Source organism: Silene latifolia, chromosome 7 (assembly GCF_048544455.1).
Source record: "Silene latifolia isolate original U9 population chromosome 7, ASM4854445v1, whole genome shotgun sequence".
Lineage (NCBI taxonomy): Eukaryota > Viridiplantae > Streptophyta > Magnoliopsida > Caryophyllales > Caryophyllaceae > Silene > Silene latifolia.
In genome coordinates this window covers 118,484,825-118,556,913 of record NC_133532.1, presented here as the reverse complement: position 1 = coordinate 118,556,913, position 72,089 = coordinate 118,484,825, and the positions used below count along the sequence as shown (strand labels likewise).

The window sequence follows — 72,089 nt, the reverse complement described above, 5'->3', positions numbered from 1 at the left end:
TTCCGTTTCTTCCCGATCCTTTAAATAAGCGTATTATTTTCCACTTACCTCGTTTGTCCATGCTCTATGCTTTCTATCCAGAGGATGAAAACGAGGGTGAGGGTGCTGCTGGTAAATGGAAACAACTCGCCTCCAATTTTAATACATGGAATTATATTGTTGTTGCTATTGCAGATAACATCATCTTTTTCCATCCCGCGGATGTTTATGATCATCGCGATCTTGTTCATGCCTATGACATAAACACCTCTACCTGGTTGCGTATTGTATGGGATTTCAGCAACATTGATAACCGTTGTGTTGATCTTTCTTCGCTTTTAATTCCGTTGTGTTGCAGAAAAAACCGTTGTGTTGATCTCTCTTCGCTTTTAATTCCGCTGCAATTTATTCTATTTGTTCTTCATTCACGTTTTAGCTAGCAACAGTCCTGAATACTGTTACTTCTGGTCTGTAGCTTTACTTCACTTGCTAAGACAAATAATTAATCAAACAAGCTGTAAAACTGTTCCCCGATTTCAACAACTTACTTTGGCAATCGTGATACACTCTTAATCATTCAATTTATTTGATGTATCCATTTAACATTCATATTGTCAATCAACTTACTTTAAAACAATAAAGATTAAGTTGAAATTTTCAGTTAAACTCATTCATTGTTTTTAAACACAACAGTCTGTGATACTGTCGGTTTGGTTTGTTGCTTACAACATTTGCAAAGCCAACCAGTACAGTCTGCCTCACTGTTGCTCTAGTCAGTTCAACAATACGCCTTTTAACTTTAATTTAAAAGGGGTGTTTGTTAGATACTTGAGATATCATTTCATTTGAGTAACTTAAATCAATTAAGTTTAGTTAAAACTTTCAAAACATTACCTAATTCACCTATCCCTCTATTAGATACTTAGAATCCTAAACTCTTCATAAACTGTCTCTTGTTTCTTATTAGCATAGGTAATGTATTTATGCAACTTATATGGGCTTAGCCCATAAAACATAAGACTAAGCATACAAACTAACCCATATGACCAATATAGATTGTTAACAATCATACAAACACAAACAAAGGCGGGCCGCAGTTCCGGTATCTTGACAGTATCCGGTGGCTTCTGTACCAGGCCACTTCGTCTGGCACATTGCGTTACAACAATCGTTGCCACACTTGATGCTGCATACACCGCCATTACCGTTACATTTCTTGTGTGCCGGAGGCCTTGGTGGCGCTGGTGGCGTACAGTCGTAGTAGCAAGTGCACAGTCCCAAATTACATTGACCTTGACCACCTGGATGCTTTTGTTTGCACTTCAAGTTGCAGTTAAAGCACTCGCCCATGGGTTCCGTGCACCCTTCTCCGTTTTCCGCTGATGCCGAACTCGCTAAAATAATTCCTGCATTTTTCGGGTTTTGGTCATTTATTCTTTGTATAAATGGAAAACTAAGAGTAGGATTTGGTAATTCTATTTATAGAAAATAAGTAAGATCCCGCGCAATGCATGCGGGATGTATAGAGTTTTTATTTTTATAGTGCATTATTTATAATTTTTAAATTTACACGTCATTAATATTTAGTATTTCGTTCCACCGTATTTTCATATGAAACAAAAAAATTGAAATGGAAAACTAATCAAAGAGAATCGAGTTAAGTTGTAATTTTTTTTAATGATTTTTTTTGTCATGAACCTAATAGTAAGTATGTGTTAAGTTAATCTCTACAGTAATTAATTTTACATTACTGAAAAATATAGCAACTTATAGTTTATAGTCTTAATACCAAATTTATTTTATTTTAATGAAAAAAATCATAATTTTTAATTTAATTAAAAGATTAGAGTTTAATTATAATAATATATTCATTGAAAAGATAATTATTTAATGAAAAAAAGTTTTACTTATTTGCTTATTTAGGTGATGCCTTTTGGAAGGAAACTGAGAGAGTTTTTATTCTCTTAGTAGTAATAGGATAAGTAAAAATTTGTTTAAACATAAATTATTATTTAAGATGGGTATCTCCTATATAAAAGGGGTATCTTTTAGACTCTTCTAATTGGTTCCTTAAATCTAGGAATTCACAATGGACTTTTCTCACCCCTACCTCACCACGAAAAGCCATCAATCTCCTTCATTTTATTTCCTCTAAAACTCCTTATTTAAGTATGGCCTTAAAATTTAGAGTATATAATGTCTTTTATATGGTTTGATTATTTTATTATCTCCATATATAAAATTACAAAATGTAACTAAAAATTACAAGATTAACAAAAATAGTTTTTACTCGAATAATCAATATTAAAAATTATAGTATTAATATGTAGTAATATTAGCAAAATAATAAAAACTAAGATTACCATAATATAATCCAATAAGAGTTATTCAATCTTGCAGCATAATAATATACATTGCGAAAACCATTAAAATTAGAACGTTGGCTACGAAAATATAATAATAATAAAAGTTGTACAAATATAAAAAATCTCATATATGAAATTACTATTTACTCTTAAATACATTTACGAATGACCTTTTTATGTACAAAATCAAGGATGACCATATATCATGTTATTTTAACCTCATATATTGGAGTTGTGAGTATTGAGAGAGAAGTTAATTCGATTATTTTAATTACCTTAATGATGAAATCCGTCGTCGTCAGAATGAAAACCATCTTTTTTTTTTCTAAACTACTCCCTCCGTATCAATTCAAAGGTAACACTTGCCCAAAGTGTCCGTACCAATCCAAAGGTAACATACTATAAATGGACTTTAAATTGACAATAATACCCTTATTTTCTCCTTATATTTACTAAATAACAACGTGTGCCCCACACACCACCCCAATAATTAAAGATTGCTTTTCTATTTTGCCCCCACTTTTACCCTCTTTTCTTAGTTTCCCCCATTTTTACCATATTATATTTGGATTGGTACGGAGGGAGTATATGTTTATTAATCATGTTAATGATGAAAAATCATATTAATGTCGTTAGAATGGAAATTATTAATTAAATTACATATACGTCGAATCTCCAATTATAGACTTATTCATATTGCCACGACATTCACATTTACTAACGCTCATTTATATACTCCTATATCCAGTGATAGCGCATGTTATTACGAGCCGTTAATTTTTTGTACTGGTTTAAAACTAGTATCGTGTTAGTTAAACACGGGTTAATTAGTATAGTTAAGAAAAAAGCAGAATGCATAGAGAAAAACAACATATTTGTGTTGTCTTATATGTACAAATGAGATGTTATTTGACCCAATTTAATATTAAGACGGCGAATACATCCGTTTTAAGGGAGACTAACTTTTGTTAAACTAGGATCTTAATGTTTGATGGTTTCGAAATGATGTAAATCCTCGGCCCGCCACAAGGGTTCGAGGTTGTAAGTTGTAACAAGTGGTTGAACTATAATGCAAGAAGGGTATACCTGATACAAGAAGGAACATAAGGATGACATGAAAGTTTAACACAAAGTTTATATGCGCCATCAGTTTTCTACTCTGGTTTAAATGTGTGAGGTTAATATGTAATTAATTATCTAAGGCTATGGTTTCACAAAGTTTATATAAATCTTGAATCATGCTTGATTAGGGAACCTATTTCATATCATCAACTACTTGATGATATGATAGACTCCACACTCATATTCCAAGAGATACTTTGTATGCAATCTGTATCATGTTATTTTTTATGATTATTATTTGGGTATAAAATCTGGTTATATTTTTCCTTCTCTGACATATATAGTTTTGAGAGAAAAGTACTGCTTCATTTTAATATATAAATTCTATATACATTCTTCATGTAATTCCACCTCTGATTCGTTCACTCGTAATAGGCGGCTCGTTGGCGTTTTTTTGTCATATTTTCCAACTTCTATGAGTCCGGTCTGTGTTGTGCCGATGGTGTCTTTGAGCATAGCTCATCGGGTCGGATAGGGACCAATAGGTGATCCCCCATTTCCCCCCACCTATTGGTCTTATGTCCTTGTTTGTGTTTTTGAGCTTTGCTCTTCGGGTCGGTTTGGGACCGATTGGTGATCCCCCATTTCCCCATCTATCGGTTCTTTGTCCCGCGTGTCTCTTGTGTCAGTGTAGGTTGTCTTTTGCATGCAAGGTGGTGCTCATGGGAGGATTCGCTTGGTGAAATGGGTGTCCTTTGTTGGTTGGTGGGTGTTTGCTGGACTGTTGCATCTTTCAGAGGCCGTGTTTGTTGAGTCCGTCTTGTTGGGCACCTTTAGGCCCGTCGGTCTGTCCGGGTTTGGGTCGTGCCTTGGTCCTTTTTTCTATGTCTGGCTTGCATTTTATTGTTTTGTCTTTAGGTGTCGTGGGTGGAGCTGGAGGTATGTTGGTTTATTTCTGTCTTTTGGTTCGGTGTGTTGTTCCCGGCTGCCTTGGACAGTAGTTGGTTGTGGTGTATTTATTTGTGTGGATGTGTCGGTAGGATTGTGTGGGTACGAGTTGGTTTATGGTGTTGGGTGGTTTGGATGGGGTGGTTCTCAAACAATTCCAATGCAGTCCTTTTGTTTGTTGTTTATTTTGTTGTTCCTAATAATAATCTATCATAAGAATAATGACGGGATGAGATCGTGCCCGCTCTATGTTGGGCGTATCCTAGGATGGTCCCCTATGGTGTTTTTGGACAGGTTTTTGGTCGAGGGACAATTTGTGTATTGGTCCGTCTTTTGGCGCGGCTGCTTTGGTCTTTGGTGTATCAGGTTGGTTCTTCAAGATATAGGAGCTGAGATATCTCTCCTTTGAAGGCAAGTCTGTTTGGCTTGTTTTCGCCTTTCCCTTTCTACGTCCTAGCGGCGTAAGTACATTTTGTTCCCGTCACTTGTTAGAGCAAGTGTCCCGATGGCCTTTGAGAGTCTCGTGCTATGTGGATGTCGTGCATAAATTGGATGTCGTGCATAATGAATTTCAAATCCAAGCTACCGTACTCCACCAACATGTTGCAGTTACCCGACATCTCATCTTTCGTACTTGTTTAATAGGAAGTTGTAATTTAATTTTCAATAATGTTGTACGAATCTACGACTTCGAGTCTAGGAGTCGTACTATTTGTATGTAATCAACCTATATTTACTGCTGTAAAAAAAAAAGTATTCAGGTCCCTACTTTTACTCATTAGACCCCTGCTTTTTATAAATTTTCCGTTTTGCCTTTTTTATTTGTTCGTTTGAATAACATAAGATTTTATATACCGGGGATATAGCAAATTATCCACATAACTTATGAACTACGTGCAAATAACCCCCTAAGTTTCACTTGTAGCAAATTAGCCCCATAACTTTTCAAAAATGTGCAATTAAGCACAAATCAAGTTTTTTTACCATTTTTTTTAACTAAAACCTATTTTTTAAAAAATGCGAATACATTTTAGTATAAACAAAAATTCGAATCAATTTTAACTATTGTAAATGTATTTCTTAAAAAATTAAATTTAATATTTACGTATTCAATGAAAAATGCGAATCAATTTTAGTATAAACAAAAATTCGGTCACGTAACTTTTCATTGTAACATCATTAATAATTCTCATATTAGAAACATTTTTCGCCAAAATAAATAAATAAATAAGTATTTGAACATGATTTTTAATAAACAATAAGTTTAGGATTAAAATCTAATCAATAATTTTTATTTTCAATAATAGTATAACATTTAATTAACAAATTTCATTCTTAAAAAGAAGATATGTGGTTAATTGCACATTAAGAGAAACTTATGAGGTTGATTTGCTACATTTATAAGTTAAGGGGTTTGATTGCATATAGTATCAAACTTATGAGGGTGATTTTCTATATTTCCCTTTTATATACTATTAAGCGAGAATTAGGCTATGTTTGGTAATTGGCATTAAGATCCATAGAGATAGATCTCGAGGCACTTTGGGATTGTCTCAAGAGGCCTATTTCTATAAAGTACTTGAAAGATTCAGGATGAAATATTGTTCACCAAGTGTAGTACCAATTGTAAAAGGTGGCCGGTTTTGCTTGGACCAGTGCTCTAGGAATTGCATTGAAAAGGAACAAATGAATAATATTTCATATGCTTCAGCTGTTTGTAGCATTATGTATGCTCAGGTCTGTACCAGACCCGACATTAAATATGCGGTTAGAGTGTAAGAAAGATACCAGACTAACTCAGGTCTTGATCACTGGAAGACTGCAAAGAAAGTGTTGAGATAACTTCAAGGTACTAAAGGATTACATGATTATGTATAGACGGAGTGAGAATATTGAAGTGGTAGGTTACTCCGACTCTGACTACGGTGGCTGCATAGATTCACTTAAATCCACATCAGGATATGTGTTTATGTTAGTTGATGGAGTTGTGTCATGGAGGAGTGTAAAGCAAACCTTGACGGCTACTTCTACTATGGAGAATGAGTTCGTATCTTGTTTTGAGGCAACCTCACATGGTGTTTGGCTAAAAAGTTTCATATCTGGGTTTAGAGTTGTTGACTTTATTTGTAGGCCAATAAGAATGTATTGTGATAATTCACCTGTTGTGTTTATGGCTAAGAATAATAAAAGTGGAATTCGAAGTAAACACGTCGATATAAAGTATCTAGCCATAAAAGAGCTTGTTCAGGAAAAAAAAGTGATCATTGAATACCCGAGCACAGAGTTGATGATTGCATATCCCTTGACTAAAGGCAAGCAAATTAAGACTTTCAAGGATCATGTAGTGAGAATGGGACTTGGTTCCATCATGTAGTACATTCGTTAAGTTTTTATAAGAAACTTTTATTATATTAGATATTTCTCATTTGGATTTATGCGCATATTTATTAAAGTTACGTTGAGAAATATCAATTTTGTTTGAACACTCATTAAGTCAAATGTGTGTGGTGAGTGACTTAATATATTGTGATACATGAAAGATTAATTCTCGCTCTAAGAGAATTCGTCGCCATGATCCATTGAGTCTCTTGTTAAATGGACATAGTGGGAGAATCTAAGATATTTCATAAAACAAATAATTACTATAATAATATATAATTAAGTTATTTTATAGAAATTAAGTTGGTCCATTATGTAGTGGGATTTAACTAGGGGTGAACAAAAAATGGTCCGGACCGGCAAACCAGACAACCCGGACTGGCCGGCCTGGTCCGGTCTAAAGAGGATACATACCGGTCCGGTCTCCGGGTCCTAAAAAATAGGGTGACTGGTTTCCGGTCCTGTCCACATTAAAAATAAAACTCAATTTACCTTGTAATGTAGTACCGGTCCGGTCCAAACCCGGAAAAAATCGGACCTAAAGGGTTCCGGTCCGGTCTGGGTCCCCTTCTAACCGGTCTGGTCCGCGGTCTTAGGGTAAGTGGTTATCTGGTCCACGGGTTAATCCGATCCGGTCCGGTTTTGAACCGGTGAACACACCTATATTTAACTAGGAATTCGTTCCGACTATTATCTCTCATAACTTGCCACTCACAATTTAGGAAACTGTTCAGTTAACTCTTTTGTTGTAACGGAGGTGTCCCGTTACCCAAACAGTTAATTGATAAGGCGATAAGAACAATAAATAACGAATGTAAATAAAGTTGACACAAAGATTTACGTGGTTCACCAAGAAAATAATCGCTACGTCCACCTGCGAGGAGATCAAATTTCACTATGTGGAGAAAATAGTACAACAGTAGACCGGTACACACGCGCTCAATATGAGCCAAAAGTATACCCTATTCTACCAACAAATATAGTAGTCTCAAAGGAACAAAAGAGACTACCCCAATAAGACGAAGGACAAATAATCTTGAGGCCTACCAAGATCTGAACAAACTCCTCCGATCTTCAAAGACAGACGAACACCAATAATAGAGCCCTAACAAACAAGTTTTCTTTTCTTCAAAAGGAAACTCACAAATCGACCCTCTTTATTGTGCTCTCAAATCTCTCTCTTAATTAACCTAGAATAAAACTTGGGTCTTTATATATTTATTCCACCCAAAATAAAATATCTAGACTAATAAGAAATAAACCAATAATAGGAAATTAATAACTAATTTCCTAAATACTAACAAAGCCGTCAAAGGAATAAATAATGACAAGACTAATTAATTATAAGAGTCCTACTAACTCCTTAAACCAAAGCAAGTCAACATGTAAAACAAACCCAATTCATATAGCATGCAACGCCTGACATATAGCCAACATCACACGTACAAGAATCAGTTGGCATCAGAAACTCATGCGACCCGCAAGTCAGGCTTACTCCATTCCTTCGACGCTTATTTTGCTTCTTGTCTTAACTTAACCCGTCTTCAACACAAATTCAAGGCACAAATTCCTAACATCTTTGATAGCAAGAGTCTATATAAAGGGAACATATTTATTTTGATTAAGGTTCAGCAAGCCTACCTCAATAAGAAAATACACCATCTAAATTGTGAAGCTGGCGGTTTGGAAATCTAGTCAGATTTGGGGATTTAGAAATCGGGTTATTCATTAAGACAAATCAATTATTTCAAGCAATGACTGGAGGTAGGTAATCGATCTTTTTATCGCTTTCGCATTCAATTTATACATGTTTATTATGAAACTACAGCATGTTAATTTAATAATATTATACAACCAGTTGTATAATAAACATTGTACAACCCTATACCTTAATCCGAGCTTATGTGTAATTTTTCTGAGTTTTGTAAGAGTTTATTTTTTTATGTTTAAGTGTGTGAGTTCAAAAACTTTACAGCATAGCTCAGATTCTTTAAAACAAAACTCGAAAACTTTAGTACACAACTCGGATTCTACATCATACAACCATATACAACAGGTTGTATAATCTACTCATTGTTATAAAACTTATACTACCATGACGGACTATTGCTCTCCTTGAGTCCTTGCACATTATTTCTAATTTGCTATTGATCATTGATAACAATTGATTAAGTATGAACTGGAACTACCAACATGTAAATAAATGTAAAATATCAGGTAATTAGGTTCACAAGAGCTAGCAGCTAAACTATAATTACCATCCGTATTACATTTCAATGATTTCATCTTGTCCCATAGGAAGTTCCAAACACAGATGCTGTAAATACAATTACTTTACCAATAGAGACGTCGCAATAACAGATTATCATCGTCATAAGGTAAATTAGGATCAAAGTAGTAATCGTAATCAGAGAAGTCTGGAAAGTAATAATCATGCTCATCGTCGTAACTATGATAAGCAGTGGTAGGATACTTATAGTCCTCAGTTGAGTCATACGGATATCGTACATCCTTGATCTGTTCTGATAATCTCTTCCCTAAATCTCCTTCAAGATCCAAATGGTGGCACACGCGTAGATCAAGGGATTGAAGGTCAGGACAGGCATCGAGGATTGCTGTTAGACCGACATTTGTCATATTATTTCCAATTAGCTGAAGATGACTTAGTTGAGGCATGCTTGCTGTTATTGCCAATGCCTCCTCGTCACTTTCCTGATATCGACTTCTTGAACATTGACTGTTGAATTTGAATGTAGTAATGCCGGCGGGACAAGCACTAATGATAGAAACTGGTTCTCCATTTTTAAAGTTGCAGATAGTAAGTTCAAGTTCTTCCAGAGATGATAGCTTTTTAAGTGCTTGTACCAATGCCTTCTCGGAAATTATGGCTTCGCAATTTGCAAGCCGTAGGCGTTTAAGTTGGCTCGATCTGCAATAAGAACAGAGTTAGCCCAATTCAACTAAAAGTTGTTGGTTTTAGTTCAGACAAAGTTGATTGTTAACTCATACGGTTATTAATAATATTGCATAATATTAGATATTATCCTTTTGTTATATTGTTATTATTCTCTCCTTATTTCTCTCCATATTTAGAACTAACATATTCTTGTAATCTTTGACTGTAATCTTCGTAGTGCGGCTGTTACATCTAGGTTAGGTTTAGCATCGTCTTATCATTGTACTATATATATCCTTGTAATTACCTTTGTTAATATATGCAACAATTTATCAATTCTATATGGTATCAGGAAACTCGATCCAACCTCCTGCTTCCCTCGCCCTCACTCTGATCAAACGTTCCTTCCGTCGCCATGAGCAAAGAAATTATTATTCCCAACAAAAACGATCCCACCAATCCCCTTACCTTCCTCAATTTCAATAACTGTATCCAACTCAAAGACGCACAAACTTACCGACAATGGGAATTCCAAATCCGTTCCGTACTTAATGGCCTCGAACTTTTCTCATACCTAGATGGCAGCCTGCCTCCACCCCCTCAAACCATCACCGTTGACCCAGTTGCCCCCGACACCAAGACCACCATTGCACCGAACCCCGCCTACTCTACGTGGTACCGACAAGATCAACTCCTCATTGGAGCCATCACCGGTACCCTCACCTCTAGTGTTGCCTCCCTCATCATCGATGCCAAAACTTCCCATGAAGCTTGGACAATCCTAACCCGCACTTACGCTAACCCATCTCGAGGACACATCCTCCAACTTAAGGACCGTCTAGAATCCATCTCCCACTCCGACCAATCCATAACCGACTATATGCATGCCATCAAATCATGCACAGACGATCTTAAGCAACTAGGAAAACCCGTTGACCCCGAAGATATTACCGATAAAATTCTTCGCGGTCTCAACCCCGAGCTTTACAAACCCATTATGGATGCAGTCCGCGCTCGTGATTCTCCCATCTCTTTTGATGACCTTCACGAAAAACTAATCCAACACGAACTCTCTCTCAAACACACGAAAACCCCCGCCACAACCGCGTTCAACCCCTCAGCCCATCCCGCCTATTCACGCAACAACAACTACAGCAACTATAACAACAACAACGCCCGTCAATCCTACCAGAACCGTTCCAACTATACACCCCGAACCCCTAACCCCGACACTTCCAAACCCGCACACAAACCTGCCCCCTACAAAGGCAGGTGCCACTACTGTGACACCGTTGGCCACGTCGCCTCTGACTGCCCTGACCTCAAGAAGGATTATCCTATGATAGTCTTTCCCACCCGTAATCGTCAAAACCGCACCCCTGCTCCACACGCCAACACTGCCACATATAAGTCCGCTCCTCAACAAAAGCCTTGGCTTGTTGACACTGGTGCTTCTCACCATATTACAAACGATTTGAACACCCTAGCTCTCCACTCTCCCTACGAAGGACCCGATGATTTAATCATTGGTGACGGCTCTTCGCTTCCTATCTCGCACATAGGTTCCTTCTGCCTCCCAACTCCTTCCTCTACTCTTAAATTTACTAATGTCCTTTATGTTCCCAATATTTCTCGCAACTTATTTTCTGTCTCCCAATTCTGTTTAGATAATAACGCTAACGCAATTTTCTCTCATGATTCTTTTCTTATTAAGGCAAATTCGACGGGAGCGGTTCTTCTTCAAGGCCGCCTCAATGATGGGACATATGAATGGTGCCCCAATCCGCCTCACGCACACCCTACTGTCGCTTCCTCTACTCCGAATTGGCATCACCGACTTGGTCATCCGAATGATGTCACGTTAAAAATTTTAAATTCGCAATTTCAATTACGTATTTCTCATTTTCCGTCATGTACTCCTTGCTTAATGAATAAAAGCCACAAGCTTCCGTTTCATGTGTCCAGTCTTACGTCCAATGCTCCCCTTGAGCTCGTTTATTCTGATGTCTGGACTGCTCCGCTATTATCTCACGACTCATACAAATATTATCTCATCTTTATCGATCACTTTACTCACTACATATGGCTTTATCCCCTTAAAAATAAATCCGACACAATTACTGTCTTTAATCGCTTTCAAGCTATTGTGGAAAAATATTTTAATTTACCAATTAAGCAATTTTATTCGGACAATGGTGGCGAGTTTATCAAACTAACTCCCTCCTTGCTCGACAATGGTGTGTCCCATCTCACATCCCCTCCGCATACCCCCGAACACAATGGTTTCGCTGAGCGCCGTCATCGTCACATCGTCGAAACCGGGTTGTCTCTCCTCACTCACGCAAAAATGCCCACTTCCTATTGGTCTCACGCATTCACAACTGCCGCCTATCTTATTAATCGTCTACCCACAGCCACACTCCAAAATGATTCTCCTTATTTCCGACTTTTTCGACAACAACCAAACTATCACAAATTACGCAATTTTGGTTGTCTCTGTTTTCCATGGCTTCGCCCCTACACTCAACATAAATTAGACAATCGCTCTCTGCCTTGCGTTTTTCTGGGTTACTCCACCACGCAATCTGCCTATTTATGCCTTGACCCGACTACTCACCGAATTTATACATCTCGTCACGTCCGCTTTGTGGAAAACGATTACCCGTTTCCCACTCTCTCCTCCACCAACACGTCTAACACCATGGACTCCACCACATGGTGCACTCTCTCCATCCCTCTCCTCACTGCTCCCGTGTCCTCCACAACCACGAACACCACTCCTTCACCACAACCCGACCCTACCCCATCACAACCCGACCCTACCCCATCACAACCCGACACTCCTATATCCCCTGTTTCCCGTCCTGCTCCCTCCTCTGATTCTTCCCCTGCCACACCAATCAACAACCCCACTACCCCTAACCCGACTACTGCTACCTCTCCGACCTCACCCCCACCGCCACCACCTCCTCCCCCACCCTCTCATCACGCCACACGCCTTTCTCACAATATCCGCAAACCTAATCCGAAGTATGCCAAAACCGCAGTAACCCAACCATCCCCAACTCCTCATGTCACTCCCAATACAGTAAAACAAGCCTTAGTTGACCCTCAGTGGCGAGCTGCCATGCTTGCAGAACACGACGCCTTAATACGGAATGGAACTTGGACCCTTGTCCCCAAATCGTCCTCTCACAATATTATTGGGTGCAAATGGGTCTTTCGCATCAAGTATCATCCTGATGGCACACTCAAGCAACACAAAGCCCGACTTGTTGCTAAGGGTTTCCATCAACGACCCGGCATTGACTATTCGGAGACCTTCAGTCCCGTCATCAAGCCCACAACGATCCGCCTGCTTCTCTCCCTCGCTGTTAATCAAGGGTGGTCCCTCCGGCAAATTGATATTAATAACGCCTTTCTACAGGGAACTCTCACCGACACCGTCTATATGGCTCAACCGCCTGGTTTTATCGATCCTACGAAACCCGATCATGTGTGTAAACTGGTTAAAGCAATTTATGGTTTAAAACAAGCGCCTCGCGCTTGGTATGTTGAGCTTCGAACCTATCTTCTTCAGTCTGGTTTTCGCAACTCGATATCTGACTCGTCCCTGTTTATTTATAAGCGTGGCAATGTTCATCTTTATGTCTTGGTTTATGTAGACGACATCATCATTACCGGTCCCAACCCCGCAGAAATTCAACGTTTCATTACTACTATTTCCAACCGCTTCTCGCTGAAGGATCTTGGTCCGCTGTCATACTTTCTCGGCATTGAGGTAACCCCTACGACCTCTGGTCTTCACTTAAATCAGTCTAAGTACCTCTCTGACCTGCTTGCTCGTTATGACATGGCTGAGTCTCGCCCTATTAATACCCCGATATCGACTGAATTCTCCCTCATAAAACAACCTGACAAGCCTACTGTCGATGAGTCCACGTATCGCGCTATAGTGGGTAGTCTACAATATCTATCCCTCACTCGCCCCGACATTGCCTACTCGATGAATAAGCTGGCTCAATTCGTTAATCATCCCACAGCGGATCATTGGGTCGCACTAAAACGGCTTCTTCGTTTTCTTAATGGCACGCTACACCATGGTATTCAAATTCATCGTGCCACTCCTCTATGTCTCCACGCCTTTTGTGACGCTGATTTAGGTGGTGACACAGCTGATTATGTCTCGACAACGGGTTATATTGTTTATCTTGGTCGTAATCCTGTCTCTTGGTCGTCCAAGAAACAACGCGCTCTATCTCGTTCTACTACCGAAGCTGAGTTTCGCGCTATTGCCGACACCACTGCCGAACTTTTATGGCTTCGAAACCTTATGGTTGAGCTCGACATTACCACCTCCAAACCGCCTGCTATTTATTGTGATAACCTTGGAGCCACGCACTACTCAGCCAATCCGATCTTTCATTCGCGTATGAAACACCTTGCTCTAGCTTTCCACTTTGTCCGTGAACAAGTTCAACTAGGTGCTATACGGATACAACATATTTCGGGTGACGATCAGCTCGCTGACATCCTCACCAAGCCACTTTCCAAAGCTCGCTTTCACTCACTTGCTTCCAAGATAGGCCTTTCTCTACGTCCGTCCATCTTGCGGGAGCGTGTTAATAATATTGCATAATATTAGATATTATCCTTTTGTTATATTGTTATTATTCTCTCCTTATTTCTCTCCATATTTAGAACTAACATATTCTTGTAATCTTTGACTGTAATCTTCGTAGTGCGGCTGTTACATCTAGGTTAGGTTTAGCATCGCCTTATCATTGTACTATATATATCCTTGTAATTACCTTTGTTAATATATGCAACAATTTATCAATTCTATAACGGTTTACTGAGTTTGATTGTTAGTTCATTTGTTCCGCTTTAAATCATGAGTATCGGAATCAAAATACTCTTGGCGACGCAATTATTAGTTAAACTGCAATAAAATATCAATATTATCTCGATGCTGCAAGAGCTAAGAAAACAACATACTGAGATGCGATGTATGAGCAAAGCTCATCAGAGCCAAAACCATCGATACTGAGATCAATTAAACCACCAGAACTACGATCGATAGCATTGAACATCATCATCTCGTACTCAAGCCCCATAGCAAGTTCCATGATGTTCTCAATATGGACCGTGCGCCACAAGTTGGGTTCTTTGCACAAAGTGTACCACACTTTGCACATAAACTGAGCGGACTCAAGGATATCGAACGGCCCTACTTTCATCAGAATCATCAGCATTAAGTCACACGGTAATTCTAACCAGTTTCTGACTTCTTCGACCGGTTCATTTGGATTCTCCATTGGTGTTATTTGGCTTAAATTTGAAGACATAATTTGTACTATGAAAAATGAATGACATAATCTTCTTATTTATAGAAGTAATTTGTATAAATTCAGAAATCTAAACGACTGTGCACGTTTAAGGAATGCATTAATCTACTGCACCAGCACACCTTGGGACTAGCAAGTTTTAATTAATCCACTTTTCACAACACTTTTTCCCAATGGTCACAAGAAACACGTTAATTCATGGAATACAAATTCTTTAGGGGATGCCTAGGGAAGAATACAAATTCAAAATAAAGCGGGTCAAATAAATGGAAGAGACAAAAAACAAAATGACTAGGAAATGAAAATGACAAACTATTGTCCCATCAGTATTTTACCCATTTTATAGTTTTTAACGGATATAGCCGTCTTAAGGGAGACAATCGTGAAACACAAAATAGATACTCGCAAGTCGCAAGTAGGGTGGAACCAAATTTAATTTTTAATGTTTTGCAACAAAAAAAGCACAATGTTAATTCGAAACAAAACAGGGTATTAAGGAAAATTTCAATCAAACTTGTAAGGGTGCCGGGTGGCATACTATTCGAGACGTTTTAGTAGTGAAGTTCAGACTTGTAAGTCCATAAACACTAGGTTAATTTATTGTTAAAGGTATTACTTTCATTTTAAACACTAGGTTAAGACCTTTGCTATACAAATCGGTGAAAGGAGAATGACAAACGAAGCGCCTCTTTGGAAGATACACTGATTCTCTGAAACAAGTTAGTCTATAAATACGATAATGAAAGACTGATCAATCGCTATGCACAACCAACAAATAGTATGTGTTATAAGACTGGTGGTTTACTCTAGTTTAACTATAGTTTACGATTTGATCAATTAAACCATCAGAGCCAAATCCTTGATTTGTTCCAGTAGTACCATTTGATGAAACTAAAATATTACTCTAGTTTAACTAATTGTTTAGTTTGGCTGTTCAAAAAGTGTAATAATTTGGTACTGCGCATATTTGTTTCTGCAGAGTAATGGATATTTTAAGTTTGTGAGGAAACTGTAGTATTGGTATAGTTTTAAGTTTACTTTAATCTGTCGAAGGGGATGTAGCTCAGATGGTAGAGCGCTCGCTTAGCATGCGAGAGGTACGGGGATCGATACCCCGCATCTCCATTTTCTTCTCTCTTTTTCTCCTTTTTGACCGACGCAGATTTGGTTGGTGATAGAGTTTTAAGTTTACTCTAATTTGTCTCCTATTTCATCATCAAACATGCGACAACCGACACTCATTTCATTATATAAATAAATTATATATTGATTTGGCTTAATCTTGTCAATCTATTCCTTGACTCATGCTATTAATAATCAAAATCATCATTTCTTGTCGATTTTCGAGCTCTTTTTTACCAACGCAGATTTGGTTGGTGATAGAGTCAAATAATGTCGAGTCAATTAGTTGTGTTTAGTATATTTTTGTTATCAAATTCTGGGTTTTGAATATGAAATGGTGTATGCGAGAGGTACGGGGATCGATACCCCGCATCTCCATTTTCTTCTCTCTTTTTCTCCTTTTTGACCGACGCAGATTTGGTTGGTGATAGAGTTTTAAGTTTACTCTAATTTGTCTCCTATTTCATCATCAAACATGCGACAACCGACACTCATTTCATTATATAAATAAATTATATATTGATTTGGCTTAATCTTGTCAATCTATTCCTTGACTCATGCTATTAATAATCAAAATCATCATTTCTTGTCGATTTTCGAGCTCTTTTTTACCAACGCAGATTTGGTTGGTGATAGAGTCAAATAATGTCGAGTCAATTAGTTGTGTTTAGTATATTTTTGTTATCAAATTCTGGGTTTTGAATATGAAATGGTGTATATGCCGGTTGATACACTTTGGTTGTAACTTAGGTTAACTATAATTGTCATTGGCTTATATGTCTTGAGGTTGGTGTAAGTGTATTATGTCGGTGACAAGAGGAGAAGAAATCATTTTGCCAAAGTCAAGTCAAAGAGATCGAGATATAGACAAGTCAAAGTCAAGGGTCAAACCCGAGCCATGATCAACCAAGGTGAAGGAGGAGAGCCAAAGGTAAGCCAAGGGAATAAGTGCAAAGTCAAGAGAAGCAAGTAAAAGGAAGAATTGAAGCCCTGACATGCACAAACAAGAGCCAATGTGAAGAATTAAAAACTCGGTTTCACAAGGGTCAACTTCAAACAAGTATATCTCGAGTTCTAGAGCTTCAGGTTCACTGGTGGAGATATATATCATTCACGTATACGGGTATTGGTTTGTTCGATGAATGATATGAACCAATCTCGTTAGAGACGGTTATTTGTACTCTAGGCCGGGCAGGAAAACTCGATTGTTCAGGTAACGGAAGAGTAACAGAATGACTATCCAATGTGAAGACGACATTTGCCATTGTCGGTCTATCTTCAACCGCTTGCGGAACAAATAGCAAGGTTATTTGTATGCATCTCATAATGGCGTTCCGTCTTCCCAATGTTTTCAAGCCTGCAAATATCATAATCTATTAATCTCTTAATCACAACTTTCAATCAATTTTTTTTTCTCCGCAACATACTAATTAAGTAGATACTTAGGTTAGAATATCATCCGCATCACCAGCTTGACTGAAACTACTGTTTTTTCTTCCACATATAATTTCCAAAACAAGCACACCCAAACTATATACATCCGATTTGATGGTGAATCGCCCATGGAACACGTACTCTGGCGCCATATATCCACTACAAAATTATCATTGGTTAAGTGATACTCTCATGAAACCATCTCAATCAAAACCTTACAGGTCTCCGTTTACCCGGTGCTTAATATTTCACTTTAAAATTGGCGTCCCAAGATCAATTTTATATTCTAATAGAGACATACATATTTAGGCGCTTAGTTCCTCTGTTTCGTTATACTTTACACGCGTTTCAAACTATATATAGACATTTCAAAGAAACTGTCGGTACAAAATACATCAGTAGCGATCACTTACTATGTTCCAACTGATAAGCATAATCCTGGCTAACCAAATTACTCTCCATATCTTTGTATTATCTAGAATAATCTTTGAGTATAATATCTTTGTATTATAGTTAACTTGTAATCTTAGCTACCTAAGCTAATTAGGGTTTACATCCTTGTATATACACCTTTGATATATTGTTAATATAACTCAAGCTTTCACAAACTCCTTCTCCTATATTCTTTACATGGTACCAGCCAAACGATCCACTCATGGCAGCCTCAACAATTCTTAACAAAGACGATCCGACCAATCCGTTTCTTGTTATCAATGTTCACTTGGTTGAAAAACTTGATGGCTCCACTAACTTTCGACAATGGAAGACACAAATCCAGTCTCTCCTTGTTGGCTATGGCCTCTTTGGCTTTGTAGACGGTACAACCATCCCTCCCTCCAAAACCCTAGCAAGCGACAAGTCCTCGTCCCCAATCCCTAACCCGGCTTACACCTACTGGTTTCGGCAAGACAAACTAATTCACGGTGTCTTAGCGGGTACACTCACTGGACCCGTTGCTGCCCTGACCACCCGTACCACCACCTCGAAGGAACTTTGGGACACCCTTAGTTCCACCTATGCCCTTCCCTCCCGCGGCCATATCAAACAAATCAAACAAAAACTCCGTCACCTCACCAAAGGTTCCCTCTCCATCTCCGACTTCCTTGCCAAAATCAAAGCCACAACTGACGAACTTGCCCTTCTTGGTAGCCCACTCAGTGTCGAAGACATCACTGATCGCATCCTCGATAACCTCGACGACTCACGCTATCAGTCCGTCATCGACGCTGTTCACGCACGTGATACTCCTATTTCTTTTGTTAAATTACACGAAAAATTACTCCACAAAGAACTCTCCATCCAAGCCCTAGAACACACCTCTGTTAGTTCGTTTCCCGCCACTGTCAATGCTACCCAAACCCGTTCCTATCACAACCGTACCCCTTACTACTCACCACGCACTCCTACCTCAAATTCTGCCCCCTCAGCCAACCACACTCCTCCTCCCTCCAACTCTACACCTCGCCCCGCTTACAAAGGTCGGTGTCATTGGTGCAATACCCAAGGACACTCTCTGTACTATTGCCCTGTTTTCAAGGAACTACCCCGACATTAAAGTTCCTCGTCCTCCACCCCGCATCACCCCCCCAAGCCCATACCACTTCTCTGCAATCCCCCTAGCCCATGAACCTGCTGGTCAATACATCCTTGACAGTGGTGCTTCGCACCACGTCACAACTGACTTGTCCACCCTTTCCCTTCATCATCCATACGATGGTACCGACGAAATAGTCATTGGCGATCGAACGGGTCTTCAAATCACACACTCTGGTTCCTCCTTTCTCCCCTCTTCCTCTCGTGTTTTTGCTCTTAATAATGTTTTATGTGTCCCAACTATGCGTAAAAATATAATTTCCGTGTCTTAATTTTGTCGTGATAATAATGTCGTTATTGAATTTTTCCCTGATTTCTTTTGTGTCAAGGATCCTTGCACGAAAGCCCTGCTCCTACGCGGCCTCGCTAAAGACGGTGTCTAACCTTGGCCGTCCTCCACCACAGCTCCCACTGCTTCCACCGCCTCTCTCCAGCCTCTTGATCTCCATCATCGCTTGGGTCATCCATCAATAAAAGTCTTGCGTCATCTTGCTTCCTTTTTTAATTTCGATGTTTTGAATTTACGCGATTTTCCTTGTAATGCTTGCTTCACTAATAAAAGTACGAAAATACCTTTTACTGTCTCCTCACTCACTTCCGCAGCTCCCCTCGAAGTCGTATTCAGTGACCTATGGACATCCCCGATTTTATTCCGTTAATAATTTCAAATATTACGCAATTTTTGTCGATCATTTCACTAAATTTATCTGGCTCTATCCACTTAAAGCTAAATCCGACACTTACAATATCTTTGTTGAGTTCAAAGCTCTTGTGGAAAAGCAATTTAATACTCCACTCCATACCTTCTACTCCGACAATGGAGGGGAATTTCAAAAAATGTCTCCGTTCCTTCGCAAACATGGCATATCTCACCTAACCTCCCCTCCACACACTCCCGAACACAACGACTATGCCGAACGTCGCCACCGTCACATAGTAGACACAAGCCTAGCCCTCCTCTCTCACGCCTCAATGCCCGTCAAATACTGGCCACACGCATTTCAAAATGCTACCTATCTCATCAATCGACTACCCACCTCCACACTCGATCACCACTCTCCCTACTCCTCGCTCTTTGGACATTCACCCAAGTATCATAACCTACGCAACTTCGGTTGCCTCTGCTATCTCTGGCTCAGGCCGTATGCTAATCATAAACTTGACCCTCTTCCATCGCTTGTGTCTTCGTTGGTTACTCTCCAAGTCAACATGCCTACTTATGTCTTGATCCATCCACTGACCGTGTATACTCATCCCGTCACGTTCACTTCGTTGATCATGTCTACCCCTTCCGCACCCTAGCCACCTCATCACCACCTCTTCCCACTACCCATGACTGGTGTGACTTGCCCGTCTCTGTCCTACCCCCACCTGACCCTCACCAATCCCCTCCTACGTCTCCTGCCTCCCCTCGTGCTTCCACTACCGCTTTCTCCCTTACCACACCCTCCTCTGATAACCCTCTTGGACCCACCTCCTCTCCCTCCTCTACTGTCTCCTCCATCCCAGACTCGCCCCCGTCCTCATCTCCTAGACCACCTCCACCCCCACCTCCACCTCGTCACTCCCATGCTACCCGTGCTTCACACAATATCTATAAGCCCATCAACAAAATGAACTTACACACCACAATCTCGTCATCCTCCACTGAGCCACGCACTATTACCCAAGCTCTCAAAGATCCCACTTGGCGGCAGGCAATGCAAACTCAATATGATGTTCTTCTTGCCAATCGCACATGGGATCTTGTCTCTGCCTCTCAATCACAAAATGTCGTCGGTTGCAAATGGGTTTTCCGCATAAAATACAATCCTGATGGCTCACTTCAAAAACACAAGGCTCGGCTCGTTGCCAAGGGTTTTCACCAATGGCCCGGTCTTGACTATACCAAAACCTTTAGCCCCGTCATCAAACCCGCTACAGTTCGTGTCTTACTTAGTCTTGCCGTGACCAACGGGTGGTCCCTTCGTCAACTCGACGTCAATGACGCCTTTCTTCAAGGTACTCTTACTGATGATGTGTTCATGGCACAACCCCCTGGATTTATCGACCCGTTCTATCCCACCCACGTGTGTCATCTTCGCAAGGCCATTTATGGTCTCCGTCAGGCACCTCGGGCTTGGTATACTGAATTCCGCTCCTACTTGCAAAGTGTTGGTTTTACCAATTCTATCTCTGACACCTCTCTCTTCATTTGTCACGTTGCCTCACTTGTCTATGTACTTGTTTATGTAGACGATATAATCGTCACTGGACCGTGTTATAAAACTATTGATGCCTTTATTGCGAAACTCTCCTCTCGTTTTTCCCTCAAGGATCTTGGACCACTGTCCTTTTTCCTGGGTGTCGAGGTGCACCACACTCCCCACGGTTTGCTGCTGAGTCAACGTCGCTATATCATTGATTTGCTCACTCGTGCGGGTATGTTAGACTCGAAACCAATGCACACGCCTATGGACTCTAATGTTACTCTCTCATTGCTGGATGACACTCCCCTCACTGACCCTACGGAATATCGCACTCTTGTTGGGGGTTTGCAGTACCTATCACTCACTCGGCCAGATGTTGCCTTTTCGGTAAATAGACTTTCTCAATTTATGCATAAACCAACTAACATTCACCTGATTGCAGTCAAGCGCGTCCTTCGCTACCTTCATAGCACTCTCAATGTTGGCCTTTCCATTTATCGTGACTCCCCATCTGTTCTCCATGCTTTCTCTGATTCTAATTGGGGAGGTGATCAACACGACCTCATTTCTACCGGTGCTTATATTGTCTATTTGGGTCGTAATGCTCTCTCTTGGATCGGAGCTCCAAAAAGCAGCGCTCTGTTGCGCGTTCCTCCACCGAAGCAGAATATCGGTCGGTTGCTCAAGCTGCTGCGGAGTTGGCTTGGCTCGAAAACTTGTTCCTTGAATTACGTATTAAACTGCCAGGCACTCCTACAATATTTTGCCACAACATTGGTGTCACCCACCTCAGCGCTAATCCGGTCTTTCATTCCCGTATGACGCATCTTGTCATTGACTATCACTTCATTCGGGAAAAGGTTCAAGGTGGGACTCTTCGTGTTACTCTTGTCCACAATGATGATCAGCTCGCGGATGCGCTTACGAAACCGCTACCTAGACCGCGCCTTCGTATGTTACTCTCCAAGATCGGCCTCTCCGAAGTCTCGTCCGTCTTGCGGGGGGATGATAAGCATAATCCTGGCTAACCAAATTATTCTCCATATCTTTGTATTATCTAGAATAATCTTTGAGTATAATATCTTTGTATTATAGTTAACTTGTAATCTTAGCTACCTAAGCTAATTAGGGTTTACATCCTTGTATATATACCTTTGATATATTGTTAATATAACTTAAGCTTTCACAAACTCCTTCTCCTATATTCTTTACACCAACTTCCAACCACCGTGTTTGTATAATTGCTTTGGCTGTGTTCAGCACCAAATATCCTTGAAGTGCCAAAGTCTGAAATTTTCGGGTTCATCTCCTCATCCAACAATATATTACTTGCCTTGAGATCCCGGTGTATAATTCTAAACTGAGATTCATGATGAAGGTACAATAATCCTCGAGCAATGTCTTCTACAATATTGTATCTATCGCCTTTGCCAGTCGAGTTGTCGTCTATTTTCATGATCTAAACATTATTGGCAAGACGTCATTTCTACATAACTTTGAACTTGCTCATTCTATATCTTAATGTTTGGACAATCGTATACAAGTATTTGTGGAAATTATGACATGAATAACATACCAAAGAAGAAATTGTCGAGGCTTTTGTTGGCAAAATATTCGTAAACAAGTAGCTTCGCTTGATCAGTATAGCAAAATCCCAACAGTCTCGCCAAATTCCAATGTTGAAGCTTGACCACCACTGTAACCTCAGTTTTAAATGCTTGTATGTCTCGGCTAGAACTTCCAAATAGTCTCTTCACCGCTATCAAGACTGTTGGGATTTTGCTATACTGATGTTAATTCATTATAGATTATGATTTCATTTGTTAATTTTTTTTTTGAATTTTAATTGTATATATTTTGGGTAAGGGGTTTAATTTCACCTTTTATATAACTTATGAGGCTTAATCACTACAAACTAACCTTAAGGGTTTAATTTCACGATTAGGCAAGGTAATGGGGCTAAAGTTACCACTTTCGCGGTTTGAATTGTATCAAACTCGTTATCCTTCATGAAGCACTATGGCCACCATATATCATTAGGGAAGCTTGTGTTCAAAACACGGTCTCCGGAATAGGGCTCCATATGGTATGAAACTTTAACCATTGCTAATGTCCTAAAGTTTTGTTTTTGATAGATTTTGTTGGCAGTGATGCATTGAAAAGCAACAAATTCATTTTTGTTGTGAGAGTTTGTCCCACATCGGTGGAAAACTCTTCTTTTGTGATGTTTATATTGCTACCAATCACTGATGGGCTAAGAGATTGGTCCAAGGTGGGTTTTGTGTGTGTTTGTTGGGCCAGTGGGTTTGGGTCCAACACACACGCGCGCGCGCGCCGGCCCGGCCCGGCTCGAGCTCGGGCTCGGGTTTGGGTTTGGGTAGAGCACCTGCGGTGCGGGCCAAAGGCCCCCTTTTACCTTTTTGGGCTTTTGAGTGCAAAGTGGACTGTGTAACAAACTGCTATGAGAATCAGTCCAATAAGACTGTTAGTGGGCGCTGGTTATTCTCCACTAATCACGTCTTTTGACCTCTGATTATGTGGAGCAGTTTTTGCTCATCTGTTGCTCTATTTTTGCTATAAATAGAGCAACTCATCTCAGTTTATACACATCGAAAAATCACTCTTCTCCTCTCTTTTTCTCTGTTGTTCAATTCTAATAAATTTCTGGGTACTGTTTATAATATCGTTCCAAGTCTCACAGTTCCGAGTGGGCGAAACTGCGTGGAGGCTGTAGTGTTATCCTTGGGGAACTACCGGCACTAGCTGATCGCCACCACGGTCGTACCGGGTAAATAGTTTTCAAGGCAGTGGCTTCTACCACGGCACTACTTATTATTGTGATTCTTATTTCTGATCGCTTCTATTCGTCTGGTATTTCTACTCTCCTCAGGTTACTGCAATTATTTTTCCTACAATTTGAAAACTATTTCTGTTGCTGTAACCATGTCTGTCATTTCGAAAATTGTTCCTGAATTGGCGAATCTGGAGTCGTTAGATGGTCATAATTATAAGCGTTGGTCCCAGAAATTATTGATGTATTTTGAGGAGTTAGAAATTGATTATGTTTTATTTAATGACCCGCCTAAACCTATCACCCCTACTGATGTTGAGACGACCCCTCCTGTTGCTAAAGATGTTAAGTCCAATGAAGAGGATATTGCAAAATTTGTCAAGGATAACAAAACTGCTAGGTGGCACATTTTGAATAATATGACAAACACTTTGTTCGACTTATTTGCTGTGAATAAGTCTGCTAAATTTATTTGGGAGTCTTTGGAAACTAAGTATGGGGCTGATGATGCGGGGAAAAAGAAGTATGTTGTGGGAAAATGGTTGGGATTTCAAATGGCTGACGGGAAACCTATCATGGATCAAGTCCATGTCTATGAAAACCTTTGTGCTGATGTTGTGAATGAAGGCATGAAACTTGATGATATCTTTATAGCCAATGTTCTGCTAGAGAAATTCCCTCCCTCCTGGTCTCATTACAGAAACCAACTTAAGCACAAAAAGAAAGACCTGTCCCTTAAAGAACTTGTAGGACATATGAGGACTGAGGAGGCTAATCGCCTCAAAGACCTTCCTGCTAGTCAATCTGTGGATTTATTCTCGCCGTTCTTCTTTGTTAAAGCTAATCTGGTTGAGTCCGGTGGTCCGTCTAATCTTTGAGAAATATAAGGGTAAGGGTAAGGCCAAGGTTGGTCAGGGTAAGAACCAGGGTCCTGCTAAGAAGAATGGTCCGGGAAGCATACCAAACCGGTTCCTAAGATTGAGAAAGTGCTAAGGGTCCTATTGTCTGCTATGTCATGGAAAACCTGGGCACAAAGCCTACCAATGTTCTCGAGAAGAAATCTGCTGAGGCCAATGTTCTTTGTGACTAATGATGTTATTGCAAATTTGTGGTTGTGGAAGCTAATCTGGTGGGTAATCTTTGCTTGAATGGGTCTTGGATCTTGGAGCTTCGAGACACCTCGGTCTTTGATAGGGGTTTATTTGCTGAGTTCGAGGAAGTTGCTGATGGGGAATGCGTCTACATGGGTAATTCTTCATCTGCAAAGATCACAGGCAAAGGCAAGATCTTTCTCAAACTCACCTCGGGGAAAACACTTGCTCTCAGTAATGTTTTATTTGTACCCTCATTGCGTCGAAACCTTGTGTCTGGTGCCTTGTTAAACAAAGCTGGTTTGAAACTTGTTTTTGAGGCTGACAAGGTGGTAATGTCGCGTAATGGGGAATTTGTGGGCAAGGGTTATCTTTCTGGGGGTCTTTTTGTATTAAACACTGATTCTGCTATTAATAATATTGCATCTTCTTCTGCTTATATCGCTGAGTCTATTGATGTTTGGCATGGTAGATTAGGTCATGTGAATGTGGATTACATTAAAAAACTTAGAACTATGAGTTTAATTCCGAGTTTGACGAGTCAAGAATTCTCTAAATGTGCTAGCTGTGTTGAGGCTAAGTTTACAAAGAAGCCTAGTAAACCTGTGACTACTAGGAACACGAGTCTTCTTGAGTTAATTCACACCGACCTAGCTGACTTCAAAAATGTTGCAAGTAGAGGTGGCAAGAATTATTATGTTACGTTTATAGATAACTGTTCTAGATTCACCCGTGTCTATTTGCTTAAGACTAAAGATGAAGCAGAACAATCTTTTATAAACTTTAAGAATGAAGTTGAGAACCAACTTGACAGGAAAATTAAAAGGGTAAGGTCTGATAGAGGTGGTGAGTATAAATCCAGTTATCTAGCTGACTTTTGTGCTGCAAACGGTTTAATACATAAGACTAGTCCACCTTACTTACCCCAATCCAATGGTGTAGCTGAACGTAAAAATAGAACCTTAAAAGAAATGATGAATGCTATGCTTTTAAGTTCTGGCCTATCTGACGATATGTGGGGGGAAGCAATTCTTTCAGCTTGTCACATTCTTAACCGTGTACCTCATAAGAAAATTGACAAGACACCCTACGAGATCTGGAAGGGCTATCCTCCTAACCTGAGCTTCCTTAGGGTATGGGGGTGTTTAGCTAAAGTAGGTTTACCTGACTTTAGGAGACCTACCGTTGGACCTAAGACCTATGATTGTGTGTTTATAGGTTATGCTCAAAATAGCTCTGCTTATAGATTTATGTCTTTGAGTGACCGTTCTATATCTGAGGCTAGAGATGCCGAATTCTTTGAGCATGTTTTTCCCTTTCGTAAAACTTTGTACCATCTCCTAGTTTATCTGTTGCATCTCATGATTTGTCTTCACATGCTAGTAGTAGTAGCACTTCTATTGATGTTCCTGTTGAACCTAGAAGAAGTAAAAGGCCTAGATGCCCAAAGAACTTTGGTGATGATTATGATACAACTATGTTGTCTGAACTTGGATACACTGTTTGTGCTAGTGATGAGTTTGTTTCAGCCTTTTTAATAGAAGATGACCCAAAAACTTATAGTGAGGCAATGAAATCCATTGATGCTAATTTTTGGAAAGATGCTATTAAAAGTGAACTTGACTCTATTGTGTCAAATCAGACTTGGGAGTTGACTGATTTACCTAAAGGTAGTAAACCCATTACGAGTAAATGGATCTTTAAAAAGAAAATGAGACCTGACGGTACAATAGAGAGGTTCAAAGCTAGACTTGTAGTTAGAGGCTTTACACAAAAGAAGGGTATTGATTATTTTGATACTTACTCTCCTGTGACCAAAATTTCGACTATTAGGACTCTTGTCGCCTTAGCTGCTATTCATAACCTAGTTATACATCAGATGGATGTTAAAACTGCCTTTTTGAATGGTGAACTAAGGGAAGAGATCTATATGTCTCAACCTGAAGGTTTTGTGATTGAGGGTCAAGAGAGTAAAGTGTGTAAACCCAACAAGTCACTCTATGGATGAAACAAGCACCTAAACAGTGGTATGAGAAATTTAACAACACTTTGATAAGTAATGGCTATGTGGTTAATAATTCTGATTCATGTGTTTATTCAAAAGTAATAGAATCTGATTGTGTGCTTATATGCCTTTATGTTGATGACATGTTAATACTTGGTAATAATTTAGAGGTGATAATTAGAACCAAAGATTTTTTGTCATCACATTTTGAGATGAAGGACTTAGGAGAAGCTGATGTTATCCTAGGAGTTAAGGTCATCCGAAACCCCAATGGAATCTGTCTAAGTCAATCTCATTATGTTGAAAAAATGTTGAGAAAGTTTAACTGCTTTGATGATGTGCCTGCTAGAACACCCTATGATCCTAGTGTACACTTGTGTAAAAACTTGGGCAAGAGTGTTTCCCAAGAAGAGTATGCTAAAATCCTAGGTAGTGTGATGTTTTTAATGAACTGTACTCGACCAGATATTGCTTATGCAGTTAGTAGACTGAGTCGTTATACACATAACCCTAGTAATGAACACTGGAATGCTCTTCGTCGTTTACTAAAATACCTAAAAGGAACAGTTGACTTATGTCCGCATTATAGTAAATTTCTGCTGTGTTAGAGGGATATTGTGATGCGAATCAGGTTGCAGGTAACGATGAGATCTGTTCTACTAGTGGTTATGTCTTTACCATGGGTGGAGGTGCTATATCGTGGAAGTCCTCAAAACAGACTTGTATCGCACGCTCTACCATGGAATCTGAGTTCATAGCTCTTGAGTTGGCAAGACAAGAGGCTGAATGGTTGAGAAACCTTTTAGGCGATATACCAAAGTGTGGGGCGGACGGCTAACACCGGTCTCCCTACACCGTGACTCGCAGTCGCTATTGGTGTTGCAAAGAATAGTGTCTACAATTCAAAGAAGAGACACATTCGAATAAGGCACGCTTTTGCAGCTTAGACAACTCCAAGACAACGGAGTGATTGCTTTGGACTATGTGAAGTCCGAAAACAATCTTGCTGATCCCTTTACTAAAGGGCTGGCTAGGAGACTAGTCGTTGATACGTCAAGGGGAATGGGGCTTAAGTCCTTAGGTCAAGAGTGAGACTTGACTAGGTCTAAAGCTTCTATTCCTATGATGTTGTATGATTCATAGCCTTTATGGTGGTGCTTTTGAGACGCACTTGATGGATCATACTCCAGGTTGGACTTAGGTCCTTAATGACTCATGTGAGAAGTGCTATTGAAAAGCACTTGAGTCACCTGCGTAGGTGTAACGATCATTAGACTATGAGAAGTCTTCTGAACACATCTATTAGTACCGAGGTAAACGCATAACTGTAAAAAGAGCGCGTTGCACTTTCGCGGAACGATCTTAATCTGAAGGTATGATATGTGTTGTGGGGGGTATCGACCGAAGCTCAGCTAGGAATTCAAATCGCAAGATATTCGCTCGCTGTAAGTAAGTTGTTTCCTCATTGCACTAAAGTGTCAATTCAAATCGAAAGATATTGATACCTAAGTATCCAATCCTTCCTTTACCCAGTTTTTCTTAGTTCTTTTCTTCACCATCAGTGGGGGATTGTTGGCAGTGATGCATTGAAAAGCAACAAATTCATTTTTGTTGTGAGAGTTTGTCCCACATCGGTGGAAAACTCTTCTTTTGTGATGTTTATATTGCTACCAATCACTGATGGGCTAAGAGATTGGTCCAAGGTGGGTTTTGTGTGTGTTTGTTGGGCCAGTGGGTTTGGATCCAACACACACGCGCGCGCGCGCCGGCCCGGCCCGGTTCGAGCTCGGGCTCGGGTTTGGGTTTGGGTAGAGCACCTGCGGTGCGGGCCAAAGGCCCCCTTTTACCTTTTTGGGCTTTTGAGTGCAAAGTGGACTGTGTAACAAACTGCTATGAGAATCAGTCCAATAAGACTGTTAGTGGGCGCTGGTTATTCTCCACTAATCACGTCTTTTGACCTCTGATTATGTGGAGCAGTTTTTGCTCATCTGTTGCTCTATTTTTGCTATAAATAGAGCAACTCATCTCAGTTTATACACATCGAAAAATCACTCTTCTCCTCTCTTTTTCTCTGTTGTTCAATTCTAATAAATTTCTGGGTACTGTTTATAATATCGTTCCAAGTCTCACAGTTCCGAGTGGGCGAAACTGCGTGGAGGCTGTAGTGTTATCCTTGGAGAACTACCGGCACTAGCTGATCGCCACCACGGTCGTACCGGGCAAATAGTTTTCAAGGCAGTGGCTTCTACCACGGCACTACTTATTATTGTGATTCTTATTTCTGATCGCTTCTATTCGTCTGGTATTTCTACTCTCCTCAGGTTACTGCAATTATTTTTCCTACAGATTTAAGAGGGGCAAAATCTTGAAAATACTAGTTAGCTATTGCACGAAGAATAATCACCCACTCTTCCAAAGAATATCCTTGAGCAGAACAGATCATAAGTCCATAGAGGGATAGTTGGTAAAATTTGTATCGTGTGTCTGAGTTATAGGAGTTCCGTGCCACGGTTGACAAGATATGCCCACGATTTGTGAAGTAAAAAGCTGAGCTGAACTGAACTGAACTTTGAAGCGTGACACTATTCTTTTGGACTGAAATCGTCTGAAGTGAACTTGAACTGAAATGAATTAAGAGTTAATTTATAAAGAGAAAAGATGAACTTTATCCAATCCGTAAACAAAACCGAAAATAACATCGAATCTTATACAGACACAACGAAAAAGGAAATAAAAACAAACCAAATAAACATGTAATTAAACTCCTCAAGCACCACCAATTAGAGTTTGATTACTAAACTTAAGTATACAATTACCATTAATAACTTCACCACCAATTGGATGAAACCTATGTTTAAATTCACCGGGACTCCTAAAAGATTTAGGCACAGAATCATACACTTCCTGCAAACATTGACTACAATTCTTGGCTGATATAACCGGAGTACATTGAACAAGGACATGAATTTTGTCTCGAGATCCACTCACCGGGACTACTCTTGTCGCGAAATTAGTCCTAGTCCAATTCCCATATCCAGCTTCTCTGATCAGACCTTCAACAGTAGTCGATAACGTCTTATTATAGAGCGTATAATCGGCCACTTTTCCGCCTATTATCCCGCCAGGAAATACAGAACCCCCCTTCTTATACTCATTTACGGACTGATTTGAATATCGAATGAGACATATATTTGAAAACATATAAGTGCCATATGCGTAGCAATCGGTTGAGATGAAACCTATGTTTAAATTCTCTTTGGTAACGTAATGTACACATTGTTGACAGAGTTGAGGAGTAATATTTCCCCAACACATATAAGACCCGTAGGCCTTGTCTCGGGATGAACCAGTCGTGGTGCTGAAAAAGGCGGGTATTGGTGGTTGGGACGATTCGCGAGCAAGATTGGAAAGAAGAGACGAGACGCTCATGTAGTAATTTTGGTACGATGAGTTACCTTTGGTTAATAAGTCTTCCATGCATATTGAAAAACTGCCGAATTCTCGCTCAAGTAAACTAATTGCAAGGTTGTTCAATGTTGAGATTATAATTATGAAGCTGATTATTTTGCTAGACAATGCCATTTTATTGTAAAATTATGGATTTATAGAATTTATTTGCAAATTTTTATATATAATCTAGCTAGTCAAGCTCAACTAAAAACTAGCATGTTTAAAGCTTATGATTCAAATCTTCAATGGTTTGCAACTATTTTATATCCATTAGATAAGATAAGATAAGATAAGATAGACACTAAGATATAAAAGTCCATTTAAGTGTGTTTGACTTTGAGTCAACGAAGTCGACTTGGCAGAAATAATTCAAAAGTTGGGTGATTGGTTTAAATCGTAGCATGTAGGGATGGCAAAGTGTCCAAAACATTATCTAGACTTATTTGAAGCTCTAGTGGGACGGGTTTAGGCTTGGGTCTTGACACATTGGAATCCATCGAATCTGGATCAAGTTTGAATCCAACATATGTAGGACACAGATCTCGGTTGTTAATAAGGAAGTCTGACGGAATTCTGACAACGAGGCCTATCCCTGTTTCCCCAATTCCATTTTTAATTGAGGATAGTAACTTGAGGACATTCAGAGGTTTGAACCCAGCAGCTTGAATAACTCTCCTTAAAATAGTCTCATGAAGCGAGAATCCCCAAACGGATGGTCAGATAGAACTAGACCTGTCAAATGGGTCGGGCGTAACCAAGTGGTGTTAGTCCAGTGGTAGCTGGGTTAAACCTTGAAGCTTGCAGAAATGCAGGAGTTGAGAGGTCCCAGGTTCGACTACCAGCTGGGGCGATGATCACTTTGAGTCAACGAAGACGACTTTGCAGAAATAATTCATAAGTTGGGTCCTTGGGTTTGAATTGTAGCCATGTAGGGATGGCAACTTGGCAAGTGTCCAAAACATGATCTAGACTTATTTGAATAGGCTCTAGTGGCACGGGTTTAGGCTTGGGTGTTGACACATTGGAATATCCATCGAATGTGGATCAAGTTTGAATCCAACATGTATGACACAGATCTCGGCCAGTTAATAAGGAATCCTGATGGATTTTTGGCGGACGGAAATTTCGGTCAAGATCCGTCAGGTAAATCAGGCGCGTTAATCAGGTATAGTGGCTCTAACATGAAAGTCAGACTTTCTGACGGAAATTCCGTTAGGAAAGTCAATTTGTTGACTCTACTGACGGAATACCATCAGGAAAGCTTACTTTTCCTAGAATGGTGTAACATAGACGGGATGGAAGTGCCATGTGAATAGACCTGACAAAATCAACCCGGCCCGATTGACCCGACCCTAAAAGCCTGTCTCGAGACCCGAAATTTACCTGAACTACAAACTTCGAATATGACCCGAAACCCGAATGAACATGTGTAATACTACGGTTTTATGAGTCTCTGGGTACTCTATCGAGTGGGGCTTACTCTGTCGAGTAAGTATGTTTTGAGTTGCGAAACAGTAGTCTGCTTGTAGGGTACTCGATCGAGTAGCCTTGGCACTCGATCGAGTAAGTGGCACTCGATCGAGTAAGTTGGTTAGCGGGTAATATTTTGATGGGTTTTGTTAATAATGCGAATTAGTATATATAATACTCCGTTATCTTTCCTAAACACTTTTATAAACCTAATACACAAAAAAAGAGATTGCAAGTTACGTTGTTCTCCACATTCGCATTATTGGCAAATCCCGGAGCTAGAGAGGTCGGATTTCGTTCTTCTTTGTATCATTGTGATCCTTGCGTCAAGGGCAAGTTCTACGTACCGTTTTTATAGTATTTGGTTGAGTTTGGTTAAACCCTAATGTGGGGATTGGGGGTTTTTATGGTTATATTGTTGTGGTAGTGATTGTATGATTATGTGTATAGGAGGAGGGTTCGTAGAAGAAAGGTTTTGAGACAGCTGCTAGATCGTCTACTTTGTGTTTGCATTCCAGGTAGGGTCTTCCCTACTCAGTATTAGTTACATGATTTGTGTTGATTGTGTTGTAAATAGTGATTGTTGATTGATTCAGACGGTTGTGATTTCATATTGTTGATTGTTTCAGACGGTTGTTGATGTTGTATTGTGGTTCCTGTTTAACTGTCTGTGTTCTTCGGGGCGCGTCCCTGGCTGAGTGGAGTCACTTGCGGGAGTGGCTTCACGCCCTTGATTCGCCTTACATGGAACCCGCCCACGAAGGGATGTGCACATTAATGAACATGGGTTTATCGCTCGATGGAGATGAGCGGGGATTTGGTGGGTGCAGTGCGGTCCCCCACTGGCGGTGTGGAGTACCTGATGCGATGGGTACTCTGGCAGGGCTACACACTTTAGTGTGTAGTCAGTTATAAGGAGATTGATTATGGAGTTTGGGGTTTGATGTGATCATTGAGCTGTTTAACTTCTGTCTTTTGTGATTTATGTCGTGTAATTAGTACTGACCCCGTTTATTGTTTTAAAAACTGTGGTGATCCATTCGGGGATGGTGAGCAGTTATTGAGCAGGTTTGATTTGAGGCATTTGGGCTAGCTGGGATGAGTCACGACGAGCAGTTTAGAGTCTTCCGCTGTCATACTTTAGTTGTTTGAGACATTTGGTTTTTGAGAACATGTATCGTACTTTTAACCGTTTTGGTTTTGGATATTTAACCGCTTTAAACCGTATTGCTATTTAAATTATGTTTCTTTATTGTCATTTGATTATCATTGCCACGGGAAACCGAGATGGTGACGTTTCTATACCTGAGTGGTCCTGGTAAGGCACTTGGAGTAGGGGGTGTCACAAAGTGATATCAGAGCGACGATCCTGAAACCTGTAACCAATGAATCTAATGAACATAGGGAGTCAAATTAAAATGAACTCGGGGTAGAAGTTGTAGGAGCTAATGCAAAGGCTTGGGAGACGTCATAAGGTCGCGAACTCGCCCTACAATTTTGAACCGGTCACATGGGGTACGTGTCAGGGTCGTATGTGTTGTCTTTTGCTTTGTATGTATGCATAGTAGCATGTGGCGTGAATTGATGGATGTTAAATGTGGAGAATTGGAGGTATGGAGTAGAAGTTGAAAGATAAGTGATTTGTATATCGTATTGGATGAAAAGCATGTTAATGGTTTATAATGTGGCATACTAGTGGTGTGAATACATCGTTTTGTTGATTTTATAAAGAATCGCGTATATATGCATGCGTAGTTGTTGTTATTTTATTGAAATTATAAAAGTTATATATTATGTTGGGAAGTAAGATGAACATGCGGGTAGTGTATACGAGTCTGCATGACTCGATCGAGTAGGGGGCACTCGATCGAGTAGGTGAGGTGCTCGATCGAGTGGGTGTAACTCGGTCGAGTAGGGAGTTTAGTGTTTTTCTGGGCAGAATCGTGTTTTTGGGTACTCGATCGAGTACATAGGGGCACTCGATCGAGTAGGTTTCGCTCGATCGAGTGGCTTGTCAGCTCGATCGAGTATGTTTTTGAGCAGGTCCGATTAGGTTAAGTCGAGGCACTCGATCGAGTAGGTTGGGCAATCGATCGAGTAGCCTCAACTCGATCGAGTGGGTTCTAGTACTCGATCGAGTGGGGTCTGTGCAGGTCATATGCGTGTTCTGGGTTATAGTATGCGTGTTTATATCTACCTTTTCTTATATAGTTACAAGATGCCGCCAAAGAAAAACGCCTTGTATGCTAGAGCTGAGAACATGAACATTGATGATATAGTAAAGATGTTGGAGCACCAAGATGCTCTTACGGAAGCGTTGAAGAGAGTGGGAAAGGATAAGGAGGTTGATCATTCAAAGATCAACATCCACATAGCGAGGTTCAACCCGAAAGAGTATAAGGGGACTGGGGAGCCAATTCTTCTGGATAATTGGCACAGGGAATTAGAGAATATCCTGGAGTTGGTGCACTGCCCGGATGAGTTGAAAGTGGAACAAGCTGCGTTCTACTTGAGGGAAGCGGTAGGTGAGTGGTGGGATAAGGTCAAGGTGGGTGCTAGGGAAATGTACATGAAGCAGGGACTACCTGCTATACCTTGGGATGAGTTCAGGAGAGCCATGAGGCGAGAGTTCGTACCGGAACATGTGAGGAGTAAGCTGAGAGAGGAGTTCGATGAGTTTAAGATGGCATCTGATATGACGGTGGCTGAGTACTACCATAGGTTTAATGAGAAAGCTAGGTATGCTGAGGATATGGGGTTGAGTGAGGAGAACCTAGCTTTCAGGTTTGAGAAAGGGTTGACCCCCAAGATAATGGAGAAGCTACCTGTGGGAGTCCTTACAGATGTTAAGGAAGCTTATGAAAGAGCTGGGAGGCCTGAGAGGTTGGTGGAGATGACCCGAGAGAGAGGTGCAGAGAAAAGAAAGGCTGAGAGCGAGGGTGGTGGCCAGTCCAACTATAATAAGGGTAACCACACTCAGGCGAGAGCATATTCATCGGGCTTAGGGTTTAGTGTTGGGGCTTCATACGGGCGAGGCCGTGGTAGTAGTGGTGGTAGTTGGGGTATGACCTGTTACAACTGTGGCGGTGTAGGCCACAAGAGACATGAGTGCACCAGTGCGGTGAGTGGGGGTTTCCAGAGGCCGGGACAGGAGAGCTTTTCACAGGGTCCTGCGCAGAGTTATGCGAGTAACCGACCGGCGGGGTCATGGAACAACAGGGGAGGTCAGAACAACAACGGTGGGGGCAACCGCAATGGCGGTAATTCTTATCAGAAACCAGCTACGAACACCAACAACAATCAGGGGTCGGGTGCTAAACTGGCTACTTCAGCTAGTACTGTCCAGGGAGGTGGGCAGAAGAACAAAGGGCAAGTCATTTTATGATGGAGAAGAAAGCAGCTGAGGACGACGCTCATGTTATCACTGGTACTTTTCTTGTTAATGGTGTTTATACCTTTGTTTTGTTTGATTCGGGGGCGTCATAGTCGTTTGTATCTATGAGTCATGTTAAAAGGTTGGGTTTGAGAGAGTATGAGTCTGTAAGAGAGGAAGTTTTTATACCTTTGGGTGAGTCTGTATCGTGTGGGAGGTTGTATAGAGATGTATTCATGATAGTTGGGCAAGTTGATCTACCTGTAGACTTGCTAGAGTTTCCTTTAGACGGTTTTGAGATGATAGTCGGGATGGATTGGTTGGGAAAGTACAAAGTTAATATAGATTGTCATCAAAAGAAAGTTTCTCTGGGAGGTCCTAAGGGGATTAGTGTGTCTTATCGTGGGTTTGTTGTCAAGCCCAAAGTTAAGTTGATTGCAGCTGTGACCTTGAAGTCCTGTCTAAGGAAGGGGTGCCCGTTGATCTTGTGCCATGTGAGGGATCACAGAGTGGAGAGTCCGACAGTTGAGCAGATACCAGTTGTGGGAGAGTTTCCAGGTATATTTCCAGAGGAGATTCCGGGGTTGCCACCGAAGAGGGAGATAGATTTCAGTGTTGAGCTGAAACCGGGGACGAGGCCAATCTCTAAGGCACCGTACCGGATGGGTCCTAAGGAGTTAGAGGAGCTCAGGAAGCAGTTAGATGATCTGATTGAGAGAGGATACATTAGACCTAGTGTATCACCGTGGGGAGCACCAGTTCTGTTTGTGAAAAAGAAAGATGGGAGCCTGAGGTTGTGCATAGATTACAGGGAGCTAAACAGAGTGACGATGAAGAACAAGTATCCTTTGCCAAGGATAGATGACATGTTTGATCAGTTGAGTGGTGCAGTAGTCTTTTCTAAGATTGATTTGAGGTCGGGGTACCATCAGGTTAAGATTAGAGAGGAGGACATACCAAAGATAGCTTTCACGTCGAGGTATGGCCAATATGAGTATGTGGTGATGCCGTTTGGGTTATCGAATGCACCAGCTGTGTTTATGGATATGATGAACAGAGTCTTCAGTCAGTTTTTGGACAAGTTTGTGGTGGTTTTCATAGATGACATCTTAGTCTTTTCTAAGACTAGGGAGGAGCATAAGGAACATCTGAGGGTTGTGTTGCAGACCTTGAGGGAGCATGAGTTGTATGCAAAGTTGTCCAAGTGTGAGTTCTGGTTGGAGAAAGTTGCTTTTCTGGGGCATGTGATTTCTAAAGAAGGGGTAGCTGTGGATCCTGCAAAGATCGAGGCAGTTATCAAGTGGGAAGCACCGAAGAATGTAGCTGAGATCAGGAGTTTCTTGGGTTTAGCTGGGTATTATTGACGGTTCGTGAAAGATTTCTCCAAGATTGCTAGCCCTATGACAGCTTTGATGAGGAAAGAGAACAGGTTTCGTTGGGATGAGAGTTGTGAGACGGCGTTCCAAACATTAAAGGAGCGTTTGACCACAGCTCCAATCTTAACATTGCCTGAAGGGAGTGAGAACTTTGAGGTGTATACAGATGCTTCAAAGAACGGGTTGGATTGTGTGTTGATGCAGAATGGTAAAGTGATTGCCTATGCTTCTAGGCAATTGAAGCCTTATGAGGAGAACTATCCGACGCATGATCTAGAGTTGGGTGCAGTTGTGTTTGCTCTTAAGATTTGGAGACATTACCTATATAGGGTGACCTTTAAGGTATTTTCAGATCACAAGAGTCTCAAGTACATCTTCACTCAAAAGGAGTTGAACATGAGACATAGGAGGTGGATGGAGTTGATTGGCGATTACGACATGGATATTATCTACCATGAAGGGAAAGCCAATGTAGTTGCAGCTGCTTTGAGTAGGAAGAGTGTGCATTCTTTGTGCACAGCCATATCTTTGATGAGATTGAGAGATGAGGTTGGGAAGTTTGGGATACATATGATACAGAAAGGGAACACCATGGGAGATTTGACAGTGCAGCCTGATCTTTATGATGATATTCGCGGTAAACATGTGTTGGATCCCAAGATAGTAGAGTGGAGAGCTGGAGTAGAGAAAGGGACAGTGTAGATTCTCTATTCATACAGATGGTAGTCTGAGGTTTGATGGGAGGTGGTGTGTCCCTAATGATGAGGAGCTGAAAAAGACGATCATGACAGAGGCTCATTGCACACCATATTCGGTACATCCAGGTGGTGACAAGCTATACAAGGATTTGAAGAAGACTTTATGGTGGCCTAGGATGAAGAAAGAAACATCTGAGTTCGTGGCCCGTTGTTTGACATGTCAGAGAGTTAAAGGGGAGGAGCGACGACCACAAGGTAAGATTCAGTCTCTTGAGGTACCTGAGTGGAAGTGGGAGTCCATTTCTATGGATTTTATAGTGGGTTTGCCGAAGAGTCAGCAGGGTAACAACATGATATGGGTTATAGTGGATCGACTGACCAAGTCAGCTCATTTTGTGCCAATGAAAGATACATGGACTAAGGCACAATTAGCTATGGCTTATCGGAAGAATGTGATGAGATTGCATGAGGTGCTTAAAGACATAGTATCTGACAGAGATTCGAGGTTTATCTCACGGTTTTGGAAAGAGTTGCAGGAGTCTTTAGGAACTACATTGAAGATGAGTACAACATTTCATCCTGCGACAGATGGTCAGACAGAGAGGACGATAAAGACTCTTGAGGATATGTTAAGAGCTCGTGTGATGGATTTTGGTGGTAGCTGGGAACAGAGGTTAGATTTGATTGAGTTTTCTTACAACAACAACTATCACACCAGCATTGGCAGGACCCCATTTGAGGCTTTATATGGGAGGAGATGTAGGAGTCCGATTTGTTGGGACGACAATGCGGAGGCAGTGGTTTTAGGACCAAAGATGGTACACGAGATGGTAGAGCAGATTAAGCTGATCAGAGAGAGGATGAGAGCGGCCCAGGACCGACAAAAGAGTTATGCAGATCTACATCGACGGGATATCGAGTTCCAGGTTGGGGACAAGGTTCTTTTGAAGGTGTCTCCTATGCGTGGGGTCATGAGGTTTGGTTAGAAAAGCAAGCTGAGTCAGAAGTTCATAGGACCATATGAGATTTTAGACCGTGTTGGAGAGGTTGCTTATCGGTTGGCCTTACCGTCTGCTTTGGATAGGGTACATAATGTGTTTCATGTGTCTCAGCTGCGGAAGTATGTTAGTGACCCGTCACATGTGTTAGAGGTGGAGAACATAGAGCTAGATGAGTCATTGTCTTATCTTGAGGTGCCTAAACAGATCCTTGACCAGAAGGTTCGGAAGACTAGACATGGTGAGACAGTCTTGCTTTAGATTCTTTGGTCTAATCATGAGGTTGAAGAAGCTACATGGGAGGCGGAGGAGGCCATGAGAGAGCGCTATCCGTTCCTTTTTTTATCAGGTATGTATGGTTACGGGGACGTAACCTTGTTTCTTTTAGGGGGGGTAAGAGATGGTCGCGAAGAGTTTTTGCATCTTTTATGTCGATTTTGATATAGTTAGTAGTTGTTTGAGTCGGGTTGAGTTTGGCTGGTACGTATGTTTTGGGAGTTTTATGTTGAGTTTTGTTTTTGTTGTTGTGTCGGGAGAATGTTAGTATGTTTTTGTTTTGTTGTGGTTTGAACTTCGGGGAAGAAGTTCTTTTTAAGCAAGGAAGACTGTAATACTACGGTTTTATGAGTCTCTGGGTACTCTATCGAGTGGGGCTTACTCTGTCGAATAAGTATATTTTGAGTTGCGAAACAGTAGTCTGCCTGTAGGGTACTCGATCGAGTAGCCTTGGCACTCGATCGAGTAAGTGACACTCGATCGAGTACGAGACTTACTCGATCGAGTAAGTTGGTTAGAGGGTAATATTTTGACGGGTTTTGTTAATAATGCGAATTAGTATATATAATACTCCGTTATCTTTCCTAAACACTTTTATAAACCTCATACACACAAAAAGAGATTGCAAGTTACGTTGTTCTCCACATTCGCATTATTGGCAAATCCCGGAGCTAAAGAGGTCGTATTTCGTTGTTCTTTGTATCATTGTGATCCTTGCGTCAAGGGTAAGTTCTACGTACTGTTTTTATAGTATTTGGTTTAGTTTGGTTAAACCCTAATGTGGGGATTGGGGGTTTTTATGGTTATATTGTTGTGGTAGTGATTGTATGATTATGTGTATAGGGGGAGAGTTCGTAGAAGAAAGGTTTTGAGACAGCTGCTAGATCGTCTACTTTGTGTTTGCATTCCAGGTAGGGTTTTCCCTACTCAGTATTAGTTACATGATTTGTGGTGATTGTGATGTAGTTAGTGATTGTTGATTGATTCAGACGGTTGTTGATGTTGTATTGTGGTTCCTGTTTAACTGTCTGTGTTATTCGGGGCGCGTCCCTAGCTGAGTGGAGTCACTTGGGGGAGTGGCTTCACGTCCTTGATTCGCCTTCTGTGGAACCCGCCACAGAAGGGATGTGCACATTAATGAACATGGGTTTATCGCTCGATGAAGATTAGCGGGGATTTGGTGGGTACGGCTGCGGTCCCCCACTGGCGGTGTGGAGTACTTGTTGCGATGGGTACTCTGGCAGGGCTACACACTTTAGTGTGTAGTCAGTTATGAGGAGATTGATTATGGAGTTTGGGGTTTGATGTGATGATTGAGCTGTTTGACTTTTGTCTTTTGTGATTTATGTCGTGTAATTAGTACTGACCCCGTTTATTGTTTTAAAAACTGTGATGATCCATTCGGGGATGGTGAGCAGTTATTGAGCAGGTTTGATTTGAGGCATTTGGGCTAGCTGGGATGAGTCACGACGAGCAGTTTAGAGTCTTCCGCTGTCACACTTTAGTTGTTTGAGACATTTGGTTTTTGAGAACATGTATCGTACTTTTAACAGTTTTGGTTTTGGATATGTAACCGCTTTAAACCGTATTGCTATTTAAATTATGTTTCTTTATTGTCATTTGATTATCATTGCCACGGGAAACCGAGATGGTGACGTTGCTATACCTGAGTGGTCCTGGTAAGGCACTTGGAGTATGGGGGTGTCACAACATGACCCGAGCTTTGTTAACCCGTAACTGACCCGACCTGAAAGGACACGATCTTAATCCACCCGACCCGAAAATGAACCAGCAAAACATAACTCTAATTGAACGAAAAAAAAAAAGATATGAAATGACTAATTTATAAGGAACTTGATATGATTTACGTTCAAATAAAGAATCAATTGTCAAAACTAAACTAAAATAGGTAATAATACCCAAATATACTTTTCTCTCTCTTAATCATTGACCTGAATCCGAAATAACTCGACCCGTTTGACTCGAAATGACCCAACAAACATACCCGGAAAAAACCCGAAACAACAACCGACTCGACTTGAACGAAACCCATAAAATGACAGACCCGACGCGAATTGACCCGACCCGAACTCGACCTAATTGACATGGTTTGCCAGGTCTACATGAAAATAAAGCACGGAATCCTAACGGAAATAACGTCCGGAATTTAGACAAACATTGACTTTCCCGACGGCAATTTCTTGAGAGTTTATTTAACATATTCCAAACTCGACGACGAGGCCATACCCTCTTTTTCCAATTCCATTTTTAATTTCTTATCCTAACCCTTAAAAAATCCGACACAACCACCCACATCCTCACAACCTCCGCCACCACCGCCTGTCGCTACCGCTTGCCACCTCTGTTGCTGCCCTCTCAGGCACGCCTACTCTCCTTCTTATATATCTTCCTTTTTGTTTTGTTTTGTTTTCGTTCTCTTTATCTTTTTTTTTTCTACTTCCACCAAGCCGGCCGCTGACCGCTACCTGTTGTCGCTGTCTCTCCCGAACACCGCCACCACCACCTTTTTTCTCCTTCCTTTTACTTCTTTATTTTTTAATTAGGTATTTTTTTAATCTTTTTTTTATAGTTAAATTTTTCAATTAATTTTTGCTAAAATGGCTGTTAGAAGGAGTAGTTGTCATATTAGTAAGGTGAAGTACATGAATGGTAATGACTGCAGTACTCATGACACTATCTCTGATGCTTTCCTTGAGTATTATAGAAGTTTACTGGGTACTTCTACTGCCATTAAGGATATTGATCCTACCATTATTCTCAGTGGGCACTGCTTAGGAGCTCAATCAGAGGGTCTGCTCCTTCAAGAGGTTTCTGAGTCTGAGATTCATGATGCTCTTTTTGCAATTGATATTAACAAGAGTCCTGGTCCAGATGGTTTTTCATCTGGTTTTTTCCGTCAGTCTTGGGATATAATTAAGGTTGAATTCACTAAGGCAATCCTGGACTTTTTTCGAACTGGGAAACTACTCAAGGAGATCAATTCAACCCTGATTACTTTGATTCCTAAGGGTGATAACCCTAGTTCTGTTCTGGATTATAGGCCTATATCCTGCTGCTCAACTATTTACAAAACCATTAGTAAGATCCTTACTAATAGGCTTAAGAAAGTTATGCCTGATATAATGGGGCTTGAACAAGCTGCTTTCGTGCAAGAGAGATCAATAGTAGATAATACCATGCTGGCTCATGAATTGGTTTCTGGTTATGGTAGGCAGAATTCCTCCCCTAGATGTGTTATTAAAGTGGATATTCGTAAAGCTTTTGACTCGGTTCATTGGGATTTTTTGAGGACTATTCTGCCTTTGTTTGGTTTGCCTCCTAAATTTTGCAATTGGATCATCACTTGTGTGACATCCCCTAAGTTCTCTCTTAATATTAATGGGTCTTCAGTGGGTTATTTTGCTGGGAAGAGGGGGCTAAGGCAGGGTGATCCCCTCTCCCCCTTGCTCTTTGTACTCTGCATGGAGGTCTTATCTAGGATCCTCAGGAAGTTACCAGATCACAAGTAGTTTAGCTTTCATCCAAAATGCTGCAGGATAGGTCTTTCTCATCTTATTTTTGCAGATGACCTGCTTGTTTTCACACGAGGTGATTACCCTTCTATCAAAGCTGTTGAAGCTAGTTTGCATCTTTTTGCTGAAGTTTCTGGTCTGACTCCTAACCCCTCCAAAACAAACATCTATTTTGGGGGAGTGCACCCAGAGGTAAAGGAACTAATTCTTAGGGATACTAGTTATTTGGAGGGGACATTTCCCTTCAAGTATCTTGGTGTTCCCCTACACTCATCCAGACTGACAAAGGACATGTACTTCTCTTTGCTTGAAAAAATAAATGCCAAGATTAATCATTGGGCTAATTGTAATCTCTCCTATGTTGGGAAGATTCAGCTCATCAACACTGTTGTATTTGGTATTGAGAGCTTTTGGTGCGCAAGTTTTATGCTGCCTAAGGGGGTCATCCACGAGATAGACAAAATGTGTAGAAGATTTCTATGGGGATACCAGGGTGCACACAAACTGGTGTTCTTTGCGTGGCAAAAACTCTGTAGGAGCAGGGCACAAGGAGGGTTTGATATTAGAGAAATTTTGAGCTGGAACAAAACTTTGTTGCTGAGAATGTTTTGGAGGATTTTTACTGCATCCCCTTCCATCTGGGTGCAGTGGTGCCAACATTATCATCTGCAGGGGTTGGACTGTTGGAGTGTGATGCCATCACAGTCCACTTCCACGGTTTGGAAAGCTATCTTTGCTGCACGAGATGAATTTGTTGGACTGACTGGTTCAATTGCAGCTGCTCACGCTTCACTACAGGAATGGAGTAGGACTGGTAAGCTGCATTTGTATCAGGTTTATGCGGTTTTTCATGGGAGACACTCTAATCTCCAATGGGCTAAACCTACTTTGGATGGTGTGGTTATGCCTAGGCATGCTATGCTTGTGAGAATGGCAGTGCAAAAGGGACTGGCCACTACTGATAATTTGAATAGAAGAGGTTTGCATCTTGTCAACAGATGCTACCTATGTCTGGCTGCTGCTGAGGACCATCCACACTTGTTCTTCTCTTGTTCCTTTTCAAGGGCCGTGTACCAAACTATTCTGCTCTGGCTTGGGGTCACGAGGAGACCTTTGTGTTTGCATCAGGAGCTCCTTAAGTTGTCCAGGTACCGTGGTAAGGGTTGGAGGAAAAAACGAGCTCGGTGTAGTTTGGCTGCCACGGTTTACTTTTTATGGCAAGAAAGGAACTGGCGCATCTTCAGAGGGGTTTCTCGCACAATTGAGCAAGTTGTCTATCAAATTAAATATTATGTTTCTATTAGATTGTATGCTAATATTAATAGTATTATATTAGAGGAGGTACTAGAGCATATGACTAGTTAGAATGGTCACTTTGCTTTTCTAGTGGTTCTACTTTATATGAAATTCTCTTTTTCTAATGAGAAGTTGATTTCTACAAAAAAAAAAAAAATTCAATTAATTAGGTTAATTGATTTAGGATAGATGTATTGTTGAATTTGATGTTGAAATTATTATTAGTTAATTAGAATTAGTGTTACTTAGATTAGTTATATAAAATTTGGATAAAAGAATGGAAAGAAATAATTAATGAATGTGTTGAGGTAATTACATGCTAGGCTTATTTATACTATTACAAAAGAATGGAAAGAAATAATCAAATGAGCAAGATAAGGAAAGGCAATACTTCATTGCCTTATTTACAGAGAATACATGTGAATGGAATGATACTAACAGCTAGCTGAAGATATGCAACGACTACTAGCCTTATTACCCCCCCTCAAGTTGGAGCGAGGAGGCTTGAGACGCCCAACTTGGATAAAAGATCTGCGAATGTCGTCCTTCCGAGGGCTTTGGTGAATATATCTGCTAGTTGTTGTTTTGTATGAACGTACCTGGGTTTGATAACTCCTTTAAGTATCTCATCTCGAATGAAATGACAATCCACCTCTATGTGTTTTATGCGCTCGTGGAAAACGGGATTGCGGGTGATATATAGTGCAGATTGACTGTCGGAGTAAAGGTCGATAGGGGATGTGTGAAGTATGCCGAGAGAGGATAGTAAGCCTTTGAGCCACTTTAATTCACACACCGTGTATGCCATAGCGCGGTATTCGGATTCGGCGGAGGATAGAGATACTGTGTGTTGTTTTTTCGTTTTTCAAGATATGGGAGAACTGCCTAGAAACACAATATACGCTGATATAGAGCGTCAGATTGTTGGGCACGGGGCATAGCTAGCATCACAGTAAGCGTGAAGAGAGAGCTGACTGTCGGATCGAAACAAAAGACCCTGTCCCGGGTTTCCCTTTATATATCGCACAACATTTAGAGCAGCTTGCCAGTGGTCGAGACGTGGGTTATTTATGAATTGGGCCAAAATGTGGACCAAATAGATGAGTTCGGGTCGAGTGATAGTGAGGTACACAAGTCGCCCAACCAAGCGTCGATATGGTTGCGGGTCATTAAGTGGGGCAGAGTCGGAAATACCAAGTCGGTGGTTGGGTTCCATGGGTACAAAAGCGGGTTTAGAGCCAAGTAAACCGGATTCCATAAGTATATCTAGGGCGTATTTTCTCAAAGAGATAAATAAGCCGGTTTTATTTCGAGCGATTTCAAGGCCCAAGAAATATTTTAAATTCCCGAGGTCTTTCATGTGGAAGCATGTGCTTAGATACGTTTTAAATTTCGTAATGAAGGTAGTATTGTTTCCGCAAATGACGAGGTCATCCACGTAAATAAGAATGTGTACCTCGGTGTTGTCTTTTTGGAACGAAAACAGGGAGTGGTCGTAGGCATTCTGTGTGAACCCGTAATTTTTGAGAGCGGACGCAAGCTTTGCGTACCAACACCGAGGTGCTTGTCGAAGGCAATAGAGCAATTTCCGAAGACGGCAGACTTTCCCATCGTTGTTTGTATCATAGCCCGGAGGTAACTTCATATATACTTCTTCGTGAAGGTCTCCGTGACGGAAAGCATTATGAACGTCCATCTGGTGGAGTTCCCAATTTTTAGCAGCGGCAATCGCTAGGAGAGTGCGAACAGTTACGAGTTTGACGGTGGGAGCAAAAGTTTCATTGTAATCCACACGTTCAACTTGTCGATTACCCATAACAACGAGACGGGCTTTATGTCGTTCAATTGTCTCGTCGGCATGATATTTAATTTTGTAGACCCATTTCGATGCAATGGCTTTCTTGGTTGGCGGAAGTGGTTCAAGGGACCATGTGTTATTTCGTTCGAGGGCTTCGATCTCCTTTTGCATTGCTTCTCGCCATTGTGGTACCTGCAATGCTTCTTTAAACGAACTAGGCTCGTGATGTTTAGTCACGGCCGAAAGAAAAGCGCGATGGTTAGGAGAAAACTTATTATAGGTGATAAAATGAGAAATAGGATATTTGGTACCTTTAGACGGGGATGATGTTGTGAGAGTGTGTGTTGAGGGACCTATTGGGGGTTGAACGTAATCACTCAGGCGGGAATTGGGAAATTTTGCACGGTGCCCTTTCCCCACGTTTTCGGTGGAGGTCGGGTTTGAAGAACTTGACTTTTCAGCGGCTGTTTTTGTAGGTGCTGGTACGGGAGAGGGGGTGTTGTCGGCTGTGTTGGTGTCGTTGGTGAATGAGGGATTTTGAGAGGTAGATGTTGTTGGTGTGTCGGTGGGAGAGGGGCTTTGTTGGTGGTGGGTGGGGTCGGTCGTAGGGTTGGTAATGTGGGGTTGAGTGACGGGAATAAGAGTGTCAGTTAAGAAAGAAGAGGTGTCAGGGAGGATGTCATTTGTGGGAAGAGATTGATACGGAAATTCATGCTCGACAAAGACCACATCGCGAGAGTTGAAATAAGTTCCAGTTTCTAAATCGAAGACCTTCCACCCCTTTTTGCCAAAAGGATATCCTAAGAAGACACATTTCCGACTTCGAGATGCAAATTTGTCTCGAGAACGGTTTATGTTCTTGGCATAACAAAGACACCCGAAAATACGAAGGTGTGTAGTTGGTGGAGGTTTTTGAAAAAGAATTTCATAAGGTGTTTTGCCTTTGTGAATCGTAGAGGGAGTTCGATTAATTAAGTAAACGTCACCCAAAACGCACTCACCCCAAAAAGAAATGGGTAAGCTAGCTTGAAAAAGGAGGGCTCGGGCTACATTTAAAATGTGACGATGTTTCCTTTCTACCCGATCGTTTTGTTGAGGAGTGTCAATCATCGAGGTTTGATAAAAAATTCCATTTTCCGTAAAAACTTGTCGAAGACAGTTAAATTCACTGTCATTATCGCTGCGTAAAACCTTAATCTTTTTATTAAATTGTCGTTCGACTAAAGCGAAAAAATTTAATAAAGTTTGACGAACGTCACTTTTATAGCGAAGTAAATAAATCCATGTAGACCGTGAGAAATCATCAACAATTGTTAGAAAAAAACGAGAACCGCAGGAGGCATTTTCGAAGTATGGCCCCCATAAATCGCAGTGAATTAAATCGAAAATATCGGAAGCAATGTTTAAGCTTAACGAAAAAGGTTCGCGAGTTTGTTTTGCACGAAGGCAAATATCGCAATGTTTGCTATGAAAAGATGAATTGGGAGTTTTATTATTATTAAAAAAAGGTAGAAAACGAGAGATACTCGAGGACGGGTGTCCTAAGCGTCGATGCCAAAGTTTCGTAGGAACAACCGTGGTTACGGCGTGTAGCTGGGCTCCAGTTATACGTACCCCTTTTAATAAGTACAGTCCCTCGCGTTGCTCACCCACACCAATCACCGTATTCAAGGAACGGTCCTGTATCAAACAAAGTTTATGGGAGAATTGAATGATTAGGGAGGAGTCGAGTAAGAGACTTGAGACGGATATTAAATGACAGTTTAAATTAGGAGCATATAGCACATTACGCAAAATTAAACGAGGGGATAGATGAATTTCGCCACTTTGAGTGGCGATAGTAACTTCCCCATCCGGTAATCCTACAGATAACGGAGCAATATTTTTAAAATTTGAAAAATAAGATAAATATCCCGACATATGATTAGACGCACCGGTATCAATAATCCATGACAAAGAAGAAAAATTATCATTGACGAGATCGTTTTGAGCTTGTCGTGCCTGCCATAGTGAGGCGATTTGTTCCAACTGTTGTGGAGTCAAATTATTGAGGTCAATGTTATCAAGAGAAGAGACAGGGGGCTGACCATGAACAGTTGTTGTGCCTGCAAATGGAGCCTTGCTGCCGAGGGTCGGATTACCTGCAAGTGCCGAGGAGCTGCTAGTATTTGGGCCTGCATAGTTTGAGCTGCTACCACTTTTCGTGCCAGGGGCAGTTCCTTTTTCTTTAATCGTTCCCAATTAGCCCGTCCTTGTACATCGGGTACAAAGACGGCATTGCTCAAATCGGTGTCATTCGGGTTAACAAAAAAACGATCACGCAGACGTTCTCCCCACCAGTCAGGGAAAGCGCAAGTGACTCGAAAACAACTCTGAAAATGATGGCCAAATTTCTTGCAAGCGATGCAATAGGGTTTAGTCGGGTCACGAGGAGGACCGGTATTAGTCCGAGCAGAGGTATGCTCCCTCCCCCCATGCTGTCGAGGTCCGGTTTGAACTCGTGCGGCAAAGGCCACGGAATCAGGCCGAGTTTCGATGCGAGTGTTAGATATATTGTGGTCATCGAGACCCATTAAAAAATCACGGACTTTCTTCTTTTCTCTACGAGAGTCAAGGAGACTTACCAATTTACAGGCACAAGGATTGCAAGAGCATTCCGGTAAGGGATCAGATTCCAGAATCTCGTCCCATATTTGTATCATACGGCCATAGTAGTTCATCAACGACTCAGTAGGACCCTGACGACAGGCCATAAGATCAGCTTGAAGTTTATAGATGCGAGCATCATTGGTTTGGCAGAACCGATTTTTGATGTCGTCCCAAAGCAGTTTGGCCTCGGGTTGTCTCGAAATTTGTTCGCGGAGGGTATATTCGATTGAATTGTATATCCAAGCGGTAACCAAAGCATTTGTTAAGCGCCAGGTTTCAAAGGTAGAATCAGTGGAAGCGGGTTTCTTGACGATGCTATCGATGTAGCCTAATTTGCCTTTAGCGAGAATGGCGAGTTGAAAATCGTGGGACCATTCGTCGTAATTATTCCCGTTAAAGGCAATCAGGGTGATTTTGGCACCGGGATTTTTGACATGGATGAGGTTTTGAGGTTGGGGAGGATTGGATTGATTGGAGGTTGTGAGAGTACCATTCGCCATGGCGGCGTTCTCTGTTTGACAGAGGGGTTCCTCTGTTTTGAGAAAAAAATAAAAAGATTGAGAGAAGGATCGTTAGTTTGACACTGATACCATATTATGACTTGAGAGATATTGCATCTGATTGTTTATTGTATTCAGTGAATGTGTTGAGGTAATTACATGCTAGGCTTATTTATACTATTACAAAAGAATGGAAAGAAATAATCAAATGAGCAAGATAAGGAAAGGCAATACTTCATTGCCTTATTTACAGAGAATACATGTGAATGGAATGATACTAACAACTAGCTGAAGATATGCAACGGCTACTAGCCTTATTACCTTTTACTTCTTTGTTTTTTAATTAGGTATTTTTTTAATCTTTTTTTATAGTTAATTTTTTCAATTAATTAGGTTAATTGATTTAGGATAGATGTCATTGTTGAATTTGATGTTGAAATTATTATTAGTTAATTAGAATTAGTGTTACTTAGATTAGTTATATAAAATTTGATGTAGAATGTTAATTAGTTTATTATGTTAATTGACCTTAGAATAGTAGTCATTGTTGTAAGTATTGTTGAAATTGCGAGTGGTTTATGTTATTGTTGCTGTTAGTTTGTTAGTTAGTTAGTAAAATGTTGATGTTGATGTTGAAATGATTTTTATTTGTTGTTGATGTTGGAGTTATTGTTTTTGTTGAGGTTGATTGTTGATCTAGTACCCGTTTAAGAATTACTCATTGTGATAGTTGAGATAGATAGGCTTTATTGCACGGGCCGGATAGTAACACTAGAACCTCGATTAAGTTATTTGTCACTTGGTGAAGCGTATGTAGTGATAATGCAAGGACTCAACCCTTAAATCTTGATCAGCTAGAACATTGTAAAGTCCCAAACAAAAGTGAAAATAAGGGGATTAAGCAACCAAAAGTTTATTTATTCAATACTCCCTCCGTCTCGATCAATAGTTATCTATTACTTTTGGCACAAAGATTAAGAAAATAAATATGTGAATTTGGACCACATAAATCACTTAATCCCACATACACATGCACATTAGCCATAAAAGGTTTCCAAAAATGGAAATAGATAACTATTTAATGATACACCCCCAAAATGGAAATAGATAACTATTGACCGGGACGGAGGGAGTAATTATCAGCAGACGAGGAAACATTTTTGTCCTCCTCACTACAAGGGCATAGCTAATTAAGTAGCATGGTGTCACGGTCCAGTACTTTGAGCCGGAACGTGGAGCGCACCCTTGTCTAATCTCGCCATAAGAATGCAAGCTTGAGCAACAAGCACTAGTAAGTGATCGCCCACTAGTGCTTTCTTAGTGGTCTCGGTTTATGTGCGTCGGGATCCTAGTCTCGATCATGGAACGTCTAACATTGAACTATTTTATTGTTAGCAAGATTTCCATGGAACAGTTTCATTTTGCAGCACTTAGGAGCATTCGAGCAAGATAAGTAGCCGCAAAGAAGGATCGCTTCAAAGGTCGAGGTCAAATGGTGAGGGCTACTGGTAAGTTGAAGACCAAATCTTTGGTTTCTGTCTAACATTTAACTATAGTTTGCAAAGGTACACCGAGACAGCGTCTACAGATAAGAAGACTAAAAGAATGAATGCCAATCTGATCCGATTTGCATCGATGACCAATATCATCCACCTTGCATGAAACGTCTGCTTTATTCTTCAATTTGGTCTATTCTATAAGATAGAACACGATTGTCTATAAAAAATGAACTATTTTTTAAATTAATGCTCAAAAATAAAGTATTTGTCAGCTTATGCCGGAAATCTTCAATTACACCCACCACGAGCGTAACCGCTGCCTAAGACTTCTTTCCTGCTGATTCCCCAACTGTAACCCTAATCTCCCGGCCAATTCATGCGTGATAGAAGTAGCTGTAAGTTTTATAGTCTAAATTAACATGTTCTAGTCTCATAATGAACATGTATAAACTGAATGCGGAAGTGATAAAAGAGATCGATTACTTACCTCCAGCCATTGCTTGAAATAATTTATCCGTCTTAATAAATAACCCTATTCCTTATGCCCCAAATCTGACTTGGTTTCCAAACCCTCAGCCTCAAAATTTAGATGGTGTATTTTCTTAATGAGGTAGGCTTGGTGAACCTTAATCAGAATAAAAATGTTCCCCTTATATAGACTCTTGCCAACAAAGAGTCAACGGGACAGTTTCCTAAATTGTGAGTAGTAACTTATGGGAGACAACAGTGGAAACAAAATCCTAGGTAAATTCCACCATACAATGGACCAACTTATTTGATTTATGGAAATATCTTACATTCTCCCACTTGGTCCATTTAACAAGAGACACAACATATGAATCATGGCGACGAATTCTCTTAGAGCAAGAATTAATCTTCCATGTATCACAATATATAAAGTCACTCACACCACACACATTTAACTTAATGAGTAAACCCCACGTTTTGCTCGAGGTTCAAACAAAATGATATTTCTCAACATTACTTTATAAATATGAGCATATAAAGAGAAAATATCTAACTTAATAAAAGTTTCTTACAAAAACTTAATGAATGTATTACATAATGGAACCAAGTCCCATTCTCACTACATGATCCTTGAAAGTCTTAATTGGCATGCCTTTAGTCAAGGGATCTGCAATCATCAACTCTCTGCTAATGTGTTCAATGATCACTTTCTTTTCGTGAACACGCTCCTTTATGGCTAGATACTTTATGTCGATGTGTTTACTTCGACTTCCACTTTTATTATTCTTAGCCATAAACACAGCAGCTGAATTATCACAATACATTCTTAGCGGCCTACAAATAGAGTCAACAACTCTAAGCCCAGATATGAAACTTTTCAACCAAACACCATGTGAGGTAGCCTCAAAACAAGATACGAACTCAGCCTCCATAGTAGAAGTAGCCGTCAAGGTTTGCTTCACACTCCTCCATGACACAGCTCCCTCAGCTAGCATAAACACATATCCCGATGTGGATTTACGTGAATCTATGCAACCAGCGTAGTCGGAGTCGGAATAACCTACTACTTCAAGATTCTCAGTCCGTCTAAACATAAGCATGATATGTAATCCTTAGTACCTTGAAGGTATCTCAACACTTTCTTTGCAGCCTTTTAGTGATCAAGTCCTGGGTTACTCTGATATCTTCCTAACACTCCAACCGCATATGCAATGTCGGGTCTAGTATAGACCTGAGCATACATAATGCTACCAACAACTGAAGCATATGGAATATTCTTCATTTGTTCCATTTAAATGTCATTCCTGGGGCACTGGTCCAAGCAGAACCGGTCACCTTTCACAATTGGTACTACACTTGGTGAACAATCTTTTATCCTAAATATTTCAAGTACTTTATTGATATAGGCCTCTTGAGACAACCCCAAAATGCCTCGAGATCTATCTCTATGGATCTTAATGCCAATGACATAAGACGCCTCACCCATATCCTTCATATCAAAATTACTTGAAAGGAATTGTTTCACCTCATGTAGCAACTCTTTATCATTGGTCGCTAGCAAAATATCATCCACATACAACACTAGAAAACAAACTTTACTCCCACTGACCTTAAGATATATACATTGATCCATTATATTTTCTTCGAAACCGAATGAAGAAATAACTTCATGGAATTTCTTATACCATTGGCGGGAAGCTTGTTTTAAACCGTATATGGATTTATTTAGCTTACAAACCAAATGCTCACCATCTTTAGAGAAGAATCCTTCAGGTTGTTTCATATAAACCTCTTCCTCTAAATCACCATTGAGAAATGCTGTTTTCACATCCATCTGATGTAACTCGTAATCAAAATGAGCTACTAATGCCATGATAATTCGAAAAGAATCTTTCTTTGATACAGGAGAAAAAGTCTCTGTGTAGTCAATTCCTTCTCTTTGACTGAATCCTTTAGCAACGAGTCTTGCCTTATGTCTCTCGATGGTGCCAAGTGAATCTCTTTTAGTCTTATAGACCCACTTGCACCCAATAGGTTTTACACCATCAGGCAATACAACGAGATCCCAAACTTCATTAGATGCCATAGAATTCATCCATAAGTTAGAATATGTAGAACTTACGGCTTGTGAAAACGACATAGGATCATTATCAGCTCCAACATTATAATCCAATTCTTGGATATACTTCATAGTCATCAGGAATAGCCGATCTCCTTTCACGAATAGATCTTCTTAATGGAATTTGTTCATCCTCATGGTGAACCTCTTCCTCATTATGATCTACCATATTTTGATCGACATTTTGTGGAATTTCTATTACTGGTTGTGTAACACTCGATTGAGCTTTAGGAGTGTGAATGACAACCAATCTGTCACTTGAATCAGAAGGTGGAACTTCATGATGATCCCTCTCCAGGACAATGTCCTGAATTAGGTCACTCCCACTGATCAAGTCATTCTCAAAAAAATTAGCATTTCTTGATTCCACAATCCTTGTACAATGAGATGGACAACAGAATCTATAACCCTTAGACTTTTCGGCATATCCAATGAAATACCCACTAATAGTCCTTCGATCAAGTTTCTTTTCTTGTGGATTATACACCGCTACTACAAATCCAGGCAACTACAACGCCCCATTAACAACGAGTATTCACGAAAATCACAATAGACGTTGTAGAATATATGGCGCGAATTTTACTAAAATGAATTACAACGGGTATGGTTATAAAAACCGTTGTTATTAGTTTTAACAACGGGTTACACATACACAACCGTTGTTACTAATGTGGCGCAAAATTGACGCAAAGTTAGTGAAAAGTAATCACAACGGTTGCTTTTGGAACCCGTTGTTAAAACTTATTTCACAACGGTTGTTGATTTACAACCGTTGTTAAAACTTATTTGACAACGGTTGTTGTTTAATAACCGTTGTCAATACCTTCCATACTATAAACCACACAAACACAAGTCTGCTGCAGCCACAAAACACAAACCTTAATACACAAACACAGCAGACAAACACAAACACAAAACACACACTTTCTCATCGTCTCTTTCTCTCTTTCTCATCGTCGCTTTATCTTCTCGCCGTCCTTTGTTGATTTCATCGTCTCTTACGTTCGTAATTATCGGGTAAATCTCGTAAATCCTTTGTTAGTTTCATCGTCATTATTTTCTTTTTCTAATTATTTCATTTGCATGTATGTGTTTTTATCGACCATTATGTTATTTCTTTAAGTATTGTTCGCATAATTATCTAGTAAAACAAAGAAGAAGCAAGATAAACATAATTAATATATATATATATATATATATATATATATATATATATATATTTATAAATACATAAATTAAAAAAAAAAATTACATTAATAAAAATGCAATTCTTATATTTTCATAGAGGATCTTATTCTCCTCTATCATATCGTCCTCTCCTCCTTGGCTATTTGGAGGTTCCGTTCAAAGATCTCTGCTATATCGTCATATAGCCGCAATCGCTTCCGCTTTGCTCTGTCAAGCCATCTTCTTTGGCGTCCTTGATGCGGATCGAGCATCCGCAAGGTAGCTCCTGAAACTTTCCTCAATGTGGAGCAACCGCGGATGAAACTGTTGTTGTTCTCGATCATAGTAAGAGTCTTAAGGATGATATCATTCATTTTGTTGGAGTTTGGAGTTTGTTTTGAAAGATTAAGGAGGGTTAATTTATTTGAAGTTTGTTTTAGCAGTTAGGGTTTGGAGATGTATATATTGAGATAATGGAAATGTTAGTTGAGATAATTCAATGTATTTATACTAAGCAATGTGTGGGTTGAGCTGTTTTTTAATTAATATATATGTTAGGAAGTTGTGCCATAATCATCATCATATCTCTCAATGATGCTTCAAATCTTATTACTAACCCTTCTCATTCCATATTGTCCGTTCATATGCACAGTGATGGCAGTAATAATGCATGCATTGGAATTATAACGGGCCGTAATTATGCATGCATCTAGTAATATTTAATTTAATTTTTTTTATTTTTTAAGAACAAACAACAACGGTCATTTATTAAAAAACCGTTGTCTTTAGTTATAACAACGGTTTTGTATATTACAACCGTTGTTATAACTTTCCCCCCAAAATTGAGTCACACTTTCCACAACGGGTTTTTATACTTAAAACCGTTGTTAATAGTTTTAACAACGGGTTCCTTAAGAAAACCAACCGTTGTTAAAACCTTTTACAACGGACGCTTTAACAACGTCTGCTTTTTTATATAACAACGGTTTTCAACCGTTGTTATAGCCTGTATCTGTAGTAGTGCACTCTCACCTCCGACGGGCATCCCCAAATGCGTATATGCCTCAAACTCGGTTTACATCCTTTAAATAACTCAAAAGGTGTCTTAGACACAGCCTTGGAAGGAACCCGATTTATTATATACGATGCCGTCTCAAGAGCATGAACCCACAAAAAAGAAGGAAGTTTAACATTACTTCTCATACAACGCACCATCTCAATTAATGTCCTGTTTCTTCTTTCTGCTACACCATTTTGGTATGGAGAACCAGTCGCCACCCATCATGGCGTTTTGGTCTGATGGTCTTTAGCTCCCTTGGCAAATTCCTTCTTTGTGGGAACGAGAGAGGATGCGGGAAATATGACTTCGACTTGATCCCTCACACTAGCTTCGTCAATACCAAGCCTACGTGTACCCATTTTCGACAATTAATTTTATACTCGACTCATTTTGAAAAAAAATACCTCCAAACTCACTAACGAAATGATAGAAGTCCCCATCCTTTTAATTTCCCTCTAATTAAGTCTCCGTATTTAGGTACCATTTTCAACTTTGAAAAAGGGGAAATATAACAAATCACCCCCATAAGTTTAATACTAGGTGCAATTAAGCCCCCTAACTTATAAATGTAGCAAATTACCCCATGAGTTTCTCCCAATGTGTAATTAACCACAAATCTTATTTTTAAGATAAAATTTACTAAATTAATTATTTTACTATTATTGAAAGTCCAAATATTTAATCAAATATAAATTCTAAAATTCCTAATTATAAAAAAAACCTGTTCAAATATATTTTTACAATATTTATTTATTTATTTTGGTGAAAAGATGTTCACAATATGAGAATTTAAGTGAAGTTACAAAATTACATGACCAAATTTTTGTTTAAATTAAACTAGTATAGTTCCCGTGCTACAGCACGGTATTTTTTAGATTTGTTTTATAAAAAAAATTTCTTATTAAATTAATTGTATAAATTAACTATACTTGGAGTTTAATGTTATAATGTATGGAGTACTAAATACTGTATAATCTTAGTAAGAGGTAGAAAATAAAAGTTTATTACCATCAAAAGACACTTTAAGTTGAGTTATTTTTATCTGAAACTGTTTTTTTACTTTACTGTTAAAAATAACACTATAATGTTATATCGTTATATAATATGACATAAAATAAAATTAAGCAATGTAAGATCTAATTAAAATGCATATTACCTTATAACGGAAATAGGTAAAAACAGTATACTACTCATTTAAAAAGACAATTTACAAATAATTAACTAATATTTTTTATTTTTATTTTTTATTTTTAATAAAGAAAATACATAAAAATTTGTTACGTCATTTAGAAAACCATATTTAGAGTCTAACTGATGAAGGATAGTACTATAAAAAGAAGTTTTCGGTAATTTTAGAGTGTAACTGGTGAAGGATAACATTTATGGAAATGATTGTATACTAATAAATTAGGGATAATAATTATTTCTTGTAAAATAGGTAAATATAAATGTAATATTGTTTCCATATATAGTTTTGAGAGGTTATTTTTTTAGGCGGGAAAACTACTAAGAGTTTTTATTCTCTTAGTAGTAGGGGGATTTGGTTTTCATTTTTTGCTGAATATGTAGAAATATATTATATTTAATTTTAAAAGATATATTTAAAATCATTTTTTTAATAAAAAATATTAATTTTAGTTAAAAAAATGGTAGAGTATTTAATTTGTGCTTAATTACACATTTTTGGAAACTTAGGGGTCGTTTGGTTACCCACTAAATAATGCAGAAACTTAAATTCATGTGAATTGCAAAATGGGTATGTTATTTGGTTACCCCATTTCAAATTCCCATGAATTCCAATTCCTCCACAATGGAGGAAGTTGCTTACCTAGGCCCCAAGGTAAGTTAGAATGCCTATATGAATTGCACTCCCTCCATTGCAACCAAACATTTTTTTGAAATTCACATGAATTCCAAATTCACGTGTTTTATGACTTCCTAGGCAATACAAATTATTACAAGTGAAACTTAAGGGATTAATTTGCACATAGTATGAAAGTAATGGGGGTAATTTGCTACATCCCCGTTTGAAAAAGGCATCAAAAATCGAAAATCTGGTCCTGGCGGCATTAATGTTTCCCCTTTCACAATTAGAAAACCCAAAACAGTTTAGAAAACCCTAGAAGAGAGATTGATTGATTTTAGTAATTAAATTAGGGAAAAGAAGAGATGGGTGGCAAAGGGAGAGGAAAGAACAGAAGAAAAAATACGGAGACGGTGACGGTGGATGAGAAGGAGAAGGAGATGGAGAAAATTGATTTGTTTGATTGGTGTATGTTGAGAATGAGGGAGGAGGATGGTGATTTGTTTTATGGTTGTTTTTTCTTGGTTCGCGCAAATACCTCAAAAACTATACCAACCTCCATCAACCATGGACGCCATTGTCATCAGGAAGATTTCCACTATATTGACCTGGTTTTGAAATATACCTTCCCAAATTACTTACCTTCAATTATTAACTGCATCGGAAGTGGGACTATGTTATCGTTTAAAAATTGTCAAATCTTCATACTCGGAGACAAATCCCAGTCGCCGATCCAACACAACCACCATGTCGACAACCTCCCAATCTACAAACACACAGGCGCATCTCTCATTTCTCCGTCTCAATGTTCGGTTTGGGAGCCGTTTCTTAGTCCTGACACCAAACAAGTTATGCTCAATCCTGCAGTATTATTCGACAAAATTTATTCCTTCGGGTTCCCATTATTTCGTCCTCAGGTTTATAACCCCAAACAATCCAACCTCTGGAAAACCATGCTTTTGCCTGATAATCTTGTTCAAACACTTGTGTCTTTTCCGGTGCTTCCTGATCCTTTAAATAAGCGTATTATTTTTCATTTACCTCTTTTGTCTATGCTCTATGCTTTCTATCCCGAGGATGAAAAGGAGGATGCTGGTAAATGGAAACAACTCGCCTCCAATTTTAATACATGGAATTGTATTGCTGTTGCTGTTGCTATTGCAGATAACATCATCTTTTTCCATCCTGAGGATGTTTATGATCATCGCTCTCTTATTCGTGCCTATGACTTGAACACCTCTACCTGGTTGCGTATTGTATGGGATTTCAGCAACATTGCTAAAATTAAAATTCTAACTGTGTATCATGCCATCTTCAGTTTGTCCAATAAGGGGTTGATGTGTTTGGCAAGTGGGATATGTGGTTCATCTGTTCAATTCCTCAGGTTCCGAGTCAAGCGTACGAGTGACACTCACTTAAAACTCACTGCAATTGATTACCAGGAGTTCGACATTCCTTCTGCCACCAGCATCTACGATATCATCTATTTGCCTCTTTAACTCGTTTCTTTTTGTAGGAATCAGAGCTCTTTAAGCAGGAGATGTTCCATTGATGCTTGAAAACTCAATAAGTTGTTGGTCATCCTCAGTTTCCTTCCGATATAGGAGTATGTGTCTTAAACATTGAAAAACTGAATGCTTGGGTTTTTAATTTGTTCCGTCTCTAGAAGGGCATTTTTGTTTGGTTTATGTAATAATAAACATTATAAATTGTTATGTATTTGGTGCTGACATTTTGGAGTATGCTTTCTGCTTTTTCCGTTCTAGCCTTTTGAAAAGGCTTGCACAAACGTATGATGCAACTATAATACGGAAATAATATAATTTATTTATATATGACCACCTTTGATATTGTTACTTATAAATAAAATAAAAATGAATTTGGTTATTTATATATGAATTTGACAACATGAGCTACAAGTCTGATGATGGTTCATGTGAATATGAATTTGGTTATTTTCATTAATAGTCTGATTTCGGAAACAACCTTTGGGTGAAGTTGTCGTTTCAAAGCTCCCAATTATGGTGACGTGGTTCGTGAAAATTATGTCGTATCTCAAATCCTTTACTTTTGTATCGGAGTGACATTGTGTTTTTTTTTTTTTTTTTTTTTTTTTTTTTTCAAGTTTTAACCTAGTATTGAAGATGAATGTACTCTGAACAATATACCCACCTTCAAATACCTTCCTTTTGTACCGTAGCGACACCGTGCTTTTTTAGAAAACAAAAAAAAAAAGAATAAAAGGCTTTCCACTAGATTAGCTGATATACTCGAATTTTTTGGCAAATCTTATCTTTATAAATACAGAAACATTTAAAATAATTTTGTGCGTCCACATCACCAAATCCAATTTTTTTTTCTTTTTTTCTTTTATACCATTAAATGCGGGACCCACACAAAAATTAAGAAATTAATTAGCAAATAACCGTCGTTGTTGATGTTTTGTACGTAAATTATTACATTTATAATTTATACGTAAATATTTATGAATAATTTAACGAATTAACTATTTATGAGTAATTTATAATACGATAAATAACAACAAATTACAGCAATATTATCTATATTAATACAAAGGACAATACTCAATCCTCAGCGCGCCACGTCATTAATGCAACTTCTTTTTTTTTCTCTGGAAATTAATGTTATGGTGGGACCCGTTAGTGTGCAATGTATTTATTTTTCAGATTTCCGTCTTTTCAAACATGCGATAAATTCCGTCTTGCAACAAATTCTATGAAATAATATTATGAAAAAATTCTATGAATTAATATTATGAAATAATTTTATACATTCTGTGTAAATAAAATTAATAACATATACGCAGAATGAATTACAAATGGGAGTAAATGAAATTGAATTACATAATTTTTAAAACAAAATTAAATAATAATAAAATTACATAATTACGAGAAGGAATTACATTTATATACGGGATAGAACATAAAACGCAAATGAATTACATACATAATTTTTTAAAACTACATGGTACAATAATGTTTGTTTAAAAAATAATTCTTGACGGAGTATTTACTTGGAGTATAAAATATTCATGTATTTTGGTTAATATTATTGTACCATGCAGCAACAACATAATAACATAATTTTTTAAAACTGCATGGTAAAAATTTTTTTGTTTAAAAAATCAATCATGACGGAGTATTTACTTGGAATATAAACTCGGGAACTTAACTATCACCACGCCTTTTGAAAAAATGGTAGGTGACAATGATAGGCAACCGAGTTAATTTAGTCTTCAACTAGCATTTAAAGCAAATTTTAATTTTTTTTTACTCTAAAAAAAACAAATAAATTTTAATGTAATTTACAAGTGATTAAAAAATTTTTAATAAATTTTTTTTTAATTTTTTTTTAATAAATAATTCACAATTGTTGTAATAAATATTTTTTTAATAATAACAACACGATAAGTTAACAGTCGAAATTTTTTAAAATATGTTGTTTTTAGAAATGCAAAAACAAATATACATCCAAAAACATTAACACTGGCCCAAATACATACCCATGCAATTTTGCACGGGTTTAAAACTAGTTGGGGTTGGTTACTTGGTTTGAAACTATTTTGACTTGGTGTCCACGTCATCAGTTTCATTTTTTTTCCAATTTTTAGGCAAAGCCGCTAAGTTTCTTAGCGGCTTTGTCTCTTTGTCATTTTTTAGATAATAAATGTCATAAGCTTATGAAAAATAGAGAAATCGGCTTCGGTGGTTATTCATTTCTAGAATAGGCTGTCATCAGTGTTAGAAGGTGACGGTTTTTGAAGAAAAAAAAATGAATAGTAAAGCCGCTAGGTTTCTTAGTGGCTTTACTATTCACTTTTTTTTTTTCAAAAAAAAAAAAAAAATAGTAAGCCGCTAAGAAACTTAGCGGCTTACCATAAAAACTGGAAAAAAAATAAAAACTGATGACGTGGACACTATAAGTCAAAATAGTTTCAAACAAACCTCCAACTCCCTAATTATTTTGCTAATAAACACCAATTTGCCAAAAAATTCGATATACTCATATACAATGCTTCTAGATCGTTCCTTTACCACGATCCTTGTGACAGTTGAGAAATTGCGTTTTAAATACGTCTTAAATTTAAGGGGGACATATCCGTCTTAAAAGAATAATTTGTGTATTTTGAAAGGTGAGTTAAATGCTTGAAAAGTGGAGTAATTAAAACTATCTCTAGTCCCAATAGTTTTTGGTTCAGTATAATGCATTTCCAAAGCAAACACAGTCTCTTTAGAATACATAGATATACAAACTACTATAAATAAAAGAGTAAATTAGATATTACTCCCTTATGAAACACGTTTTGCTAAAATTACTCTCTTTTAAAACAAAATGCTAAAATTACTCCCTTAACTTCAAGTCAGGCAAGAATTTGCTCCCAAATCCCAACTCAGGTGAAAAAAACAAATTTGGATATTCATCTATACTAACTCTAAAACAAATTTCAATCAATTATTTCTACAATTTGGAAGGCAAATTTATTTGAAGGCGAATTTCTTTATCTCTCACTTTATTTACAGATTTCATATGTAAATACCCTTCATTGTTTTTTTTTTACAATTAATTGAAATTGTAATTAATTGAATTTGCAATTAGGGTTCTTATTTTATTTGGGTATTTTTCTGATTTGAATTGTTGGCGTGATAAGATAACCATGAATATCAAAAGCTCGCCTTAATTTGGATGAAAACGCGCAGATTACAGATTAGGGTTTGTCGCCTACTTCCAGAGCATTTGATTTCGTCGCAAAAAAAAATGATTGAATTGGGGGCGAAAATTAGGGGTTTAGGGTTTTGATTTAAGAAATTGAATTTTAGGTTTTGAGTGTTTGTATGAATGAGAGAACAAAATGAATCACTAAAATTATGAAAGCATTTTTTGGGCATATGTTAAATGAAGGGTAATATTGTCCAATAATTTGATTTTTTCACCTGAGTTGGGATTTGGGAGCAAATTCTTGCCCGAGTTGAATTTAAGGGAGTAATTTTAGCATTTTGTTTTAAAAGGGAGTAATTTTAGCAAAACGTGTTTTATAAGGGAGTAATATCTAATTTACTCTAAATAAAAAGATTGCGTCAAATTTTCATACTATAAATTATGTCGTCAAAGTTAAGCAATAATGAAATATTACAGAATCACGGCTTGAAGAAGTCGGAAACTTGTTAGAAGTACCTTATGGCTTAATTATTTTACCGCCTACATTTTCCCTTTCAACTTGTATTGTTATAAAACGAAATTACGGACCAAACACACCTTAAAAATGGTATTTAATATTTAAATTTTTGTCATATAAATTATTATTCAGATTATATATGTTTTTATTTTATACGAGTCAACAATCATTATGGTTGGTTCGTGAAAAAAAAAATTGATATGAATATTTCTGAATTAAGTCAAATATTTTTTAATGGTATTATCAATTAACAATAGCTAAATTTTTAAAAGCAGTCAACTAATTCATTGTACATTATCAAAGCAATTAACTACTTCATATATTCTCTCTTAAACTAGTCTGAGAAAAATAACTTTTTGTATTCCACGACCAACTATATATATTTGTCTTTCAAAAACAATTTATTCACTCCTACTAATACACAACAACAACAACAAAAAAAAAAAAATTTTAAAAAAAAAAAACCAACTTGTATTCCAAAAGAACTTGTACCATTTGCAAAGGTAATCCTCTGTCTTTCTTTTGTTTTCTTGTGTTCAATTTTCTAGTTATGGGTAATTAACGTCTAACGTGTCATTCTTGTTTGACATTGAAATTATGGGTAATTGATTTTGAGTGAGTGAGATGAGAACAAATGATAAAGATAAAATCGTAAAAAAAAAAAGTATGCGAAAGAGTAAAATTCGTATGTGAAAAAGCACAATCCTATTGAAATTGTGAATAATTTTTGAGGTATTGGTAGACCTGAAGAAATCGAGATTATTAAGTTTACGGCATTTTCTGATGAAGGGTATGAGAATGGAAAATGTGTAACTAAATATGTTTAACGATGATTGAATGTTTAGGATTTTATTCACAATTAAAACAGTGATACAGGGCATGGTATTTATACAAACTAAGGACAAACTATATGTTTTTTGGTTCAGTAATTTAATGCATTTCCATAGCAAGCACAGTCGTTTATAATGCAGATACACGAAGTTCTCCTATAAATGAGGAGACTGTGTCATCCAATTTTCATAATTCATACTACAAAATATGTTTATTATATCCTTGGATTTTAACTGTTTTGAATTTTGCTTATTTCGATATCGTAGGTATGGCTTTTAAAGGTTGCGGGAAGTTGGATACATTAGCAGATACATATGATAGATTGGATGATCATGTAAAGGGGTTCATTGAGGATACAATAGCCTCAAATGGTCAAGCTAGTTGCTTGCTCCGTTTATTGAAGGTGGGGCAGAAAAGGAATGGTATTCCAACCCGTTTATGCCAAATTTTGATGGAAAAATACCAAATCAACCTCGAAGAGTTGGACTTCTATTCCTTTTATATTAATGAGCAATGCATGAATATCACCCTTGAAGACCTTCTTTTTTTGACCGGGTTACCCATTGATGGGAAACCCGTTTTCCCAGCTTGTACCCGAGATGAGGGTGCATTTTTGAGATTATTTGGGATGGATGAAACAACCCTTAGTCTTTGTACATTAAAAGAGATTGCACTTGGACGGTCGCCAACCAAAACTAAGATTTATGCGCTGTTATTGATGGTCATAACTTGTATGATAGTACCATCTGGAGATGGACATTTGTGTCGCCCTTCATACGTCCAATTCATTGAGAATTTAGACGATGTAAATAGCTATGCGTGGGGCGCTGCATTGCTTTCATTCCTCTACTATGGGATGAAGCATTACGTTAAAAGAGGGAAGAAAACGTGCGACGGCAACATGTGAGTTCTGTTGGTAAGTAAAATTCCGAAAAATATCTCCCTTTTCTTCTTAAATAAAATTCCAAAAAATTAAGATTCATACGTTTACTTTCATTTAAAAGACGTGTACCCGCAGCTATATCCGTGTCTGAGTAACATAGACCATGACTCCAGTTTGTTGATATTTTTAATTTTCTTTTATACAGGGGTTTTTCGTATACCACATCCCGAAACTGCGGGAAGAGCTTGATATTAACCTCAAGCAAGCGCAACCGCCAGCCCCCTTGTTGTTTTCAGTTGTGGAGGCCTTACATAAGATAGGCCTAGACCATTATGCAACATATGAGCAGAAAACGGTTTCCATTTTAGATAATCTCCAGGACACGGTAATAATTTGCAACCTGATCACTTTTTAGTTCAACTGTTTTGTAATTATTTCTTTTATTTTTTTGTATAAAACAAGACATGGATTGGCACCCATATAGTGCGGAAATGCTGCCTGCTCAGCTCCATGACCAGATTCCTTATAGAACTCGTATATCGCCTTTGTTCTGCTATAACTTTGTGGAACATCATCTTCCACATCGTTTAGCTAGACAATTTAAGGCATTAGAGGGGTTGAATTTGGATGGGGTCGGAGATGATCTTAAATTGATCAAGTTTAAGGCTAATAGGGGGAAGAGCGGCCCTAACCTTTCAAAGCATTATAATAACGAGCTCGCTATTTGGAACAAGAGACAATTAGTAGAGAGGTGCTGCAGCCCTCGCCATTCTGATCTCCGCTCTCCAATCCAAGATGAGACTGCCAACACTTCTCGCAACTCCATCGACAATGGCAGCCCAATCCATAATGATGATATGTCTGAAGAGGCCGCTGAGAAGTCCATTACGAAGCCCAAGAAAAAGAGGCGTCGTGATTCGTGTAGGTTACGTTTCATCTGTTACTGAATTGGGGAAAAGGCCTATCAAAACACCAAAAAACGGCACAGAGAGGATGTTTAGCTGGTTGCGTAAAGGCATCTTTAACTTGGTAGCTGATGTTTCAAACTGTTGTGCATGTTAAAATGTTGGTTGTTGTGCATAGAACGATGTTTCATCTTCGTATTTTCGGACTGCCTTGTTCCAGAACTGTTTTCAGAGAATCAGAGTATTTACTTGTATGTGACAAGTCCCAACTCCTACAGTATTATTACGCATCTTCTCATTTTATTACGCCGTGTTTTTTGTTTCCCTGGCTGCTTCGTTTAAAATACGTATGAAATAAAAGAGTTGTCACACTTTCAAGTCTGAATTTTTCTTAAACGTATCGTAAACAGTAAATCACAGTCACAACTTACAAGCTTGAAATTTACTGCGAATACCATGCTTTTGTTTCGTTAAAGGCTTAAAAAGAAAAAAATGGTTCCACTCTACTTGCTTGTTTGTATTCCATGAATTAATGTGATTGTTGTGACCATTCAGAAAAAGTGAATATGAAATGTGGGATAAATGCATGAAAGTGAATTAATTAAAACATCCTAGTCCCTAGATTTTCTGTTGCATTAGAATTATGCTTTTGTGAACTTAGTAACCTCATATTTCAATGTTATTTAGATCTTGGTTATTCCAGTTCATACTTAATTCATCCATGTTTCAAACATATGGAGTTCCCTGTTTGAAAGAAATTAAAAATCATCATTCCCCAAATTTCATTCGGCTTGCACGAGAAAGACCGCCATCGTAGTTGCGACCAACACACCCTTAATGGTATCCCTCAACTTTTTTTGTTTTCTCAATGGTATCCTTCTTTGTTCGAAATATGGGTACGAAAAAATACATAAATGTGTTGGTGTCAACTTTTATCTCATTTATCTAGCTTCCGAGGTAAAATATTTTCACAACAAATGTCAATTTTCGTCTTACTTGAATATTAATTAAACAGATTTCTTATCGGATCATTCAACGATTGTTGCTAAAAGTCATAAATAGATTTGTCAATGATCTGAGCTGACTCGTAGGATTATTGGAATCAGATCTGTCAAAGCTCGACTCGAAATCGGGCAAAACTGCTTCAGAGTCGAGGTTGACCAAATCCGAGCCGATTCCGAGCTTAGTAGAGCGTCGGATTGAAAGCTCATATACGTTCATTTTATTTTTTTTATTATTATTTCTAACATTTTACATTTTTTTTGTTCTTAATAAAATGTTATTTTAGCATTGGTGATTATATTTTGGTTGATAAGTATTTTATATTTGCATTTAGCTTAAATTTTATATTTACTTTTAATTTGTCTAAAAAGTTAAAGAAATTAAAAAAATAATAATTTAATAATCGAGATCGAGTCAAACTCGAGACTAATCCAAACCGGTTTAGAGCAATAATATTTGTTGCTCGGAGAATTCCAAACTGATATTGGTCTCAAACTCAAATTTTTGAGTCGGTTTCGAGTTCAGCCGGGAGGGCTTGGCCCAAAGCGAACAATATTGTACTATTATGGGTAGGGATGGCAATGGGTAGGATCTGGATAGGATCCTATAAGATCCAGATTTGATCCATATTTACAGGATCTGAAATTCCCATATCCATATCCGGATCCGCAGGATCTGGATTGGATCAGGATATATCCATATCCTTTTGATAATAAAAGAAAAGTCCCTCTTAAAATATGAAAATATTATTTTTTGTATTTTACTACGACGTAACATACTATTTTCCTTTATTAGATACTAATAATAAAGCTAAAGTTCTGAAAACATAAAAATAAAGTCTTATGAAATTACAATAACACTAAAAAAGTATCTTTTTTTAACCAAAAAATGTTAATCAGAAAAAATCATGGTTTGATTTATGAAAAAAATTAAAAGAACAAAGCATATAATTTTACTATTTGTTTAGCTGAACTTATTTTTTAAGAAAATGAAATAAAAATGGATCTAAGGGTAGGATCTGGATCTCGACCATACGATCCATATCCATATCCTTATCCACTGGATCTTAAATATCGCAATCCATATCCGCTCCGTAGGATCTGGATCTCAGGATCTGGGCAGGATCTAGATTCTGTTGCCATCCCTAATTATGGGTTGTGCACACAGATGCAATAGAGCCCCAACACGAGATATTCACGCTTCTGCATAATAAGTGGTATCAGAGCTCAAGGTTCGACTTAGGCTATGTTAGAGTGCAAACTTATGTCCCACATTGATTGTCTAAAAATATAATAGTACGAGGCCTTTTACGTAGTATGGTTTATTATAATTCGGTAAATTAATCCCTTACATGCTAATGTTCTCTACTTTATTAGTGGTTACATGTCTCCGGAATATGTTATGCACGGGGTATACTCGACAAAATCAGATGTGGAGTACTGATCTTAGAGATCATCAGTGGAAAAATAAATTCTGCATTTCCTGAACCAAGCTATGGTGATAATCTTGTAACTTAAATAAGTTATATTATTTACCTTTATTGCAATCTCCATTAAAAAAATTAGACAATTAATTAAGACGGATGGGGTAATTCGTTAATCCGTTATAACATTATCAGGCTTGGAAATTATGGCAAGAGGGTAATTCCTTAGCATTTGTCGACGCCAGCATAAGACATTCATGCGCGAGCGATGAAGTGCCGAGATGTGTGCACTTGGGTTTATTGTGTATCCAAGAGGCGGTCGAGGCAAGGCCGACAATGGCCACGGTGGTCCTGGCGTTGGAGAGTAACAATTTTACTCTTCTGGTTCCAGGACAACCTGGTTTCTTCAACAAGACCACAAGAGATTCGAACATTGGCAATGACATTGTAACAACTCATTCGTTAAATGATGTTTCTGTGAGCGAAATTGAACCTAGATAGATTGATAAAAATTCAACACCATTTCCCTAAAAAAAAAAAAAGAAAAAATATTCATCACCATCATCATGCTAGAAAGCTTGAATGAGATTTATACAATACTGCACACTACATTGTCTAATTGTTGTACTTCTTTTGAACGGTCCATGAATTTAATGGGCCTTGATATAAAAGCCCATGGAGCCAAAAGACAATTATCCAATGAGTTTTTTCCAATACTATTTTTATAAGGGTTTTATTTTTTTAAGATGAATTGAAGCATATGAGATTAGGTGACTTTTTAATTATTTTATTTATTTACATATCCTTACTTATTCCCTCATTCTCAGTTATTTATTTACCCTTCATCTTTTACCTAAAGACAAAGAAGAGGCAGTCATACATATATGGATGACTAAATTACTTTTTAATAGCATTTTAAGTATAAAAAGGTAAAAAATGAATAAAACACTCTACAATAGAGTACGAAAAAACTTTAGATATACGGCCTTTCACTAAGTTATTGCAATAAGTCTCATTATTTGTGACCTCTCAGAACCCCTCTCCCACTTGGCCTCCCTCTTACCCTCCCATTTGAAGCTTGTCAGCTTGTGAAGAAAAATGTCCATCACAAATGACAATTTGTGAAGTTATTAAGAGACCACTTTGTTATACCTCTTTATATTTTTTTCATACCCATTGTACAACACGTTATGACTCACAATGTCTCTTTCATTTGACACGTGTTATTATAACAATCGTACATATTTTATCATATATTGTAACCATTTTTATTACTCCCATTTTAAAGTATACGTACTTGTTTTATTACTTTTAGACCTGAAAATTACACTCAAGATTGATCGGAAAATATATGAACTAATAATCGATCACCTGATATGAGTAACCAGATTATTATCTAAAACACTCAATCCAAACTAAACCGAAATTAGATTGAATTCAATTTACCCGAAATAGATCTGATACGAGACCTAATTTTTTTTTCTCGCAAAAACACTCTAAATATAGGAGTTTTTCTGCCAATTCTTAATTTATTAATGATATTTTAAATTGAATCAGTACATTAAATTTAAAAAATTGAAGTAATATTATCCCAGTTTTTTAAAACCCGTGCAATACATCATTTTAACTCAAAGCGTTATACAAGCGGGATAACTAACTACCCATTGAAGAAGTTCATTGATAAGCTTAAAAGATTAGTGTTTCAAGAAATTGAAAGTAAAACTCATGTCAACAAAGTGTATGTAGTTTCTTTACTAGAACCTTTTGTGATTCGTATGTGTGAGGCCTAAATGCAAAGGAAATAACTTGTATTGATCTGTGGGCCAAGTATATATACTCTGCCGACCTACCAGTCGATAACCGCTCCTAGCTAAGTTTTGGGCCGGGTGTTAACACCTCGAGATCAAGAAAATGATGACTCCAAACTCAGCCAAATTGATATTGACCCAACTTGATCCGTACCCGACTTAATTAAATTAGTATAAACCATTAATGCGACTTACCGAAATAAATGCGATCGAAATAAACATGATACTATAACCATAGTACCGAAGATGTCTTAGTCTAGTGGTTAAGACGGAGGTATTGTGGATAATAGGTCACAGGTTCGAATCCCCCTTCCTCTTTATTGTAATGCGACTATGTGCGCGCTTCGTGAGACAAAAAAAAAAAAAACTATAACCATAGTCAATTCGACAAAATCAAACCAATCAACCCGATCTTAAACCGGGCCATTAACTTACTACAATAGACTAAAAATCGAACATCTATAAAATATATTTAAAAGGCTAATGTGACCTAGCATATTAATTGTGACCTGGCAAATATGACATGGCAAATTATATGTGACATGGCAAATTAAATTGTGACATGGCAAATTAAATTGTGACATTATTGTTATTATTATTCTTAAATTACTAGTATTGGTGCCCGGCTTCACCCGGGCTACCTCTACTTACCATTATTTTTTTTTTCATTAAATAAAATTATTTAAAGCTGCATAATCCATAAATTTATCATTAATATCTTTTTCTATGACATATCCTAAAATTACGATGAAATAAATTTTGAGACAAATTCACTACTCCCGTTATTAATATTTTACTCTTATTAATGAAACAATAGTAATAACATTTCACTACTTACCCGTAATAATTGTTACTTTCACTACTCCCGTAATTATTATTCTTTTGTCACTCTCTCGCATTAATATTGATAATTTCACTACTCCTGCCGTAATTATTGTTACTTTTACTATTGCCGCATTAATATTGATTATTTCACTACTCCCGTTGTTGTTTCTACCACTTTCATTAATCTCGCTGATATTCTTTTCTTTGCTGATGAAATTACTTTTACTACTTAGACATTCAATTTTAAGAGGATTATATATTTATAAAAATATATTACATATATGCATTAAATCAAATCGAAAAAATGATGTAATATTATATATTATGGAGTCTAACTTGAAGTATTTATAAACTACTTATATTATATTTTTGTATGTTAAATAATTAACATCTCTATACATCTAATAAACTATAAAGTTTAATAAAATTGCATAGATTTTAAATTTAATATATAATTTTATGATGATAACAATTAATACCATAAGTGTGCATGTTTATACTAATTAATTATTTTATTTTAAGAAAATTGACCATCTTCTAGTCTTCTATAAATATTTAGGAAAATTACCAAGCATCTTCTTTCTTTTAGTCTCCTTGAAATTGACCATCTTAATTAATTATTTTATTTTAAGGAAATTGACCATCTTAATTAATTATTTTATTTTAAGGAAATTGACCGTGTTTTAGTCTCTTACAAAAATTTAGGAAAATTACCAAGCTTCTATATAATTTAATTTTAACCCAAACTATATAATATTTGCATTGAGATCCCTTAATCGGGTCCATCATCACACTTATTGATTTAAAACTATATAGTATAATTAATTTGTATAACTTTCTTTAATTACATTGAAGTCCCTTGGTTTCTGGATTTAATATATAGTATTGATATATGTTTATTAAATAGTTATTATTATTATTATTATTATTATTATTATTATTATTATTATTATTATTATTATTATTATCAATATCTATAAAATACTATTAAAAGCCTAGACTAAAATGACTCATAAAGTTCAGGGAGAATGGTTAAGTGGTCTGTCCACCTAAGTGGGTACGACCTAAAATTTGAACTCCGAACAACCATAAAGTCCCAAGCCCTAGCAGACTTTGTGTCAGACTTTAGTCCCACCCTTCAAGAACAAGCCGACATTGAAATCTTGACCCTAAGTGAGGCTAAAGGGGAGCAGGTATAGGAATTACATGTTGATGAGGCATCCAATACAAAGGGAGCAGGGGTAAGGCTGGTCCTGAAATCACCTCAGGGGGAACAGATAATACAGGCAGTACGGTGTGAGTTCAAAGCAATGAATAACGAGGCTAAATACGAGGCCCTAATCTTAGGACTCCAATTAGCCTTAGAAATGCAAATCAACCACATCAAGGTGTATAGTGACTCCCAACTGATTGTCAACCACGTGAATAACGTGTACACGGCCAGGGATCCTAAAATGGTAGCCTACCTGGAGGTGGCGAAGGAGTTCAAACTCCGCTTGGCCTCCTTCCACATCTAGCAGATACCAAGGGACCAGAATGTTGAAGCAGATGCTCTCGCCACCTTGGGAGCAACCTTCATTCCAGGGGTAGTGGGCTCTATACCATTCATCCATGTCATGAAACCTGCCATACGTCAGAATGAACAATAGAACGCCAGTAAGGCTGCAACCACCCAGTGGACATACGAAGCAGGGATAATGTGTAGTGCCACACGCCAGGAAGAACCTGATGATTGGCGCAAGCCTTACATTAGTTGGCTACGTGATGAAGTATTACTACCTGACCAGAAAGAGGCCAGGAGTTTCAAAACGAAATTCTCCAGATTCGTACTCATTGACGGTATCCTATTTAGGAAGCCCTCGGCAGGACCCTATCTGAGGTGCTTAAGCGCACAGGAGGCACAGGTAGTAATGTGTGATATCCACAGTGGTGATTATGGAAATCACACAGGGGGTAGGAGCCTGTCCAACAAGACACTAAGGCAGGGTTACTTCTGGCCTACCATGAGGAAAGACGCCATAGATTACGTCAAGAAATGTGAAGAATGCCAAAGGCACGCCTCTGTCAGCCACCAACCAGCAGAACATATGCACCCGATCATCTCGCCTTGGCCTTTTATGAGATGGGGAATGGACATTGTGGGACCATTACCCCATGCTTCTGGAAACATGACGTACATGCTGGCAATGACGGACTACTTCTCTAAATGGATAGAGGTAGAAGCTTTCCCTCAGATCCTGGAGAAACATGTGATATCTTTCATCAAGAGGAACATAGTCAACAGATACGGCATCCCTTTAGAAATCATATGTGACAACGGGTCACAATTCATATCCAACAGAACGGAAGACTACTGCGCCAGGTGGAACATCAAGCTGCTTAAATCCACGCCTAGGAATCCGCAGTCCAACGGTCAGACAGGACCTAGAAGTTCCACCTTCAACAGGTACATCCCAGGACCCTTGAATCCTAGCATTCAGT

The 72,089-nt window shown here is 38.7% G+C and overlaps 5 protein-coding genes and 1 non-coding gene across 6 annotated transcripts; 1 reads left to right on the top strand and 5 right to left on the bottom strand.

The window, feature by feature from the left end:
- Positions 1 to 9,068: 9,068 nt before the first annotated feature.
- On the bottom strand, positions 9,069 to 11,092 carry LOC141590611 (putative F-box/LRR-repeat protein 22). The gene is made up of 2 exons (XM_074411186.1): positions 10,884 to 11,092; positions 9,069 to 9,663 (listed from the first exon to the last, which is right to left on the bottom strand). The coding sequence occupies exons 1-2, from the start codon at positions 11,090 to 11,092 to the stop codon at positions 9,069 to 9,071; spliced, it is 804 nt and encodes a 267-aa protein (XP_074267287.1).
- Positions 11,093 to 14,591: 3,499 nt separating this feature from the next.
- On the bottom strand, positions 14,592 to 14,948 carry LOC141590610 (F-box protein SKIP19-like). Its single transcript, XM_074411185.1, has one exon. The coding sequence runs from the start codon at positions 14,946 to 14,948 to the stop codon at positions 14,592 to 14,594; it is 357 nt and encodes a 118-aa protein (XP_074267286.1).
- A 1,082-nt stretch (positions 14,949 to 16,030) lies between these two features.
- TRNAA-AGC (transfer RNA alanine (anticodon AGC)) lies at positions 16,031 to 16,103 on the top strand. The gene has a single exon. It is a non-coding gene; the product is annotated as a tRNA-Ala (tRNA).
- A 13,866-nt stretch (positions 16,104 to 29,969) lies between these two features.
- LOC141590609 (putative cysteine-rich repeat secretory protein 6) lies at positions 29,970 to 30,785 on the bottom strand. Its single transcript, XM_074411184.1, has one exon. The coding sequence runs from the start codon at positions 30,783 to 30,785 to the stop codon at positions 29,970 to 29,972; it is 816 nt and encodes a 271-aa protein (XP_074267285.1).
- A 13,009-nt stretch (positions 30,786 to 43,794) lies between these two features.
- On the bottom strand, positions 43,795 to 48,620 carry LOC141590608 (uncharacterized). The gene is made up of 4 exons (XM_074411183.1): positions 47,613 to 48,620; positions 47,406 to 47,499; positions 45,277 to 46,271; positions 43,795 to 43,812 (listed from the first exon to the last, which is right to left on the bottom strand). Exons 1-4 carry the CDS (start codon positions 48,618 to 48,620, stop codon positions 43,795 to 43,797), a joined length of 2,115 nt encoding a protein of 704 aa, XP_074267284.1.
- Positions 48,621 to 51,177: 2,557 nt separating this feature from the next.
- Positions 51,178 to 51,878, bottom strand: LOC141590607 (secreted RxLR effector protein 161-like). Its single transcript, XM_074411182.1, has 2 exons — positions 51,781 to 51,878; positions 51,178 to 51,673 (listed from the first exon to the last, which is right to left on the bottom strand). The coding sequence occupies exons 1-2, from the start codon at positions 51,876 to 51,878 to the stop codon at positions 51,178 to 51,180; spliced, it is 594 nt and encodes a 197-aa protein (XP_074267283.1).
- Positions 51,879 to 72,089: the final 20,211 nt, after the last annotated feature.

What these genes read in the sequence shown, in the direction of transcription:
- LOC141590611 (XM_074411186.1), bottom strand. Translation starts at nt 11,092, where the DNA reads ATGGTGAGAAGCACCAGTGTCAACAAGCCAAGGCTTTTGTTGAGGAGC. An exon ending in CCTGCCTTTGTAGGGGGCAG is followed by an intron (nt 9,664 to 10,883) that starts GTTTGTGTGCGG and finishes TTCTTATTGCAG; the next exon opens with ATCGAGCCAACTTAAACGCC.
- LOC141590610 (XM_074411185.1), bottom strand. Translation starts at nt 14,948, where the DNA reads ATGGAGAATCCAAATGAACCGGTCGAAGAAGTCAGAAACTGGTTAGAA.
- LOC141590609 (XM_074411184.1), bottom strand. Translation starts at nt 30,785, where the DNA reads ATGGCATTGTCTAGCAAAATAATCAGCTTCATAATTATAATCTCAACA.
- LOC141590608 (XM_074411183.1), bottom strand. Translation starts at nt 48,620, where the DNA reads ATGGCGAATGGTACTCTCACAACCTCCAATCAATCCAATCCTCCCCAA. An exon ending in CAGCTCCTCGGCACTTGCAG is followed by an intron (nt 47,500 to 47,612) that starts GTAATCCGACCC and finishes ACTCCACAACAG; the next exon opens with TTGGAACAAATCGCCTCACT. An exon ending in GTCATGGATTATTGATACCG is followed by an intron (nt 46,272 to 47,405) that starts GTGCGTCTAATC and finishes GTGTCTTCTTAG; the next exon opens with GATATCCTTTTGGCAAAAAG.
- LOC141590607 (XM_074411182.1), bottom strand. Translation starts at nt 51,878, where the DNA reads ATGGAACAAATGAAGAATATTCCATATGCTTCAGTTGTTGGTAGCATT. An exon ending in ATTGCATATGCGGTTGGAGT is followed by an intron (nt 51,674 to 51,780) that starts GTTAGGAAGATA and finishes GCTTATGTTTAG; the next exon opens with ACGGACTGAGAATCTTGAAG.